Genomic DNA, 72,089 nt, shown 5'->3' on the forward strand with positions numbered 1-72,089 from the left:
AAGTTTCTATTAAGTATACCAGTGTGCAATTTTTTAACTTCTTTGTACAGGAGAGAAAAATTATTTTCTAGTGTGCTGGTTTCGTTGTTACTTAACATTACATTTTCTACAAATTTATTATCTACTGTCTTCACCTGTTTGACAAACGCTTTAAAAAAATGGTTCAAATGGCTCTGAGCACTATGGGACTCAACCGCTGTGGTCATAAGTCCCCTTAAACCTAACTAACCTAAGGACATCACACACATCCATGCCCGAGGCAGGATTCGAACCTGCGTCCATAGTGGCCGTACGGTTCCAACTGTAGCGCCTTTAGCCGCTCGTCCACTCCGGCCGGTACAAACGCTTTCCAGAAGTACCAATATGATATCAACATTAGTTTCCAAAGTCGAAATTCGACTATGTACATTTTTGTCGATGGTGGAACTAACCCTTTGTTGCTGGTACGAAATTAAGAAAAAAGTTAAAAATTTAAATAGATGTATAAACGAAGACAGAGTAACCAGCTCTCTTGTACTAGCAGCCATTGTGGTACAAAATTCAAAGGCATCCAAGCGATCTGAAATTTGGTACAAGGTCAGAAGTATGTAATGGTATCGATAAATACTGCTGCATTTCCACGTCAAAAATACTTAAGCTTGATCTGAATTTTGCATAAATTGGCATATACCGACTTACCTTACAGGTTAAGCAGCACTTGCAAACGAGCATATTTCGAGTTCTGTACCACTCTTGGTGTAAGGCACATGGACACTTAAATATTTCCACATCTAAATATTTTTATGAAACATATGGTGGGTGCTAAATATGACAATGTTGTTTCCACATGAAAGGTGTCCACAAAATGTCAGTAAAACAGCAGTGAAAGGTGTATGTCAAGCGTTATAAGGTTATTTCCACTCACACAAATATCTGTCTAAATTTTTCCTGGTGACTCTCACAATAAGAGCCACAAAGATATCTCCATGTCTAAATGATTACAAAATATATGAGGCTAAAACGTAATACACTAATCATGCAGTGGACATTGTATTTTTTGGAATACACTTGGTGTAATGCACAGTGGATTTTCAAATTGAATACTTAAAAATCCAAATTTTTCTACAAAATACAAATTTCTTGTCACAAGTCAAAATGTTAATTCAACATGTAAAAGTCTGCAAAAACATGTGACCTTCATCAACACCACAATGTTTAAATGTATTCAACTCCATTATCTAAAATATCCACACACAGACACACACACACACACACACACACACACACACACACACACACACACACACACATGTTACTTACACAGATAAGTTGTTACAAAACACATATGCATACAAAATATCAGGTTGAGCAGGTCCTTGACACATAACTTTAGGTCTAAAGTAAGGCACTGTTCCAATACACGATCGACCAAGCCTAAAACTAAGCGAAACACATATTGGTTGAAGTACTAAACTAAGCGGGGAAGCCCACAAACATGCATGCAGCTTGAATTACTGTTAGCTGCTTGAAGAATGCAATCAATGTGTGAAACCTGAAGTATGAATGTAAACCCTCGAATTAACTGCCACATCGCGGATTCCACATCTAAATTGTACTATATTTGTGCAAAGCAAATGTAGCATGAAAGACAGGTAATAATATGACTTAGGCTTTAATGAGTGCTTAAACAAGCACGTGACATCAATAAAACAACATTATTGAAAAAACGCGTTTGTTAGTTATTTTATTCACAGCCACGGTAAAGCATTCTGAGCTACACAATATATTGTATTTCTATGAATGCACATCACCTTTACGTAGTAGCTTCCCCACAAAATTATAAGAGATTCTACTCGGAGGTGTCACTTTCAATATACCAAACAAAAATTACTGCACCATTTCAGTTGCGATCTTTCTGCTCTAGACTCATCCAGATAAGAAGCTATTAAAACCAGTATACCTTAACATACACTGCCGATTACTGCCACATAAGCCTGTCTCTCGCTAGCTTCACTTCTTCAACAGTCGTAAGTCATCAGACAACTTCCTGCATTCAGATTAAGACAAAATGAAAAATGCTTTGACCCCCTTATATCAACGTATTTCTTTATAATTTTACGCAGAGACGACAAAAGCCATGAGATTGCTCCTAATATAGTGTGAGACCTCCTTTTGCCTGGTTTAGTGCAGCAACTCGATGTGGCATGGACTCAACAAGAATTTGGAGGTTCCTGCAGAAATGCTGAGGCATGCTGCCTCTATAGCTGTCTGTAATTGCCCAAGTGTTGCTGGTGCAGGATTTTGTGCACGAACTGATCTCTAGATTATGTCCCATAAATGTTGGATAGGATTCATACAGGGCGAACTGGGTGGCCCAATTGTTCACTTGAACTGTCCAGAATGTTCTTCAAACCAATGAAGAACAGTTGCGGCTCAGTGACAGGGCTCACTGTCTTCCATAAAAAGTCCATCGTTGAATGGCAGCTGATTATTTCCAGGTATCCGAACATAACAATTTAAAGTCAATGATCGGTGCTCCTGAATCATAAGACCTAGTCCAATCCATGTAAAAACAGCCTAAACCATTACGAGCAACCACCAGCTTCAAAACGCCATCTTGATAACCTGTGTCAATGGCTTCTGCGTCACACCCCAACCTTACCACCTGCTCTTACCAAGTGAAATCAGGACTCATGTGATCAGGCCAAGCGTCTCTCCAGTACTCTAGGGTCCCAAAGACATGGTCACGAGTCCAGGAGAGGCGCCGCAGGCGATGTCATTCTGTCAGCAATGGCACTCCCGTCAGTCGTCTGCTACCAAAGCCCACTAACACCATGTTTCATTGCACTGTCCTGACGGACATAACCACGTCGGGAACCTTCTCACATGTATAATCTGGCACAAATTACAACTCCGCCAGTGCACTGCCCCTCTATACTTTGTGTACTAAATACTTCTGTCCCATGAGTCTAGCCACCTCAGTGTTTTTCATAATCTGTTGGAATAACGTTCTGGTCCAGGTATGGTACTCTTAGATTTTCTGCAGGCTGGTTTACACACTGATCTCAACGCCTTGACTATTCCGTAAGTGACCAGGTTAAAGTTCCTACCGCTGCCAATGGATCTATCCCCATAAATCAATGAAACGTATTACAACATTTATATTCAGATTATGATTGAAGTCGTAAGTCCACATTACACCGTGACCTTTACATCGTGTAATGGGGTTTCCTCGACAGTTCTATAATTTGAGACAGCCCAAATACTGTAGTTGTGGGTGTGAAATGCGCTTCGTCAGTCCACAACACTTTAGACAACCAATGGTCATCTTCTCGTCTCTTTTGAAGTGTCCACAACGCAAATGCTCTCCGCCTCTCCAAATCGGTGGGTAGCAGTTCATGATAACGCTGGATTGTGAATGGATAGAATTGTAGGCTACACCTTAGCGATCTGCAAACAGCAGTGCTTGGAATGCTTTTGCGACGTGTGACTTCACGAGTGCTGGCTTCACCATGCAGAGATGAATCCTCTCCTTGTTTCTTTCTGAAGTGTCCGAGATGCAGCAGTACCTGTTTCTGGTAAAGTTAATAAGTTGCGGCTGCTGCCGCATCTGACGCCTTCCATCACTACAGCTGATATTATACACGGTCCTAATGTAGTCCCATTGACGTGGTACTTCCCAGCGCTTTCTGCTTGTCCTCTTTTGCACCCGTTTTTGTTTCAATAAACCATCATGTCATTTCAGACATGTATGTCAATTTTTACTTCTCTAGCTACATTAAGCCTCGAATTAGTGCAATTTCAAATGTTAGCGGACTTCTGGGTCACTCCGTCTTAAGGCGTGACGCCAATTGTTTTTGGTGAATACAACAAGATGCTTTCGAAAGTGTCGTTGTGTATAGTATAACAATATCGACAGTTGTGTTAAGTTAGTTGGTATAATACACTACTTTCAATCATCCTGCGGTGTATTGTAGTCTCACACATACGGCCATGCTTCTGCGCAACAGGTGTCCGATAAATCGCACTAATTTATCTGAGCTATTTCACAGTAGTTTCTCTATTTGTTAGCAGACAGTTATTTCCAGCGACGGGGTGTGCTAAAGTTGGGCTCGAATTTCGGATAGCGTCAGAGGAACAGCTCAACAGTTGTTTTTTACTTAGCCTAGCTGAATACAACGTCTGGATGGACACCAGAATAAATAAACAGAAGAGGAAATTTGGTGTGGAATATTTATAGTAAACTAAGTACAGATTTAATCAGTATCACTCTGTTTCTTCATTGCAAGAGGTGGTGGAGCGATACACAACCGTAAACTGCTAATATAACAGGTTCAGTAGAAATTGATTTTTCTATTTTTAAATCATAACTTAAATCGTTCTCGTGGCATTCAATGTATTTCCTAAACCATATCAAGAAACACTTGACAATGGTCTTCCTTGAAACTAGGACAATTAATGTTTTTTCAACATATAAATGAATTGAAACTGGAGCTGTAGGAATAATTCTTTTCAGAACGAAGCCTCCGATGTCTCTGAAGATGAAAGTGCCAGCACCTACTTCGACTTGTCACAGAGATGCATGAAATTTCACGTGAAGTCCCTACAGGATTCGAGATTGCAGAGCAACATTTGTAGAGCAGCACTTTAGGAATATTTAGGTGGAAAAATAAAAATAAAATTGAACATGTTAGGGACTCTAGCGGAAGACGTAAATGACCAGATTCAAGGCGGACAGATGGCATCAGAAAACATATTACATGCGTCCAAGTTTTATTCATTACAGACATACCAGAAGTTTTCATATCGCGTGACAGTACTCCTGTTGCTGTGGGTATATTATCCACTGTCATTTTGGTTTTGTAGTTCTAGTTGCGAATTTGTGCATGAGCTGATATGACTGATTTTTTCAACTGTGGGTGTAATACATAGTTCAAATTTAATGGATCGCTTCAAGCATGGTTTACGTTCACTGCGCAACACAATTAAAGTATAGGTTTTCGAAACTCCATAATTGTGTCCCACTGCGACGCATAAGTTTCCAATTAAGACAACCTTCCGATTTAATGGTGCAAATGCGTTGCGTCCTGCCACATCACCCTCGGTCTCCGGGACGCTTCTAACGGCAGGGTGCCGACACATTCGAGAAAACGTCCAGAACTCAGAAGAGTGAGGTGTATGGTGGATTAATGATATCACACTGGCACCAGATTTCATAACATTCTGTGCAATTCTATAGTTGACAGGTCACACCATGACAGGATCATCACATCACCTCTTAGCCACAGTCAACCCTTCTTTTGACACCTCTGCGATGGACACAGTTCCTCAACTCCCAGAGCTAACATCGTGCTGTTTCCTTATGGATAGCTGAGGAAAGATTTCAGACAAACCGCCGCTCAAAATCGACACGAAAAGACTTAAGGTTGTGGCGTAGATCGTGACAGTGAAACCTCTTCTTCCTGCGGACATCGATTCCCGCACACTTTGCATTCGAAAACGACAGTTCGCTGTGCAGTGTGACTACAATTTTTACTCTGGTGTACAAGGTGGAAACACTAGGGACCGTCCAAAACTATTCGACGACACTTGAACGTGATCCGAAGCAGCAAAATATGTTTATGTTTTTTCAGCCTATCTATTTCGCGCACGACTGTGACATGATAACAGAGAGGTGCAACACTGACACATGCACGAGTAAAATGGCCAGGGGTCCCTCTAGGACCAACCAACTCGGCAACACCCTCGGTGACATCCATCCGTCCTTTCTGGGCTCCTTCAAAATGTCCTTGCACAGACAGGACCGTTGACATTAGTCCGTCTGCTGGCTGGATATGATGAAGCTCTTGCGCCTGTCAGTAGACCATGCGGAATTGTTGTTGGAGGCATGCCTGTCTGCGAGAGCCCAGGGCTTCGTCACTGATTTTCTCTGTTCAGGTAAATTTTTAAGTGCTCAACGAAAGTGAGAGGGTCACACCGAGGATGTTACCGAAATGAGTGGTCTAGGAGGGACCATTGTCGTTTTATCATACATGTGACAACGTCACACCTCGCGGAAATTACGCCACTGGAGGGTGTGAAACAGGAGGACTGAAAAATAAAAGCAACTTTCGCTGCTCCGGATCGCCTTTAAATTTCTTCTAATGGTTTTGAAGGGTCATAGTGGTTCCAGCATCTAAATCGGAACAAAAATAGCGGCCGTACTGCAATCCAAAGTGGTGCAATCACGTTCAGTGGGGTTGCCGGTCCACGATGTCCTGAGTGATAGGTTGCAGAGTTCTTGAGGTATCAGCAGTGTCAAAGGTCGTCAAGAACGCCATAGTGTTGCTCATCGCACCTGCGAACTGCCGTATTCGATCGGAAAAAGTGTGGAAATGAACGCTCCACGAGAAGGGGTATGCCACCTCCTCAGGTCTTTTCCTATCGAGCCTGACCGTTGAAGTATATGAGAGACTTTTCTCGACAACCCATAAGAAAACCGTGTGATTTCAGCTCTGAATGTTGTGGTTCTGACCTCCATCGCAGAGGCGTCAAATGAAGGTGTTAATGTGAATAAGATGGGATCTTATGGTCCTTTACACGTGTGCGACGTCCACTGGGGCATTTAACAACATTTTTTGAGAAATTTGGTGCCAATGTGACGTCATTAACACAGGTTACACCTAACTTATGTGCTCTGAAGTTTTTTTCCCGCATGTCTCTACATCCAGCTGTTTGAAGCGTCGCCGAAAACGAGAGTGGTGTCAGAGGGCGCCATGCATTTGAGCCACTTAAGAGGAGAATTGTAGGCACCCTTTAGCCACATATCAAAAAGGGAGACAATAACGGTGTTCTGAAAAAGTATTCCTTTAATTTGTTGCGTAGTGTATTTACAAAGGCACAGTGTCTCTAGTCTTGTTTCGTAATGGAAACACTGCTGTTGCTTATAAAGAATACTGTAGACGATTTTCCGAAGACTGAAAGAGCTGACAAGTGCGAGAATTACCGCACTATCAGCTTACAACTCATGCATCTAAGTTGCTGACAAAAATAAAATTCAGAAGCATTAAAAAGAACATTTAGATTGTGATGAATGACGATCAGATTGGTTTTAGAACAGCTAAACGCAATTCTTACGTTCCGGTTGATAATGGAAGCAAGACTAAAGAAAAATCAAGACATGTTCATAGGATTTAACGACCTAGTAAATGCGTTCGACAATGTAAAATGGTGTAAGGTGTTTGAAATTCTGAGAAAAATAGGGTAAGCTGTGGGGAGAGACGGGTAATGTACAATATGTACAAGAACCAAGAGGGAACAATAAGAGTAGACGGCCAGGAACGAAATGCTCGGATTAAGAAGGGTGTACAGCTTGGATGCGGTCTTTCGCCCCTACTGTTAAATCTGTACATCGGAAAAGCAATGATGGAAATAAAAGAAAGGTTCAGCAGTGGAATTACAATTTAAGGTGAAAGGCTATCAATGACATGATTCGCTGAAGACATTGGTATCCTGAGATTAAGTGAAGATGAATTACATGATCTGCTGGATGGAATGAACAGTGTAATGAGTACAGAATATGGATTGAGAGTAAATCGAAGAAATACGAAAGCAATGAGAAGTAGCAGAAACGAGATGTGCGAGAAACTTAACATCAGGTTGATGGTCACGATCTTGACAAATTTAAGGACTTCTGCTACCTAGGCAGCAGTATAACCAATGACGGACGGAACAAGGAGGACATCAGAAGTAGACCAACAGCGGCAAAAAGGGCATTCCTGGCCAATAGAATCTACTAGTATTAAACATGGTCCTTAATCTGAGGAAGAATTTTCTGAGAATATACCTTTGGGGCACAGCATTGTGTGGTATTGAAACATGGACTGTAGGAAAAGTGGAACAGAAGAGAATCGAAGTATTTGAGATGTGGTGCTACAGACGAATGTTGAAAATTAGTTGGGCTACTGATAAGATAAGGAAAGAGGAGGTATTGCGCAGAATCGGAGAGAAAAGAGTAAGTCGGAAACACTGACAAGGAGAAGGGACACGATGACAGGACATCTGTTAAGACATAAGGGACTGACTTCCGTGGTACTAGCGGGAGCTTTAGAGAGCAAAACCTGTAGAGGAAGACAGAGATTGGATTATATCCAGAAGATAGTTGAGGATGCAGGTTGCAGCTGCTACTCTGAGGTGAAGAGGTTGGCACAGGAGAGAAATTCATGGAGGGTCGCATCAAACCAGACAGAAGATTGATGACTCAAAGAAGAAGAGAGTAGCAAGTTCAAGATTATCTACTTTTTTCACTAAACTCTGTAAGACAGGGACAGTGTCAGCAGTCATGCAAATGAACAGAGTATAACTGAAGTAGAAGAGATTATTCGGTTTGTAGAACTTAGTCCTTCAACAAGAAAAAGCAAAATTTCTGCATGTTTCTCAACTGCACATGCAAGATTTCAGGGTGTGTTACGTATGTACAACCTTTATTCTCATCCCCTATAGCGGATTTAATACCTCCGAGAATGAGATTAAATAAGATCATTGTAGTTTTATCGTTGAGAGACGTTGCAAATCGCCTAGCAGTCCCATTAGTACTGCTCGCTGGGGAAGAAGCTTTCACTCGTGACAGTTTCAATAACACATGGAACTTGCGTTGGTGGTCCGACATGTTACGGACTTTTGTTTTCAAGAAAGCTTCTAAGTTAGTGTGAGTTGTGGTGTGATGGACAATCAGTTAACTGGGCTTATTGTGTTGCGGCATCGTCTTACATAGAACAGTTACCTAGAGCTTTCTTCAGCCTTATAATAAGCGGTTCCTTAAGCAAAAAATTTGTGTATGCTCTGCTCGTATGACGGGGCTCCAGCACATTCTAGTCATCAAGTGACACGTCATCTAAACCTAACATTCCGCGGATGATGAACTGGCAGGAATGTTAGAGACTCTTGGCCATAAAGGACTCTAGACCTTATCTCTCTAGAATTTTTGTCGGTGCGGATGGATGAATGGCAACGCCATATACAGGGTGTTACAAAAAGGTACGGTCTAACTTTCAGGTAATATTCCTCACACACAAAGAAAGAAAATATGTTATGTGGACATATCTTCCTCCCCCTGTGACCACTGCATCCTATCTTATTTTACCCAATTTGCTGCTGAGAAGCATTGGTCTTTCTTAGCAATATTTGCGCTCGCAGTTTCCAACGTTACCAGGTAAGATCCGAGGATGCCACAGAATGAGTGCTACGAACTGTGGGATCCTGCCCACTGATCTTGTACAGGATGCCTACAGGATGCTGCGTTCTCGGAATGCTATACAACAATTTAAACAAATAATATTGATAGTTTTATTTCAATAAATCAGATTTGACGGTACTTAACTTGAATTTACAGCAAGTGTTGCAAGCGAAGAGAGACATGCAAACAATAATGATCTTCGCTATAGACCAAGTCCAAACAAGCAATGGGTATGGATCACTACTAACTGATCTCGTAGCACTCCCTGCAAGGCCGTACTAATACTCCACTAATGATCGCTCGAGGATGGCGCTTACATTCACTTCTTGCAGACGTTGTCCTGTCGTGGTGCAGTCCTTGTCAGCGGGCTTTTGGCTGACTTCACCTCACTGCGTTGTCTGGTATTGCGTTCTTCCTCTTCGTTCCAGCGCTTGGGGTTAAGCCAGAGCATCAACCTAGCCCTTCTTTAAGTAAGTGCTTAAAATTTATCTCTTCCCCAATTCGATTCAGTACCATTACATTAGTTATCCATTTTACTCTTATAATCTTGAGCGTTCTCCTGTAGCATCACATTTAAAAAGTCTCTATTCTCTTCTTGTCTGGACTATTCACTTTTCACTTCTGGACAAGACTAAATTCCAGACAAATACCATAAGAATAGTGTAATATTTAAATATGTAGCCTATTTCATGTTAACAAATTTGTTCTTTTAGTAGAGGCTTTTCTTTAATTTGCCAGTGTGTGTTTTATATGCTCTCTACTTAGACCACCGTGACGTATTTTGTACCTATTAACGAAACTCATCAGGTACTTCCAGTATATCAACTCATTTCCTATTGTAATTACATCAACATCGAATTACTTAATACGATCACATTCGACTCCTGGGTTACTTTCCTTGATGTTCATCTCATAATATCCCTTAATCACGTCATCATCCTGTCAAATATTCTCGTAGGTCTTGAGATGTCTGGCTTTACATAATGATTTCCGCAAGCTTCAAAGTTTTAATTTCTCTCCCTGAACATTAATACCCTTCCCAAATTTTCATTGGTTTTCTTTATAGCTTGCTTAACATAAAGACTGAATAAAATCGGAGCTAGGTTACAATTCTGTCTCCATTTATCTCTACGTACTGCGCTTATTTGATAAGCTACCAAAATAGACGCCAGCAGAAAAAAGGGCTTACAGCATTTTTGGCCATGTATTGTAAATATCTCGAAGTATTTCACACCGCCTCCCATCACAACGACATACAGTAGTTTTTATGTCTTGATACTGTTCATAACTATGCGTATAACAGCACGGTCGCAACCTCGCAATCATTCACCTATCGCAGCTATACTCAACCATTGACCACTTGGTCTATGATGACAACATTGTCTCTAAATAGTGCTGAGTATTACTGTCAAACTTAGCAAACGTATCTCGTCTGGCAAATACGACTCGAAATGTCGCATCGTGTGATGTAAAGTTGGTCAACTGGACTGACCCTCCACGTATTCTTAACCTTTTCCTTATTTGAGGAACGTAACTTTGGCGTATAATCGATATCTATCCTAAGTAGAAAATTCCAGGTCAATGTGAATGTGCTGATTAGTGTGTAATGTATTGGTCATCTGTCCTTTATATTGTTTCCATGTGGCCCCAGTCAGGTCATATGCTTCTAAAGTAATTTCTGACATCTGGAGATGATTTCAAGTACAGTGAAAAGATGTTTACTATAGTAACAGACGTGACATTATAGAGTTTGCACACGTGTGGCTGAATAAAACAGGTTCTCACAGCGAAATTAAACAATTTTGGAATAAATATTATTGCCACATTTTTCGTACCCATAACATTCGAAAAAAATATCTAATGAGCAAACTGATACATCCATATCATCAGCTACTTCTCTGAAAATGATTCGGCGATAGTTAAAAATTATTTCTTTAATTTTTACACGATATCATAGGTTGATGATGCAGTGGGACGTCATGAGCGCCCGTCGTCTTTAAGGTCTCCACGGTCTTCTTCGAAACTCTTGTAACACATGTAAAGCCTTGTTTTATTTAAAGCACTCAATAAAAGCAACATTTCAGATTTCTAAAACTTTGCTGCACTGTATTCATTTCCTACAGCTAAATTTACCGTCATTACTCCACAAAACGTGGCTTTCGCTAAGGTGAGGTGGTCAATGTGCCTCTACGATGCAAACAGCCGTATCGTAGGAACAACCACATTGAAGTGGTATCTGTAGAGAGACCAGAACAACATTTGTGTTGTGAAGAGTGCCAAAGCCTCTTCGATGGTTGCCATGGCAACGATCTGGTTGATCGAGCAATATAACGAACATAGCTGCAATTCATTACTTTTACATAAGAAAATTTAACGCAAGTACTATAATCCGTTTTTACGCAAAATAATAATTGTCGATGCTACGAAAATACGTGAAACCTTTTGACAGCTGACAGCAGACAATATCCAACATTGCTACAATAGTTTTCGAGACTTGTTTACCTGTAGAACAGCGAAAATAACGTGCCAATCGGAGTCATACGCTGAATTACTAAACTCCCGTTTTTTTTTTAATATACCCATTCTTACTAAATGCAAGGAATAAGCCACCACAAGTATTGTCACCCACACAGCGCACTCAAAAGTTGCAGTTTGTGACTTATCCATGTAACCACCATGAAAATAAATGGAAATTGTAAGGAATGCATTATGAATGTTTTAATCATTGCCTCAGTCACAATTTTTGATAAATCTACGGGCTCTAGTCAACATCAAGACGCACATGTTCTGACTGGGGAGGGAAACTGATGTTAACAAGACTACTTACTTAAACAAGTAGCGCCAATACCGGTTTCGAACCGATAGATTCATCCTCAGACCCCTGTTCACATTCACATTAAATTTGTTGTTACTGTTATTTCCTGGTAAGACAGTTCAAGTGTTCGTAAGAAAGTATTTATTGTCTAATATTTCTCACTGTTCTTTGCAGCAATGCGGTGAGCATTATCGCTCATCGGTACGTTTTCCTTAAAAAAATTTTGTATGCTGCATTATTTTGCGCTATTCGGAGATATCATTCGAAGATCTGCAACCAAAATAGGATGTAAATTGCCATGAATCTGTATCTGCAGCGATATATGAATCTCACTCGAACTTTCGAGGTGCTTCTTAGTGTCATTTACACTGTGTGTTAATGCTGTTAAGATGTTAGTTCCATTTCTTCCGTTAGTTGCTGTTCTGTTTTCTTGGCATATTTTACTCTCCACACTTCTAGAATCTAAAATTTTTAATACTAGCAAAATGAAATCGCGAGTGCTCGGCGCGATCTGGATACTCTTCAGCAGAAAACCTTAGTGCTACTCTAACAGTTTTGAGACATTCGTCACAAACGACATTCATTTTCTCTGCTGGTTTAAGACCAAGTTATTTGTTTGCTGCAACATGCTGATGGGCTTCAAATGCACAGGTAAACACAAGCACCACATCTCATCTTACGTTTTTGTGTGCATTTGTTATAACAGGGCAGATGTCTGTAGAATCTCTTCCGCTGACGGCATAACAGTGGATTTACGGCGCTGTTATCTTGATACTTTTGATCAATTCTCATGCATGTCATGTCTCTGAAGTTCTATTAAAAGCTTCTTTCAGATGCCCTGAAAAAAAATTGTATAGTTACATTAGAAGAAACAAAGTCGTTGTAATCTGACGACTAAAAACAATGGAATTTACTTACAAACACCGGGAAATTTGCCGTATTGCCCTCACCTCGATATGTTTACTCATTCTGGATATATGTGGAGTTGGCTGTCTTAGCTGCCTCACCCTGTACATGCCGGTTAATGACGAAAACACTAAAATTAGGGAATTTGGGGCTAATACCGAATGGCACAAATCGTCTTTCTTTCCACATATCACATTAAAAAGGATAAGTGTGTGGAAATGGGGGCGCGGATGGGTGTGGAAGAAGTGAATGACACTGGTACACCACTAACTCTTTTCCACACATCGTACGGCGTCTTGCGAGGTAAAAATGTAGAAAATGTGGGCCATATGCAGACCGATCCCTGTGTATAATTTTGTGCTTGTAGTATAGTATAACGAAAATCTGTGCCTCTATGGAACATCTTTTCACGATGCCGCCATTGTACCAGATGAGTTATTAACAACACAGAAAGCATGCAGGGCTAAAAGAAGTGTGTCGGTCGGCACTCGTGAGCGTAACCTGAGAACAATCCCCTTTGTGAGAAGTTAACATTCGCTCACAAACATAACTATACTGGATTGTTCTACTCAATGTCTCTTTTTCTTCGAGCTATATGGCAGTTTTTTAGAACCGAAAGACTTTCACTCGTGCAGGCAGTGGTCCGTTGTCTAAATAAAGAACAAAGGGTGCCATAAACCCAGTGGCGTAATTTCTTATTTGGATAATTTTACGCCGTGTGCCGAACGCTACCATGTAAGAACTCAGAACGCTAATATAAGCAGGCGCGGCACCCAGAACAGTCATTCCGCACGGGGTGCATGTGTGGGAACTTTTAGCGCAGAAACAACTCTACTACATAACCCAGCGCAGGTAAACAGGTAAGTCCTTCAGTTCTTCAGCAACATATCCGCCTGAATCGTTCATCTTCTCATATAATTTCATTTTCTTTATATTCTTCAGCTGTTCTTTCGATGATAAACTCCTGAAATCTGATTTATACAATTGTTACGTTCTGTGTCACCTCATTTCAGAATAAACACTCAAACGGAGGCGCTGTTGAATTTTGGTGACGCCATCTGCACTGGCTGCTACGATCATGAAGTCACCGCCCGCATACTTCGCGCTCTCCTTTGTCTTAGCGGTAAGTCATTGCTCAGAGCATCTGTCGCCTTGTTTTCTCAGTAACTGGAGATAATGTTCACCATTTTTAACTGTAGAGATCCGTCACTGTTTCGGGGTTATGGTGACGCCAACATTTGATAATGGATGCATCTACATCTACAATTGCACTCTGCAGTGCTTACGGGCGTGGTTTCCCCCTACGAATACATTTACCGATCTTGCGTCAGAAAAATACTGTTGGTGGTACCCCTCTGAATCGGCCAGAATGTGTCTAGTTAAAAAGTCGTGGCAAATTACACGCGATATAATATGTAGGAAGTAGATTGGTTCTCTACCTGTTTCGGAATTTATTTCAGAATTATATAAAAATTTATTTAAGAATTATTTAAGAATTTTTTAAGGATCTCTTCTGTGATACATTCTTGCATAAGAAGCCCGTGACGATCCGTGCCATTCTTAATTGAATCGTTTCTATCTGTTGAATTTCACTTACTTCGCACTGGAGCTGACACGGAGAGTTAAGGGATCCAGTACTAGAACCATAATTTGAAAGAGCTTCGAAAGACTTAACATCAAATTAGGCACAAGAATTAAATAAGATTCCACTGGAATTTCTGAAATAACTGGGGAAGTGGCAGCCAAGGAACTATTCATATCGATGTGTAGAATTTGTGAGACCAGTGACATACCATCATATTTTAGGGAAAATCTCGGCCACACTACTCCGAAGATAGAATGAGCCGTTGTGGCCGATCGGTTCTAGGCGATTCAGTAAGCAACCACGCTGCTGCTACGGCCGCAGGTTCGAATCCTGCCCCGGGCATAGATATCTGTGATGTCCTTAGGTTAGTTAGGAAAAAATGAAGACCAGAAAACAAAGAACGAATTGCTCGGCTTAAGAAGTGTGTAAGACAGGAATGCAGTCTTTCGCTCCTAGTGTTCAGTCCATACATCGTGTAACATGAAAACTTGTGATCCCGAAGTAGACGAAATTTAGGAACTCTGTTTTTTTTTTTTTGCTTCCGTGGTAGCAAAATAACCCTTGATGGGCGAAGCATAGTGGACATAAAGAGCAGACTAGCACTAGCAAAAAGGGAATCCCTGGTCAAGTATCAAACATAGGCTGCAATTTGAGGAAGAAATTTATAAGAATGTACGTTTGTAGCACAGTAAATATCTGATTTTGGAAAAACTGGAAGAGAAAGAATATCAGAGTCTGTGAGATGTTATGCTACAGAACAATGCTTAAAATTATGGATGCTAGTAACGCAGGTAATGGGAAATTTCATCGGAGAATCGGCGAGGAAAGGAACGTATGGAAAACACTGACAAAAAGGAGGGACACGATAACAGAACGTGTGTTAAGACGTCGGGGGTAACTTCTATTGTACATTCTATTAGAAAAGTTGTAGAGTGTAAAAACTGTACAGGAAGACAGAGATTGGAACATACCCAACAAATACTTGAGGATGTATGGTACAGATGCTAATCTGAGATGAAGAGGATAACTTAAAACTAAACTCCGATCGAACAGGTCTCGGAAGACTTTAAGGTACTGACCAACCCCTCTGTGATCCACAGCCTGTAAGCGTCACTGGTTGCGGGCATGGAGGGGCGTCTGACCAACACTCTGTTCTTCAGGTAGTTGTGAGTTTCCATGACCGTAGCAGCTACTTATTAATCAAGTAGCTCCTCAATTTGTCTCATAAGGGCCGAGTGCACCTTGCTTGCTAACAACGCTCGGCAGACCGGACAGTCAGACATCCAGGTGTTAGCCAAGCCCGACAACACATTACTTCGGTAATCTGACGGGAACCAGTGTTACCTCTGAGGCAAGTCCGTTCGCTGAAGACGTTGGAGAGTAATTCGTGGCAGACTGCATCAAACCGGTCAAAAGGCTAGTGACTTAAAGAAAAAAGACATTATGCTATCAAACCTGAATCTGGTGTCCGCCTCCCCCAAGAACATACTGGCGTGTAGTTACACCTTGAATGGGTCGGGAAAATGAAATTGGATACTTGAAGTTTGTGACTGTTTGCATTAATTGACCGCCAGTCGCGTTATTTACACGTATTGTATCACACGTTATATTTATAAGATTTATATTACAATACTTTGAGTTCGTAGTTAACAGCTATTCCCTGTAACAGACACTGATTTTCTGCAAGTCTTCATGAATTTCGTAACCAGTTTCTTGAGACGTCACCTCCGCACAACATACATAGTGGTTTGCAAAGAGTGTCCTAGAACTAAATCCACATCAACACTCCACAAGCTACCTTAGGGTGTGCACCGGAGGGCGCTACTGGTGAAACTGTACGTCGCTCTCCCCCTTCCTGTCCCATTTCCGAATGTCGTGGTCTGAACAGTCGGACGAAAAGACAGACAGACAAAGAGACTGCGAAGAATTCCTATAATGATTCCGCTGGCACCGAATGTTGTACGAAACCCAAAAAAATAACAAATTGCTCATTGTTCGAGGCGGAATCTTCAAGACAGATTTTCGTAAAGTGACGTTTTTTTCTGTTCGACAATTCTAACCTGTCATTTTTCACTGGCGTCGGTTATTAATCCCTGTAACCGGGTTGGACAATCTTTTCACTGGATGACGGAGAGAAAAACGTATCGTTGTCAGGCAGAGATCTATCGTTCGGGAAAGACTCAGTCTAAATTGATAAGCGAGAATGATGAAATTCCATTTACCGATGTCGTGCTGTTGATGTTAAAAGGATAAATAGACAAGTTTGTGTAACTAAATAATTTTCTGTACAACTTTCTCTTCAAGTTACGTTCGCTAAATCTGTACAGAATGGGGTTCACCATCACAATGACATCAAATAATCAGGGTACCCGTGAAAGATGGCAATACTGAGGAAGTTACTGATAAGCTAGCGGTTCTCTACGACAAACATTCAACAGTCCATACAGTCATAGTAACAAAACTTCCTCCTTCTTTGGTGGCGCATCTCAAAAACGTTTCAAATCAAATTCAAAGGCACAACACTACGAAAAATAAAGAATGCAGCGAAACAGCGTAGGGCAATAACTCCGCAGTGCCAAAATCAGGTACGCTTTTTGTGTTGCTTGCAGCGAGACGACAACGGCGATTCTGTGGAAGGATCTCCGTTCTAGCCCTGTCAGTAACCTTTCCACAACTATGAACTCTGGAGAAAATCACCGGGCTACAGAACTAACTCTCACACTTTCCACCTGACGCGCATTACAAGGATATCGACGGTGAAGGAAATAATGAGAACCTCTTCTGAAGCGACCAAAAATAATTGGCTTGCCTAAAACGATGGATAAAAACATATCGCATTCAAAACGACTCCCAGTTGTCTGGAAATAGTGAATATAGATTCTGTAAAGGTTTCAAGGGACTCTTATAGCACTGTTTCTGCGAAACGATGGCTAGTTGGGATAATGATGATGGAGGTGATAGCGATTACATACACTTCTGTCTAAATTAGACCACATATTGAGATCTGTTGATTGAGGTCGTCACGGTGGATGCGGCTATACATCCTCGTGCTCACTAAAGAAGTCCTCTAAAATGCGTGCGTTGTGAACTGGGACGCTGTCTCCTATGAACACAGCATCACCAGTGGGGAACAAACACTGGTATGGGAAGGACGTGATCACCCAAAATGGTCACAAAATCCTTAGCAGTAATGCGACCTTGCAGAATAACCATATGACCATGGAATAACATGAAATGACCGCTCAAATCATCACAGAAGCCTCACCATGTTTCACTCTTGGCAGCAAGCAGTGTGCATCGTAAGCTGGTCACATCGTACGCCAGACGCAAACTCGGTCTGATGTTGGAAACCGTATGAAACAAGACCCATCCGACCAAATGAATTTTTCCCCGTTGCTGCGTATGCCATATTTTATGGCTCGGTACCGCATTTCCCTATTACGGCGTGGTTTAGGAATCGAGCTCAGTCAGTACTTTCCAGCTTGGGGAGCACTTTTTTGTTTCGGTGCAAGCATGATCCACGAGCACGATATTCAGTTATGCAATGACTTTCACAGTCGTCGTCCTTTTATTTCTTGTCACAGTCCTCTTAAATGACCGTCTGTCACAATCACTCAACACACATTTTCGTCCACGTCGTAACTTAGCGGATGGCGCTTTTCCGCTTTCCCTGCATGCGATTTATATCTTCGATACGCCGCCTCTTGAAATACCAACCTACCTTGGCTACAGAGGCGCCCACGATACGAGCACGAATAACTGTCCACAATCGAATTCACTTAAATCCGACGTAATGCACTCACAACTACACGTGACATTGTCCAGACCACGAATAACATCTTTAACTCATTGAGGACATTGCACCTGAGCCGTTCCAAGTAAAATACTACAGTGCACCTTTCAGGAGTGGGTAGCATCTGCGTATATTTTCAAGCTTGCATTTCTCGCTGCGTTTCCATATTTATGTGGAGTCCATGTATTTACCTATACAACTTGACCTTGGACATCATGCTGCTGTTACATAGGGCTTGTGACAGTAATCGAAAACACGCTGACAGCTGCGAACCACCTGCATCCCTTCATGCTTGATGTCTTCTTCGACGGCGATGTCATAATTCAGAAGTATAATTGTTCGTGTCTCGGAGACAGACCCGTGGTACAGTGCTTTGAAGAGCATTATAGTTAACTCACGTTGATGCCTCGGCGGCCAGATTCGCCTTATGCCTGTGGAACCCCTCTGGGTCACTGTCGGGCGTCATCACCACGTGCGCAAATCAGCGGCCCATTATTTATGTGAATTACAAGACCTGTACATAGGCATATAATGACACACACCTCCACACACCTACCAACAAACTTATTTTGAAGGGCCACACCAGCAGGTGACTGTTCTGTTGTTTATTTAAGTACAATCCACGTTTCGGCCTATTACGCCATTTTCAAGTATTTGATTTTATGTATTTAACACATCTTGCAGGACACTTAACTGTTGTCCTGTAATATATGCTAAACACACGCTCTGCGAATAAACTGAAGTCTTTAGTTACACTAACCGTTCAAAGTATCCAGACAACCCAATGTAATGCGAAATTCATCGATAGATGGCATGAGAGTTGACTCGACAGAATAAAAGCACGTGGTGATTACTGTGTTTGCAGGAGGGCGTAGCAGTAGCAGCAGACTGGTTCAGTCAGAAGGACTCAGTAGCTTCGAATGTGGCTCGCAATTCTATGTCCCCTGGCTAACAAATATGTCAGGGACATTCAACCCTTATACGGCTGCGCATTCGACCTTTGGTGATGTGGCAGTAAAGCGGAAACAGGAAGGAACTAACTACTTATAAACAACACCGGGCAGACCTTTGTACTGAAGGACTGGCAGCGTCGAACATGCCGAAGAGTCGTTGTAAGAAATCGCATGAAATTAGCAGAAGAAATCACTCGTGAGTTGAAAAGTAGTTTGAGTAGCCAAGCTAGCACATTGAAAAGTACACTACTGGCCATTAAAATTGCTACACCACGAAGATGACGTGCTACAGACGATAGATTTAACCGATAGGAAGAAGATGCTGTGATATGCAAATGAGTAGCTTTTCAGAGCATTCACACTAGGTTGGCGCCGGTGGCGACACCTACAACATTCTGACGTGAGGAAAGTTTCCAACCGAATTCTCAAACACAAGCAGCAGTTGACGGGCGTTGCCTGGTGAAACGTTATTGTGATGCCTCGTGTAAGGAGGAGAAATGCGTACCATCACGTTTCCGACTTGGATAAAGGTCGGATTGTAGCCTATCGCGATTGCGGTTTATCGTATCGCGACATTGCTGCTCGCATTGGCCGAGATCCAATGACTGTTAGCAGAATAATGAATCGGTGGCTTCAGGAGGGTAATACGGAACGCCGTGCTGGATCCCAACGGCCTCGTATCACTAGCAGGCATCTTATCCGCATGGCTGTAACGGATCGTGCACCCACGTCTCGATCCCTGAGTCAACAGATGGGGACGTTTGCAAGACAACAACCATCAGCACGAACAGTTCGACAACGTTTGCAGCAGCATGGACTATCAGCTCGGAGGCCATGGCTGCGGTTACCCTTGACGCTGCATCGGAGACAGGAGCGCCTGCGATGGTGTACTCAACAACGAACCTGGGTGCACGAATGGCAAAACATCATTATTTCGGATGAATCCAGTTTATGTTTACAGCGTCAAGATGGTCGCATCCGTGTTTGTCGACATCGATGTTAACGCACATTGGAAGCGTGTATTCGTCATCGCGTCACTGGCGTATCACCCGGCGTGATGGTATGGGGTGCCATTGGTTACACGTCTCGGTCACCTCTTGTTAGCACTGACGGCACTCTGAATAGTGGACGTTACGTTCCAGATGTGTTATGACCCGTGGCTCTACACTTCATTCGATCCCTGCGAAATCCTACATTTCAGCAGGATAATGCACGACAGCATATTGCAGGTCCTGTACGGGACTTTCTGGATACAGAAAATGTTCGACTGCTGGCCTGGCCAGCACATCCTCCAGATCTCTCACCACTTGAAAACGTCTGGTCAATGGTCGCCGAGCAGCTGGCTCGTCACAATACGCCAGTCACTACTCTTGATGAACTGTGGTATCGTGTTGAAGCTGCATGGGCACCTGTACCTGTACACGCCATCCAAGCTCTGTTTCACTCAATGCCCAAGCGTATCTACGCCGTTATTTCGGTTAGAGGTGGTTGTTCTGGGTACTGATTCATCAGGATCAATTCACCCAAATTGCGCGAAAATGTAATCACATATCGGTTCTAGTATAGTGTATTTGTCCAATGAATACCCGTGTATCATCTGCATTTCTTCCTGGTGTAGAAATTTTAATGGCCAGTAGTGTATGTGGTACAATGGTCGATCAGTTCCACTTTATCTGCACTCTGCCGTGGTCAGGGGTATGCAAAGATAGAGGAATAGTAAAGAGCGACGCCACTGGATTTCGAATAACCTGAAACATGAGATTTGCAGTGTTTAACACGCCACACCCTATGGTTGTGCGAGGGTAGATTACAGATTTGGCGAATTCCATTAGGTTGTTAACTGACATTTGTGCAGCACCATTACTGAAGTACAGAGTGTTGCGTCGCTACTGTGGAAGTCAGCACGGACGCAAACAAGGAAGGAGAGAGGTTGCAGTGGTCGGTGGCAGGAGTCCAAAATGATCTGTACATTAGACTTCAAGATTAATTGCACATTTCATCTCTAAAAAGAAAATAAGCGTAACATCTTTTTATGCAGTGGCTTCTGTGATGTACCTTTCGCATTTCTTGCTTTTATGTTTTCGTTTTCTTCAAAGGCAAAGAGAAAAGGTGAAGCGGTAGCCCAGAGTAGAGCCCGCGCCTACGGTAATGTATTTTTGTTTTTCCAGGATTAAAAAACATAAGATGTTTTTTTCTGTTCCTCGGTAAAAGAGAATGGACTCCCTCTCTGTTAATGAACGAAGGTAGAGGCACCCTACGTGCACGTACATTAGACACTATTACCACTCGGCTCAAGAGGGGCTGCCGTTCCTCCATAGACATTCAAACACCTGCCTTAAAGTGTCCCCATCACCGTTCGAGCCGTCGTCAGGGATGGAGCACCCCATATTAGAATTCACTGACAACTGGCCAGTTAGTTATGATTAAATTGCGTCTTTTCTTCCTAGTCTTAAAAGACAGACATTAAATTTTTCCCTCGTGAGTGGTAGATAACCATCTCAGTTGCAAAGTAGTACAGTCATGCCTGCCCTAAGAATGAAATCCCACAATAAATTTGTGACTTCTGCCCAACCAGTTTCTTACCCTCCATGTCCAAAGCCCAGTAATATATTATTCGCTATCATCTGACTGAATACTTCCGGAAATTCAACTTACACGACAAATATCAGGCTACGCTTCGTAAACACTACACTAATTAAGGTAACTAATGACCTGAATTAAGCTACGGGCAACCGTGATGCTCAAATACTGACACTGTAGCACTTCAGAAAAGCATTTTACACTGCCAGCTTTGCTAAATATGTTAGAAAACATGCACCAGCTAAATTATTCAGATAGTGTGCCGAAGTGTTTTGAAAGCCATTTGCAAATCAGACATGGGATGAGGAGCCGATCTGGAACGATATCCTCTCAGCACAGCCACAAGTCTTAATCCTGAGACCACTGTTCTTTTCCTTGTACATCAGTGACGTGCAGCTGATTTAGTGCTCCTACAAGCAACTATAATTTCTGCGCCGACAACCTTCATCCCTATCTTAATTCCACACCGGAATACATCAAAACGGTCATCGACGACGTGAATGACGATCTGTCTTCTGTGCTCAAATGAGTGCTAAACCTAGGATTTAACCGACATGGGAAATAGTCCCCAGCAGTTCCAGTATCGCATCTTAAATGATTTAATTCCGAAATTTCGGAACAATTGTGTCCTATTCTTTCGATGGTGTCCTAAGAGCAGTACACCAGGAAATGTGAAGAGCCGGCCGCGGTGGTCTAGCGGTTCTAGGCGCTCAGTGCGGAACCGCGCGACTGCTACGGTCGCAGGTTCGAATCCTGCCTCGGGCATGGATGTGTGTGATGTCCTTAGGTTAGTTAGGTTTAAGTAGTTCTAAGTTCTAGGGGACTGATGACCTCAGATATTAAGTCCCATAGTGCTCAGAGCCAAATGTGAAGAACTTAATGTACCCTGTATGAACAGCTCAAGTAAGCTATAGTTACTGTCATCCGCTACAGGAAGACATTTGAGAAAGTTCAAAACATACAGACGTTTCAGATGATAGTTTCACAGACTATAAAACATACTCCCGTAAATCACATTGTGCTGAAACTCAGCTACTACAACGTATTCCAGCACTGCATGATTAGTGAAGAGTCTAGTTGGTTAGAACTAACCATGGTTGTTTGTTGAACTACATCTGAAACTTCCATCTATTTGACCACGTCATTGCTTCATACTCCGAGTCAGGATGTTTGCGGCCAGTTTGCGGCCACACAAGTTTTGTGCCCATTTATATTATAAAACATCTCTAATCTGTTTCTACGTTTCGAGAAAAATCTGCTCCTGTTTTGAGTGAAATTCAATGCCCCCGCTGTTTTATGGAAAAATTATAGCACTTGGTTCTGCTAACCTTAAAATACAGAGAATAGACGACAGACTTCAGTTGCCAGAGACTACAATCATGTGTCTGTGAGTTGCGTTTGCGTGTGTGCGTGTGTGTGTCGACTATTCTTGACGAAGGCCTTGCTGGCCGAAAGCTGATTTGTGACAGGATTTCTGTTCTGCCTATCTACGACTCTGCATCTCCGCTTTATGGTGAGTAGCAGCTTTCCTTTTCTTAATATAATTGCATTATCTTTGACTCCAATGTCTAAAATAATATTTATTCTGTGTTTTTACCTGATGAGTAACATCTCTTACAATGTTATCTACAAATGTTGGAACTTCTTTTACGACGATAATGTGACATTGTAAGCCGAAAACAGGTTTAATTAATAAATTAATATATCTTGCAGAATATTGAGTCTAACAAGTCCCTGTCTCTTTAAGCAAGCATCGTAGCTAATCGGTCAGTTGCCTTATTGTTGTTGAATTTGTAACGTGACACAGGCTGGAGTAAGCCAAGTTTACTGTCTTCAATTCTCTCTCTATGCTGTCAGCTTCCCATGAGTAATGGGGCTATTTTCACTAATAAATCGGTATTGTGAATCTGTGGTTCCCAAAGTTTGAAACGCTGCCTCAATTTTGTTACGTAGTGAAGAAGAGTTAAATCAAGCTAAACTTCTGCTAATTGTTTCTTGTCTCTAAATGTCCCACCTGTCCGAATACATCCACACAGCAATGTCGTGCAGGAGCCCTTCAATAAGGTAAGAAGTCCAACGCTGCCACCGTCGTGTTGACAGGAGAAATTCTCTGTTGCTAAGACATTACTTATAGACGAAAAAGGGAAGAAAGTGACATTTATATAAACGCAACAGCTCATAGTTAACCAGGATACGGCGTGGCCCATGAACCGTTCCTTCCCTTTACCGTAATTGTACTATAAACCTCTTTTTTCCCCATTTAGATTCGGTACTTGCTAATTAATTATTCGATCTACTGGTTTAGGAAACCACTAAAAGTAGTCCTTGAAGGCACTTACCACCTTCTCTCACAGTGGGATAAAACAGTTAACGGTAACGGCGATTAATTTTGAAATAATGAACTGTTTAATTGTTTATCTTCCATTTGTTTAGGTTTTGACAGAGCCTTATCCTAGCTCAGTATTCGTTTCTCGCTGTGTATCTGAAACGAGTGCCTGTCTAGCATCACTCCAGTAGTAAGACTGTACAGTATTTTCCTACAGCTGCTATATGATTCCATCGAATTTTCAGAGTGTGTGCCTGCGCTATATAAGGATTTATCTCTCGATACCGTGTTCCTAGGATCAGTGTTGTAGACTGCGTATTTACACAAGGTGGTCCATTGATGGTGACCGGGCAATTTGTCAGCTACTGATGTGCGGATTAACCACGACAGCAGCTATAACACCTACTTGGGCATCATCATTTGTTGCAGGTCGTGGTTGACGTTTCACATGTGGCTGAACACTTCCTGTTTCCTAAAATAACGTAACTATCCGGCGAAAGGTCCGGACACTTGGATGATGTCGTCCAGGATACCGAGCAGCATACATACACACGCCTGTTGGGGATTTTGAGCGCAATAGCCATACATAAACGCGATATCGACCTCTTCCGCAATTGGAAAACCGTCCATTCTAACACGGATAATGTATCACGAAGCAAATGCCGTTCGCACTGGCGTAATGTTACGTGATACTACGTACTCACACGTTTGTGTCTATTATAGCGCCATCTATCACAAAGCGAAAAAAGTGGTCCAACTAAAACAATCTAATTTCTTTACGCACTACTCGAATTCGTAATAAAAATGCGGGTTCCCATTTAAAAAAAATGCAGTTGATATCCGTTTGACCTACGGCACCGCCACCTAGCGGGCCAACCATAGCGCCATCTGGCGTCCCCCTTCAAGCTAGACAAGTTTCGTTCTTTGTAGTTTTTTCGTTTGACGCTTATTTCATGAGATATTTGGCCCGGTCATGATCAATGGACCACCCTGTATATGACTAAGTAGTTCATTTCTTTTATAATAATCTGCTATATTTTTTTAATTCGTACTTTTTACTTCTACAGGTCCTGTTCTTCTCGCAGGGCTATACTGGTTCCAGGTATGGTTTAAACTGTTCGTATTCAATGAAAGTCTTGCTGAAGATCGGCGTATTGTGCTGCTGCCAGCCTACCTGATTGTTTAGGTGTCAAAATAACAATAAAGTAAAAGAGAAAATGAAAGTCTTACACTTTAAGCAGTAGCGCCAATAATACACATAACATAATTTGCGTCGAATAAGAAGTATCGGCATTAATCAAATGCTAGTACCAATCTCAGGACAAAGGTACCTCTGAAACACTGCTAACTGATTACATCTACATCTACATCTACATCCATACTCCGCAACCCACCTGACGGTGTGTGGCGGAGGGTACCCTCAGTACCTCTATCGGTTCTCCTTTCTATTTTAGCAGTCTCGTATTGTTCGTGGAAAGAAGGATTGTCTGTTTGCTTCTGTGTGGGCTGTAATCTCTCTGATTTTATCCTCATGGTCTCTTCGCGAGATATACGTAGGAGGGAGCAATATACTGCTGGACTCTCCGGCGAAGGTATGTTCTCGAAACTTTAACAAAAGCCCGTACCGAGCTACTGAGCGTCTCTCCAGAAGAGTCTTCCACTGGAGTTTATCTATCATCTCCGAAACGCTTTCGCGATTACTAAATGATCCTGTAACGAAGCGCGCTGCTCTCCGTTGGATCTTCTCTATCTCTTCTATCAACCCTATCTGGTACGGATCCCACACTGCTGAGCAGTATTCAAGCAGTGAGCGAACGAGTGTACTGCAACCTACTTCCTTTGTTTTCGGATTGCATTTCCTTAGGATTCTTCCAATGAATCTCAGTCTCGCATCTGCTTTACCGACGATCAACTTTATATGATCATTCCATTTTAAATCACTCCTAATGCGTACTCCCAGATAATTTATGGAATTAACTGCTTCCAGTTGCTGACCTGCTATTTTGTAGCTAAATGATAAGGGATCTATCTTTCTGTGTATTCGCAGCACATTACATTTGTCTACATTGAGATTCAATTGCCATTCCCTGCACCATGCGTCAATTCGCTGCAGATCCTCCTGCAATTCAGTACAATTTTCCATTGTTACAACCTCTCGATACACCACAGCATCATCTGCAAAAAGCCCCAGTGAACTTCCGATGTCTTCCACCAGGTCATTTATGTATGTTGTGAACAGCAACGGTCCCATGACACTCCCCTGTGGCACACCTGAAATCACTCTCACTTCGGAAGACTTCTCTCCATTGAGAATGACATGCTGCGTTCTGTTATCTAGGAACTCTTCAATCCAATCACACAATTGGTCTGATAGTCCATATGCTCTTACTTTGTTCATTAAACGACTGTGGAGAACTGTATCGAACGCCTTGCGGAAGTCAAGAAACACGGCATCTGCTGTGAACCCGTGCCTATGGCCCTCTGAGTCTCGTGGACGAATAGCGCGAGCTGGGTTTCACACGACCGTCTTTTTCGAAACCCATGCTGATTCCTACAGAGTAGATTTGTAGTCTCCAGAAAAGTCATTATACTCGAACACAATATGTGTTCCAAAATTCTACGACTAATCGACTTTAGAGATGTAGGTCTATAGTTCTGCACATCTGTTCGACGTTCCTTCTTGAAAACGGGGATGACCTCCGCCCTTTTCCAATTCTTTGGAACGCTACGCTCTTCTAGAGACCTACGGTACACCGCTGCAAGAAGGGGGGCAAGTTCCTTCGCGTACTCTGTGTAAAATAGAACTGGTATCCCATCAGGTCCAGCGGCCTTCCCTCTTTTGAGCGATTTTAATTGTTTCTCTATCCCTCTGTCGTCTATTTCGATATCTACCACTCTGTCATCTGTGCGACAATCTAGAGACGGAACTACAGTGCAGTCTTCCTCTGTGGAACAGCTTGGAAAAAAGACATTTAGTATTTCGGCCTTTAGTCTGTCATCCTCTGTTTCAGTACCATTTTGGTCACAGAGTGTCTGGACATTTTGTTTTGATCCACCTACCGCTTTGACATAAGACCAGAATTTCTTAGGATTTTCTGCCAACTCAGTACATAGAACTTTACTTTCGAATTCATTGAACGCCTCTCGCATAGCCCTCCTCACACTACATTTCGCTTCGCGTAATTTTTGTTTGTCTGCAAGGCTTTGGCTATGTTTATGTTTGCTGTCAAGTTCCCTTTGCTTCCGCAGCAGTTTTCTAACTCGTTTGTTGTACCACGGTGGCTCTTTTCCATCTCTTACGATCTTGCTTGGCACATACTCATCTAACGCATATTGTACGATGGTTTTGAACTTTGTCCACTGATCCTCAACACTATCTGTACTTGAGACAAAACTTTTGTGTTGAACTGTTAGGTACTCTGTAAGCTGCTTTTTGTCACTTTTGCTAAACAGAAAAGTCTTCCTACCTTTTTTAATATTTCTCTTTACGGCTGAAATCATCGATGCAGTAACCGCTTTATGATCGCTGATTCCCTGTTCTGCGTTAACTGTTTCAAATAGCTCGGGTCTGTTTGTCACCAGAAGGTCTAATATGTTATCGCCACGAGTCGGTTCTCTGTTTAACTGATCAAGGTAGTTTTCAGATGAAGCACTTAAACAACTTTCACTGGATTCTTTATCATTGCCACCCGCTATGAACGTTTGAGTCTCCCAGTCTATATCCGGCAAATTAAAATCTCCACCCAGAACTATAACATGGTGGGGAAGTCTACTCGATATATTTTCCAAATTATCCTTCAGGTGCTCAGCCACAACAGCTGCTGAGCCAGGGGGCCTATAAAGACATCCAGTTACCATGTCTGAGCCTGCTTTAACCGTGACCTTCACCCAAATCATTTCACATTTCGGATCTCCGTTAATTGCCTTCGATACTATTGCACTTATTATCGCTATAAACACGCCTCCCCCTTCACTGTCCAGCCGGTCTCTGTGGTATACATTCCAATCTGAGTTTAGGATTTCATTAGTGTTTACGTCTGGTTTCAGCCAACTTTCTGTCCCTAGTACTATATGGGCGTTATGACCGTTTATTAATGAGAGCAGTTCTGGGACCTTTCTATAAACGCTCCTGCAGTTTACTATTAGCACATTAATATTTTTATTCCCTGTTGCATTTTGCCTACTCCTACCTTGCCGCGTCTCAGGAGGCGTCTTGTCGGGCCTAGGGAGGGAATTCTCTAACCTAAAAAACCCCCATGTGCACCCCACACGTACTCCGCTACCCTTGTAGCCGCTTCCGGCGTGTTGTGCACGCCTGACCTATTCAGGGGGACCCTACATTTCTCCACCCGATAGCGGAGGTCGAGAAATTTGCACCCCAGATCTCCGCAGAATCGTCTGAGCCTCTGGTTTAAGCCTTCCACTCGGCTCCAAACCAGAGGACCGCGATCGGTTCTGGGAACGATATTACATATAGTTAGCTCTGATTCCACCCCGCGAGCGAGGCTTTCCGCCTTCACCAATTCCGCCAACCGCCTGTACGAACTGAGGGTGACATCTGAACCCAGACGGCAGGAGTCATTGGTGCCGACATGAGCAACAATTTGCAGTCGGGTGCACCCAGTGCTCTCTATCGCCGCCGGTAAGGCCTCCTCCACATCTCGGATGAGACCCCCCGGCAAGCAGACGGAGTGAACACTGGCCTTCTTCCCCGACCTTTTCGCTATTTCCCTAAGGGGCTCCATCACCCGCCTAACGTTGGAGCTCCCAATAACTAATAAACCCCTCCCCCCCGTGTGCCTGCTCGGACCTTGCTGAAGGAGCAGCCACATGTCCACTCACAGGCAGAGCGGGCGATACCACACGGCCAGCCTCCACATTTACCCTCCGCCTCGTACGCCGCGAACGCCACTGAACCCGCCACTCCCGTTGGGGAGAGGGTGGCCCAACCGCGCCCGGTACCTGCGAATATGTCTCGACAGCAGGGACACTGGGTGAAGCATGTAACACCTGGGGTGTACCTTGCGACGCACCAGACTCCCCACTTCCGCTACACTCCGAGGCAGCAGCCTGAAGACGGCTGAACGCGGCCATCAACACGTTCAGCTGTTCGCGAACAGTGGCCAGCTCCTCCTGCGTCCATACACAGCAGTCGCACATCCTATCCATTCTAAGGAATCAATTTACAGAAGAGAGTTAATCAACTTTTAACTAGACTGCTAATTCACTAAAGGCGTCCGACTATTGACTAAACTGTGATTGCTAGCCACTTCTTGTACAAAACAAAGAAAATAGCACTACCTGTCTCTGGACTGTATTGAAAACAAACACTAGCACTACTGTCACTATGGTTGACTAAAGGGACTCTCTCTGACTGTATTCAAAACAAACACGAAATCTATGGAACACTATTAGTAGCACTCGACAAATAAAGCTTCCTAAAAGCAAAAACACACGGAAGAAGAAGTGACAAGTAAGAAAAATACAGTTAATACTTAAATTAAGGTAGCTCGCTGCACAGCAGACGTGAAGCAGATGGCGGTTTTCAGTTACAGAAGCACGTTAGGCCATAGTAGCAGTAGGTAAATCACAATTCATGGCGACATGAAAAATGTGTTAGTCATTTTGGAAAATATATTTATTTAGAGAAGCCAACGTGTACGACGGGCAGAGTTACGAACTACCGCACTGGTCACAGTTATTATCGACGGCGATTCTTTACAAATTATCCTGTTAATAAGTACATTAAAACAAAAGAAATGGTATTCGTAATGACATAATTTGGAAAGGGAGTCTCTAATTTGTTGTCAATAAGGTACCTTCGTAAACAACAGGTACGAAGCTGGGCATCCATGACGCCCTTTTTCCTGTGCTAGTTAATAGTCTATTTCATGTTAAAATTTTCCACAAATAGTAAGTCTTAGGGAAAAATCGCTATACAATCTCAGAAGCCGGTTAAATAAGTTTCTAACGGTACTTAATTAACCACTGTACGATTATTATGTGTTGAGAAAAAGGAATGTTGACTTGAGATATAGTATATATGACATACTAAAGCTATGAATGGAGGTTTCTCTCTCATCAATCTCTCCTATAAAATACGTCATAGGTCAATATTACCTACCGTTTTACTGCATTTCTCCTGAACCCAAACACATCTAGCCCCAGACAGACATCTACGACTCGTTTCCTTCTGATGAAAATAATTCCTGTGATTATGTTGCATGAGTTGCAAAACTTGTAGCGACAAAAGTACTGCAACGTGCCGGACGTCGCTGCCAGAACAGGTCAGCACCGAACACAACCACGACGTGGATAACGGCCAACTCTTCACTACTAAAACTGTATATACTGCTGTGCATCGCTGTTAATGGGAAAGCAAACCTAAGAGAAATCCGAGCAGCAGCGAATGCAAGCTTGAGGGCATAGAAGGAAAAAGTTCCTATTGGCAGTGGCAAGAACCGTGACTGACGCGATCCTTCACGTTTTCTCGGTGTCACTGATTAATGATGAGCTTACATTTCTTTACACAATATTTTGACGACCCAGTCCTCTTCTTCAGGTGCTGTGAGATGCGATATTATGTGCACTCGCTCCGAAAGAGAAGCCACGAATCTGTAATCTATGTGACGCCCACCCCATTTTCTGGCGAGATTGGTAAAATTCTAGAGAACAATGACATTTGCTGGGTTTCGCTCCCGTCAAAGAAGATAAAAAGTGTAGATCTGAGTGATGTACGCTGTGTTTGATGGTCGAATATATGCTTTTCTGAAACAGTGTGACGGTTCCTTGAAGTTATTTTCAGTGCAGGTGCACTAGTACAGTCTACACTCCTACGAGAATCATTCTTTTACGTGCAAGATAATTAATGGACGAGGGACCCTGCATTGCAGCGTACGATAATTTGAGAATTTGGGTCGGATGGTAAGCATGCTCGGATGGCAGAGGAAGTTAAGGAAACCGTTCTACGGACGTGGAGCATCAGAATTCAAGTCCCGGTATCGCACAAATTCGACTTTCGGCGTTGCATTACCACAATACCCTATGGGAGGTCACGAATTCTCATACTTCCTTTCACATTCTTTCCCCATCTTCTGTTTCATATAAAAATATAAGGAGTGTTTTATAATGTTAAAGACGATCGAATTACCCGAAAGCCTGGTGTGTACCGTGTTCCATGCGAATGCGGCGCGTCTTACACGGGGCACACAATTAGAGAAGTCGAGGCGAGATACAGTGAACATTAGCGACACACCCGTCTAAAACAACCAAGACCATTTGGTATCGCCAAGCACTCTTTGAAATACGATTATAATATGAAATACGGGGAGATCAGTATTGCAGTGCAAACTCCAAGTTCGTGGAAGAGAGCGTTTAGGTAATATATCTAAATGAAGATTACGCAAAATCTAATAGACGGGAAGGTAGGCTGCAATTTGAACTATGATTGAAGTCTGGCGCTTTATTAAGATCTCGACGGCTGTCACATCCATCACAGCTGGAAAAGACTTATAGAATATGCCTGTGCCTACACGGGAACTGAAAAACGAAAGAACATCAAAGTGCGTACTGGGCGTCGGGAGTCGAACACACAATCAACTACAAACAGCGGAGCGGTATCAACATTGGTTAACAGTGTGGCTGGAGTACATGGAGCGAGTGCACGTAGCACCGCAACTTGCAATACCTGAACACGACGGCTGCATAACTCGTCGAAACATATTCTGAAAATTGAACAACAACTGGGCTGTATACCCGCGAGTACACAAATACCGTTTAGTAAATTAAACAAGTTAGTTTCCATAGAAGACACACGACGGTAATGTTGTCATTTGCACATTTGAGCCGATATTTGCAATGCATTACAAATTTGAGCAAGAACTCAACCAGCCATGAAACTCCACGGATTTACACAACACCTTACCCGATGATGGGAGAATAAAGAAGACCACTTGACTCCAAATTGTTTTAATTATGTAAATGCTTACATTCAACTGTTTTTTCTAGCGAGGGAGGGTAGATATTTTGTTAAAATGTTAGATGGCCATTATAGCGAACTGCCACCAGGATGAGTTTTTTCTCCATAATCACAAAGGAATTCATCGGTGCACGAAGTATTTTGCTGGTTTCAAGAAGCACAGACTGACAACTTAAGGTATGTCTTACTGTAGTCTTGAGTCCACTGCCCTGCCACGCACTTGTTATGTGATATTGTCTAAATGCTCTTCGTGTCCCCAAGCCTCATACATTCAAATGCTGGGTTCGAACATCTGCAACGCTACAACGAGGTGTGACTGATGGACAATGAATCTTTCCGAGACTTGTCAATTATTAAGGGCTGTAAACTGAAAGCTACTTCTACATACCATCCTAAGCCCAAACCAAGATGGAACGACTTCAGCACAAGTTGCAGTTTTCCATGTGAGCCAAATTACAGAGAAGTTGAGTAATAACTTACCCAATAAATCTTCTTGGTGTCCTTTATTCTTTGCGGTGTGGAGAAATGAAAACGCTAAAACGCTGAAATGAAAATTACCGAACTGTCAGTTTAAAAGGTGATGGTCGCAAAATACTAACACGAATTCTTTACAGATGAAGGGAAAAACGGGTTGAAACCGACTTCGGGGAAGATCAGTTTGGATTCCGGAACACGCTAGGTAGTACTGACCCTACGACTCCTCGTAGAAGATAGGTTAAAGAAAGGCAAACCTACGTTTATAGGAATTGCAGACATAGAGAAAGCTTTAGACAATGTTCACTGGAATACTCTCTTTCTAACTCTAATAGTGGTATGGGTAAGATACGGGGAGCGAAAGCTCTTTACAGTTTGTACAGAAACCAGATGGCAGTTATAAGAGTCGAGGGGCATCAAAGGGAAGCAGTGATTTAGAAGGGAGTGAGACAGGGTTGTAGCCTATTCCCGGTGTTATTCAATCTGTATATTCAGCAAGCAGTAAAGGAAACAAACGAAAAGTGTGCGTTAGGAATTAAAATGAAGGGAGCAGAAAGATAAACTTTGAGGTTTGCCGATGACATTGTAACTCTGTCAGAGGCAGCAAAGGACTGGGAAGAGCAGCTGAATGGAACGGGCAGTGTCTTAAAAGGAGGATAAACGATTGACATCAACAAAAGCAAAACGTGTATAATGGAATGTAGTCGAATTAAATCAGTTGATGTGGAGGGAATTATATTAAGGAGTAAGACACTTAAAGTAGTAAATGAGTTTGCTATCTGTGCAGAATAATAGCTGATGATGGTCGAAGTGGAAAGGATATAAAATGTAGACTGACAATGGCAAGAAAAGATTAAGAGAAATGTGTTAACGAAAAGTATAGAATTAAGTGCTAGAAAGACGTTTCTGAAAGTATATGTCTGAGGTTAATCACGTATGGAAGTGAAACATGGAGGATAAACAGTTCATACATGAGGAGAATAAAAGCTTTTGAAAGCTTCTGCAGAAGAAAGCTGAAGATTAGCTGGGTAGATCAGGAGGTACTAAATAGAACTGGGGAGAAAATAAATTTGTGGCAGAACCTGACTAGATGAACGGATCGGTTTGTAGGACACATTTTGAGACATCATTAACAATTTATTATGGAGGGATTCGTAGGTGGTAAAAAATGGTAGAGGGAGACCAAGAGATGAATACAGTAAGCAGATTCAGAAGGATATAGGGTGCAGCAGTTACTCGGAGATGAAGAGACTTCCACGCGACAAAGTAGCATGGAGAGCTGCATCAAACCAGTCTTTGGACTGAAGACCACACAACAAACAGCAACTAAGTGTGGTAATACACTGAAGTTACGTAACCACTTCTTTCAGGAGCCTGAGATTGTGATATCAGTACAAGAAAATGTAACTATTACGTATAAATAACGAGGAAGACCCATTTTTATAATTACACGATTGCAACATAATCATCGAAAACAGTCTCATCCGTTAGATATCTGAAACAATACTAAAGCAAACTGTAAGCAAGCAGACGACAGTCTAAGATCTGATGAAAGTATCTTCAGGAACTATAGTCCACCCATAAGGAGGTAGCATACAAAACCACGTTCGACTAGTACTTGCATATTGCTCGCCAGTCTGGGATCCGCACAGATAAGATTCACGGAGGAAACAGAGAAGGTCGAAAGAAGAGCAACGTGTTTCGCTGAAGGTTCTTCCTCACAGATAGGATTCATGGAGGAAACAGAAAAGATCGAAAGAAGAGTAACGTGTTTCGCTGGAGGTTCTTTTAGCAAATTCGTGAACATCAGGAGGATGCTAAGCCAACGTCAGCTTCCGAGAACTTACGTTCCGGGTAGAGTCAACAAATTAATTCCTTCTTCCCATGAATATGTCACGAAATGACGATGAAGGCTTTTTTTCTTTGTTATTTAACAAGTAGTGGAGCCACATCACGCCAGCACTATCATGGTGACCAACACAGGACGTTCTACTGTCACCTCTACGAGTTAGTATTCGAATCTAGGAGTCACAGGAAGCGGGTCTGTAACACCTGTACGTCTGGGTGCGATACCTATTGATACAATCAGTTCAGGGAGACACTAGACGGAAAGTGACTGTAGGCTAGCAGTTTTAAGTGCAGAGGCGGAAAAAGCGCTACGTTAAGTCGATTGGGAAAAGAGACCTCTGCAATTGTCTGGGCGGGAAATAGGACTGCCGATAAATTTGTGCCAGTAGCGGCAACTCATGCTTGGGTATTGGAAAGTTTTAGTGGAGAGGTGATACCGGTGTAAATTATCTTTGGGGAAATCTCTTGGGCCACCAACAGTGTCTGCGTATCTGTAACTTACCAAGTCGTCATATTACTGCTAAAGTTGACTATAAAACTGGCCGCTTGTTGCATAGAGTTGAGTGGGCTTTGTTTTTGCACGGAACGTTTCAAGTCCCTGCTTGTGTTAAATCGTTGAATTGTACAGCTGGCGGTGCCTATCACTTAGATTCAAAGCTTGTATGCTTAATTTAAGCACTCCATAGATGGTTAATTTTCCCTAAGGAACAGAATTGTTGAGCGGTTATACTTCCACCTCTGGGTATGATAGCAGTTTCTCAGATTCAGATTGAAGGGTTTGTTCGAGTGTGTCGAGGCGTTGTAAAGTCGTGTGGCGAGTACTTTGAATACCTCTACAAGAGTATCGAAGAGGATTCCATTATATAAATTCTCGGTACATGCGTAATGATCTGTAATACCTCACTCTGTATGACGTGCAGACGGCACGGATGTGATGGGGCTGCTTAACCACGGACTGTGGCTGCGTACGAGGGGGCTAGCCTACAGTAGTTCTCGCCGTGGGACGATACCATCTCCCGTATGTAGATGCGCCCCCTGCTTATCTTCAGTCAGCAAACTAATGAACAGGACAAGCTACCTGAGACAAGGAGGAAACCTCCTGAGGTTTCCCTGTAACCTACTACAAACAACATAGTGAACACACTATTGTGGCCACGATAGACACGAAGCCCACACCTACTACAATAGCACAAGTTTATATGCCAACTACCTCCTCAGGTGACGAAGAAATTGAAGAAAGGTATGATGAGATAATAGAAATTATTCAGATAGTGAAGCGCGGCGAAAATTTAATAGTCATGGGTGACTGGAATTCGATAGTAGGAAAAGGAAGAGAAGGAGACGTAGTAGGTGAATATGGATTGGGAGTAAGAAACGGAGCCGCCTGGTGGAGTTTTGCACGGAGCATAACATAGTCATAGCTAAAACGTGGTTCAAGAATCATAAGAGAAGGTTGTATACATGTAAGAATCCTTGAGATACTGACAGGTTTCAGATAGATTATATAATGGTAAGACAGAGATTTAGGAACCAGGTTTTAAATTGTAAAACATTTCCAGGGGCAGATGTCGACTCTGACCACAATCTGTTGGTTATGAACTGCAGATTAAAACTGAAGAAACTGCAAAAAGGTGGGAATTTAAGGAGATGGGACCTGGATAAACTGACTAAACCAGAGGTTGTACAGAGTTTCAAGGAGAGCACGAGGGAACAATTGACAACAATGTGGGAAGGATATACAATAGATGAAGAATGGGTAGCTATGAGGGATGAAGTAGTGAAGGCAGCAGAGGATCAAGCAGATAGAAAGACGAGGGCTAGTAGAAATCCGTGGGTGACAGAATAAATATTGAATTTAATTGATGAAAGGAGAAATTATAAAATTGCAGTAAATGAAGCAGGCAAAAACGAAAAATGAGATCGACAGGAAGCGCAAAATGGCTAAGCAGGCGTCGCTAGAGGACAAATGTAAGGATGTAGAGGCTTATCTCACTAGGGGTAAGATAGATACTGCCTACAGGAAAATTAAAGAGACCTTTGGAAAAAAGAGAACCACTTGTATGAATATGAAGAGCTGAGATGGAAACCCAGTTCTAAGCAAAGAAGGGAAAACAGAAACGTGGAAGGAATAAATAGAGGGTCTATACAAGGGCGATGTACTTGAGGGTAATATTATGGAAATGGAAGAGGATGTAGATGAAGATGAAATGGGAGATATGATACTGTGTGAAGAGTTTGACAGAGCACTGAAAGACCTGAGTCGAAAAAAGGCCCCATTACAACTACTGATAGCCTTAGGAGAGCGCCGAGCGGTTCTAGGCGCTACAGTCTGGAGCCGCACGACCGCTACGGTCGCAGGTTCGAATCCTGCCTCGGGCATGGATGGATGTTTGTGATGTCCTTAGGTTGGTTAGGTTTAAGCAGTTCTAAGTTCTAGGGGACTGATGACCTCAGAAGTTAAGTCCCATAGTGCTCAGAACCATTTGAACCTTAGGAGAGCCAGCTCTGACCCTCTGCTGAGCAAGATGTATGGGTCAGGCGAAATACGCTCAGACTACAAGAAGAATATTATACACTCCTGGAAATTGAAATAAGAACACCGTGAATTCATTGTCCCAGGAAGGGGAAACTTTATTGACACATTCCTGAGGTCAGATACATCACATGATCACACTGACAGAACCACAGGCACATAGACACAGGCAACGGAGCATGCACAATGTCGGCACTAGTACAGTGTATATCCACCTTTCGCAGCAATGCAGGCTGCTATTCTCCCATGGAGACAATCGTAGAGATGCTGAATGTAGTCCTGTGGAACGGCTTGCCATGCCATTTCCACCTGGCGCCTCAGTTGGACCAGCGTTCGTGCTGGACGTGCAGACCGCGTGAGACGACGCTTCATCCAGTCCCAAACATGCTCAATGGGGGACAGATCCGGAGATCTTGCTGGCCAGGGTAGTTGACTTACACCTTCTAGAGCACGTTGGGTGGCACGGGTTACATGCGGACGTGCATTGTCCTGTTGGAACAGCAAGTTCCCTTGCCGGTCTAGGAATGGTAGAACGATGGGTTCGATGACGGTTTGGATGTACCGTGCACTATTCAGTGTCCCCTCGACGATCACCAGTGGTGTACGGCCAGTGTAGGAGATCGCTCCCCACACCATGATGCCGGGTGTTGGCCCTGTGTGCCTCGGTCGTATGCAGTCCTGATTGTGGCGCTCACCTGCACGGCGCCAAACACGCATACGACCATCATTGGCACCAAGGCAGAAGCGACTCTCATCGCTGAAGACGACACGTCTCCATTCGTCCCTCCATTCACGCCTGTCGCGACACCACTGGAGGCGGGCTGCACGATGTTGGGGCGTGAGCGGAAGACGGCCTAACGGTGTGCGGGACCGTAGCCCAGCTTCATGGAGACGGTTGCGAATGGTCCTCGCCGATACCCCAGGAGCAACAGTGTCCCTAATTTGCTGGGAAGTGGCGGTGCGGTCCCCTACGGCACTGCGAAGGATCCTACGGTCTTGGCGTGCATCCGTGCGTCGCTGCGGTCCGGTCCCAGGTCGACGGGCACGTGCACCTTCCGCCGACCACTGGCGACAACATCGATGTACTGTGGAGACCTCACGCCCCACGTGTTGAGCAATTCGGCGGTACGTCCACCCGGCCTCCCGCATGCCCACTGTACGCCCTCGCTCAAAGTCCGTCAACTGCACATACGGTTCACGTCCACGCTGTCGCGGCATGCTACCAGTGTTAAAGACTGCGATGGAGCTCCGTATGCCACGGCAAACTGGCTGACACTGACGGCGGCGGTGCACAAATGCTGCGCAGCTAGCGCCATTCGAGGGCCAACACCGCGGTTCCTGGTGTGTCCGCTGTGCCGTGCATGTGATCATTGCTTGTACAGCCCTCTCGCAGTGTCCGGAGCAAGTATGGTGGGTCTGACACACCGGTGTCAATGTGTTCTTTTTTCCATTTCCAGGAGTGTAATTCCAGTCCCAAAGAAAGCAGGTGTTGACAGATGTGATTTCTCTGCCTCGTGATGACTGGGTGTTGTGTGATGTCCTTAGGTTGGTTAAGTTTAAGTATTTCTAAGTTCTAGGGGACTGATGACCATAGATGTTAAGTCCCATAGTGCTCAGAGCCATTTGAACCGTTTTTGACAGATGTGAAAATTACCGAACTGTCAGTTTAATAAGCCACGGCGGCAAAATACTAACACGAATTATTTACAGACGAATGGAGTATCAGTTTGGATTATGTAGAAATATTGGAACACGTGAGGCATTACTGTCCCTACGACTTGTCTTAGAAGGTAGATTAAGAAAAGGCAAACCTACGTTTCTAGCATTTGTAGACTTAGAGAAAGCTTTTGATAATGTTGACTGGAATACTCTCTTTCAAATTCTGAAAGTGGCAGGGGTAAAATACAGGGAGCGAAAGACTATTTACAATTTGTACAGAAACCAGATGGCAGTTACAAGAGTCGAGGGGCATGAAATGGAAGCAGTGGTAGGGAAGGGAGTGAGACAGGGTTGTAGCCTCTCCCCGATGTTATTCAATCTGTATATTGAGCAAGCTGTAAAGGAAACAAAAGAAAAATTCGGAATAGGTACTAAAATCCATGGAGAAGAAATAAAAACTTTGAGGTTCGCCGACGACATTGTAATTCTGTCAGAGAAAGCAAAACATTGGAAGAACAGTTGAACGGAATGGACAGTGTCTTGAAAGTAGAATATAAGATGAACATCAACAAAAGCAAAACGAGGATAATGGAATGTAGTCGAGTTAACTCGGGTGATGCTGAGGGAATTAGATTAGGAAATGAGACATTTAAAGTAGTAAAGGAGTTTTGCTATTTGGGGAGCAAAATAACTGATGATGGTCGAAGTAGATAGGATATAAAATGTAGACTGGCAATGGCAAGGAAAGCGTTTCTCAAGAAGAGAAATTTGTTGATATTGAGTACAGATTTAAGTGTCAGGAAGTCGTTTTTGAAAGTATTTGTATGGAGTGTAGCCATGTATGGAAGTGCAACATAGACGATAAATAGTTTGGACAAGAAGAGAATAGAAGCTTTAGAAATGTGGTGTTACAGAATAATGCTGAAGATTAGACGGGTAGATCACATAACTAATGGGGAGATATTGTATAGAATTGGGGAGAAGAGGAGTTTGTGGCACAGCTTGACTAAAAGAAGGGATCGGTTGGTAGGAGAATTTTTGAGGCATCAAGGGATCACCAAATTAGTATTGGAGGGTAGAGTGCAGGGCAAAAATCGTAGAAGGAGACCAAGAGATGAATACATTAAGCATATTCAGAAGGATGTAGGCTGCAGTACGTACTGGGAGATGAAGCAGCTTGCACAGGATAGAGTAGCATGGAGAGCTGCATCAAACCAGTCTCAGGACTGAATACCACAACAACAACACATGTCGTCCTCTCTTATATTGTTCCAGGGTCAGAAGGTTGCAGTGCCTCGAGGAAGGTGTGGCGTCCGCTTGGTTCGCCTGCGAATTGTTCTTTGTCTGCGATCGTGTAGGCGTGTCGCCGCTGTTAGAGAAGTGCAACTGGCTCGAGACGTACGACCTCGGCTCGAGGAGGTGCCTGCCACTGAGGAACCCGGATAAGGAAACTGTGGTGAGCAAAAAATTTTACCTATTCTTGTCTCGGCTGGTCCCGGCGGAGGTTCGAATCCTCCCTCGGGCATGGGTGTGTGTGTTTGTCCTTAGGATAATTTAGGTTAAGTAGTGTCTAAGCTTAGGGAGTCATGGCCTTACCAGTTAAGTCCCGTAAGATTTAACACACATTTATTTAATTTTTATTCTTGTCTTTCGTACGTAAAGTTCATCGAAATCGGTAAACCGCGTCAGTTTAGAGGCCAACTACACACGATATTTTTGTTAGTACTGGCCACTTTAAGGTCTCGAAATAGTGCTCTAGATGCAATATAATAATTATTAACGTGGTGATTGAGGTGTTCGGACTGGGGTTGTGCAGACATGGGACTCAGTATTTTTATTACCCCTTTTTTCACAATGAAAAAACTGTATTAACCAGATCTAAAAAAGTATTATGAACAAAATACTCCTTGAGGCCCGAATAAACTTCAACAAAATATGGTTAATGCGATATACCTTTTTCAAATGCTGACGGTAATTAATACAAAACCATCATACATAGTCCCAAATGGGAAATCCAAATACACTACATTAGAAAGTCTGTGGCCTCCAACTGTTATGACAATGTTAACTTTTTGTAAGAGTAAATATTCATTTATGTACAACAGAAAACTTGAATCTCACTGGCTGAAGTTGAGTGGTCTCCGTTGATGGCCCACCGTGCGACTCGGTGGGATACCAGCCTAAATATTGCCCGCCATAAGGCCTGACAACCAGGATTTACGGTCTAGAGTGCCATTTATTTTGGTAGCAGGACCTCTCTGGTTGTCATCTGCGGTACCCTTATAACACAGTGCTACGTAGACGATATTCCACGCCCTGCGCTCTTGCCAATCACGCCAAGCCATTCTGTTCTTAAACTTCAGCATGTAGTTCCCGCCCGCAAATGGCGAAAGTTTTCAGTGCTTATCTCCATGCTTGCCTAAACATACCTCGCCCAGCAAAGTCGGCGAGCCTCTCCCCGACTGAGAACTTTCGGAGTGTTGTGGGCAGAGTCCTCCAACCAGCTTGGGATTTTCACGATGTAACCGCCAATTGTACAGAACATGGCACGATACCCCTCACATAGGGACCCAATAACTCAGTCAATCAATATCAAGCCGAATAACAGCTTGTATAAGTGCCAGAGGTAGACCCATGCGTTATTAACTTACACAACTGTGAAACGTTTTCTGTTGAATAAATCATAAAAATTTTCTGAAATCATAATCATTTGTTTATGTATACATGCACATCGCACCTACCGATTCCGTAGTGAGACGTTCTTTTTTGTTTGTCTTAGAGTATATATTGAGAATATATTAATATAGAAGTTCGCAGTATACATGGATGAACCACAGGTTCAATTACAGGATCTGTAGTGAATCGACAAAATAACCAAGGAGTATGGAATAGATCCACAGTTGTGACAAGATGCTAAGTTACTTTTGAATAATCACGAGCACTGCATGCACCGATTTGAACCAGTTTGCTTTCGACACAATATCCTCTTATCACTGTCTCACGTACAATAGGCCAATCAAGCCATAGCGATCGCAACTTCTGGATGAAGTGAGCTATCACTGACGTCACATTTGTATGTAACTCTGTCACTCGACTTGAATACAAAAGCATCAGGCTGCCGAGATTAACTCAAATGCACTCTCTCTGAGGTCCTTGCAATCTGCTGAAGACATTCCTCGCCTACCACCAACAGAGTTCATGTGACTGAAGAAAACAGCACCCGCTCCAAAAAATGCGTGTGGAATCTTATGGGACTTAAGTGCTAAGGTCATCAGTCCCTAAGCTTACACACTAAGGACAAGCACACACACTCATGCCCGAGGGAGGACTCGAACCTCCGCCAGGACCAGCGGCACATTTCATGACTGCACCGCCTCAGACCTCTCGGCGCCCCCTCCAACAGGCTGCAGTCCACACGCCAGTTCCGGTGCTGCCCGTGCTGACCACGTCAGTTTTTGTGTCGCTACACACGCCAACTTAGAGTCTTGGACTCACGTACCATCAGAACTGCTCTTCTTGGGGTCTCTCCAGAAGGTCCCTTGATGCACTGTCCATCTCTAATCACCGGTCGAGCTCCCAGACTCGGTGGCCGTCATAGCCCTCTGTTCCCCCTCGCTGAATTTCGACGGCGTGCAGACAGCCCCTCCTACAGACTCGGCGCTAGCTTCCGGGAGGTGTCTGTCCCCTCTACTTCAGTCCAACTGACTGCCACCGTTCGTGCCTCTCCTCAGCACCGCCACGTCGGCGGTCTCTTCGGTCACGTGTCTAACAGGAGTGCCAAACACAGCGCTAAGATCCAAATCACTGGCGCAGGGGAACATAAGCAAGCCGTCCTACATGGTGCAGTGTATGTCTTGAATACTGCTCGTGTAACCAGTGGTACACTCACATTTCATTCTTGCACTTTTTTTCTTCATGTGATCCACTTTCAGTTAAAAATTTGTTTGTAGGAGAGATGAAGTGGTCAAGGAAAAATGATTGTCGGCCAGTTTTTACATTTGTTTTGCTTTTTATTACGTTTTCAGCCAATGGAAAAAAGTTGAATCACTTATTTAGCAAAATGAGAGTGAAACCACTACCTGGCAGATTGAACAGTGTGCCGGAACGAGACTCGAGCTCGGAACTCTTGCCTTACTCGGATAAGTACTCTACCGACTGTCGGTAGAGCCCCTGCCCGCGAAAGGCAAAGGTCCCGAGTTCGAGTCTCGGTCCGGCATACAGTTTAATCTGCCAGATAGCTTCAGTTCTTTAGCAATTTATTACACAAGATGTAAGTGGGAGGAGTGGACGTCAAAAAGCGGGCAAGATGAAATTATACAGTGAAAGATGGAAAATTAAGATATATTCTAAACGACAGGTTACATATGCATGGCCACCCTGCGCAATGTCGAACAACTTTTCGGCCACCGAAAACCTTAATTGTTGTGCCGAGAGAAAATACGTTCCCTGGTTCAATGGTGCGTTCTTTGGTTTGCTTTCGGTGGAACTGTAAGATATGAAATTTGACTAACTTCCAGCATACTGCATAAATGTTCATTTACAGTTATTTATACGTATATTTTTGCTATCTCCACAAGTTTCTTATATTTTGGGAAATACCATTGTGACTCTCTGGATGTTTTGAAACTTGGCGCCGACACGAAACTGATTCTGTCTAAGATATCTAACATACTGGAAAAGTATACGGTGTCGTTTTGCTCGGTGACTGAGATTTGCGGTGAACTTCCCCCTCTGTTTAGCTGCAACTAGACTATCGAATCCAGTGGCGTGGCATATCTCTAGGAGGTGTCGCTACGCTGACACACATCATTCCTTGGTACGACCTGAAGAGACGGCATGCAGCAACTATTGTTTTCTATGGGTTCCTTGCGAGGTGCCAACCTTGCTTTGTCGCCCTGTTCTTTGGACGACATCACGTCCCAGCCGCTCCCCGCCAACCGCACCTTCGCACCTTCGTCGTGCAGGGAGCATGCATGTGGCTTTGACGAGAGTGAGGGGGGGATGGGGTGATAACTGAATGCTGACACAATGGAGAACACAGCGAGGGTAAAGAGGGTCCACACCACATTGTGGTGACCAGGAACACTGGACGAAGAACCAGTCGCAGATGGCACACTTGCATCCAGACACGCAGACACTGTGGTGTCTTGAACAACAATGTGGCCATCTGTGGCGGCACAAGACACTTCTGGGTGTGGACATCGATTCAGCCTGCTGGACAGGCGCCCAAATTGATGACATCAGGGGCGGCTGTGAGCCATTTACCTCCATGAGCAACAATGTGGATTGTGCCACCCGCGACTTGCAGAGAGACAAATGCGATTGCTGGTGTGGGCTAGGCCGACGTACTCGGTCTGAGGATAGGCATTCTGCGGCAAAATCAATAATATGCGAATAAGAACACCATGAAACTTCCTGGCAGATTAAAACTGTGTTTTAATCCGCCAGGAAGTTTCATATCAGCGCACACTCCGCTGCAGCGTGAAACTCTCATTCTGGATTCATCCCCCAAGGCTATGGCTAAGCCATGTCTCCGCAATATCCTTTCTTTCAGGAGTGCTAGTTCTGCAAGGTTCGCAGGACAGCTTCTGCAAAGTTTGGAAGGTAGGAGACGAGGTACTGGCAGAAGTAGAGCTGTGAGGACGGGGCGTGAGTCGTGCTTGGGTAGCTCAGTTGGTAGAACACTTGACCGCGAAAGGCAAAGGTCCCGAGCTCGAGTCTCGGTCCGGCACACAGTTTTAATATGCCAGGAAGTTTCATATCAGCGCACGCTCCGCTGCAGAGAGAAAATCTCATTCTGAAGAAGAACATATCTGGTTTCAGTGTCACCCCTGCAGCCTTACACTAACTTGTGTGAAGTAAGAAGCTCGTCTGGAAGGCTCTCGCAACCCTTCGCTGGTACCAACACTGTTTCTGCGCAAATCCTTTGTAGAACACCTCACTTTGCAGCCGAAATCCATGGTGTCCGCATAAGATGCAACAGGGTAAGGTGTCTACGATCGTGTAACAATTCAGTTGGCGACGACTCGACACGTTGCAAAGTGTGGTAGGACGACAGGAAATCTGTAAAGCTTGCTCCCATGTGTGGGGAAATGGAGTATTCCCGTGTGAAGTTTTAACGTTCAAACGAAACGTTCAGCTTCGCCACTAGACTGAGGATGGAAAGGTACAGTAGTCAAATGGTGTATGAAATTGGTGGAACAAAACTATTGGAAATAGGTTGAGGTTAATTGTGATCCATTGCCTGAGACAATGACCTCTGGAAGACCTTCACGACAAATAAAAGAAAACAAATCCGGATGTCTTGGGGACAACAAAAGGAGACATTGTTTATGTGCCTACCTCTAACAACAATCGTGTGTTCCAGAATGGACTCGCGAAATCAATATTACTTCAGGCACAAAGGAATTGACGGCAATGGCTGTCAGTGGGCATGGATTTACGTCAGTAGGGAATGTCAAAATTCGTGCCAGACAGGAATTTGAAACAAAGTCTCCTGCTTACTAAGCAGATGCTCTGACAACTAAGACACCGTGGTCAGCATAACTGCGCGCACTTCGTTAGTACGCCTCATGTCAGACCCAAATTCTAACCTTGCCCACACACTTCTGATGTAGTGCCCATTGCTCATTTCCCTTTTTATTCGCGGTACTTCCACTATTCCCACAAGACATCGAACCTGGTGTGCATCAGCACTAAAGAGGTCATTGGCCATCCTCATCTTTATTATTCATACACCGATCACCCAGAACATTATGATCACCGACCTACTGTCTATATAAACGTCCAGGCGGGAGCAGAGTCACCTGGCGAGGAATGTGTGGAAGTCAGACACATGCATGGTGCGAGTAGTATCAGTGAGTGTCTGTCCGTGTGTAGAATGGGGAAGGTGTGTTGTTTATCTGAGTTTGATCGAGGCCAGATTGTGATGGCTGGAGGCTCAGCACGAGCATTTCGGAAACTGTACGACTTTTTGGGAGATCGAGGAGTACTGCATGAGTGTATTCAACACGTGGCGAAAACCATGTGAAAACACGTTCAGACTTCGTAGGACTGGCAGACTTATATAAGAGGAAAGGCGGCGAACTGTGTCGGAACGAACATCAGGCTGGGCAGAGTAAAACAATGTGTGACCACGCAGTGCGCCCAACACCCCTAACGATGGACCTCCGTAACCGACGGCCCAAGCTTTTGCCGCTGTGAACAACACGACATCGACAACTACGATTGAAATGGGCAAGCGACCATCGGCACTGGTGGCAGAGCACTCCATGACCCGATGAACTCGGATTCTTTCGTCATAATGTTCATGCCGACTGGAGGTCGCGAGTCCGTCGCCTTCCAGGGGAACAGTTCCTTGACACATGTACTTCGGGTTATGGACAAACTGGCGACTTCTCCATTGTGCTAAGGCACCATGATGGCCAAGGAGTACCCTTCACCGGTTGGAGACCACGTACATCCCTTCATGACGATCACTTTTCCCGATGGCAGTGGCATTTTTCAACAATACAAAGCGTCATGTCACAAGGCCAGTACTGTTGTGGAATAGTTCGCAGACACAGAGGCAGGTGGGTGTTTGTCGGCAAGTAGATCTTGTGACGGCAGAAATGTAGGTAGAATTTTGTAATACCATAGATAAGGCGAGTGTCTCTTTTCTAATCTGGCTGTGGTTACACTGTGTTTTGTTACGAGTTATCGAGACAAAAGCTATAGGTCTACTGGAATAAACATTTTTATGGGAGAGCGCTGCCCCGATCCTGCATGAAGGTCCATCTACAGCTAACACAACCTGCTTAGCTGGGTCGAGGTGAATGAAACGTCGAGGACTGAACAATGCTTCGTTTAATGCGTTCTGGAGCTCTTTGAGCTACACGAAAGGAACATTTTCGCAGCGCAGGCAGTTGAGCGATGCAGCAATTTACACAGAGTTAGCAATAAATTTGATGTAGTATGCATGCATCCACACGACTGACTGGAGCTCCTTAATGTTTCGCAGATCTATAAACGCATCCAAGTGTGATGTAGTAGAATGAATACTTTGTGCATTAATTAAATGACCTAAGTAGTACAGTTCTTCCTAAGGTGAAGCTCGACCAAACGGTAGTCTTTATGCTGGAACACAACCCAGGTGAGAGCTTATCGCGAAGTATTGCTTGGACTGCTCGTCCAGTGGCAGCTGAAAATACGTCTCACACAAATCTTTACTTGAAAAATATCGACCTTGCCCCAGATTCTCCGTAAATTCCACCAAACGTGAAATAGGAAAAGAGTCTACGGCAGTTTTTTGGTTTGGTGATGCTTTAAAATCGGTACACAGACGTAAACCACCTGAAGACTTCCTGAGAATGACCAAGGACGATGATCACTAGATTGCAGAAACGGGATGGACAGCCCAGCTGTCTTTACATATTTACAGTACTTCAGCAACTTCCTCACGTATTGTATGGGGGGACAGGCCGTGCGCGAAAAAATCTTGATTGTGCATTGTCATTCACAGTAATGTGCGCTTCAAAGACTGTACCCTTGCTAAACCTTGCTCGAACAATTCCTCGTATTTACTACTCAATTCTTAAACGTTACTGTGAGGCCATGAAACATTGATTTGTATTCAAATGGTTCAACAAATGAAATGAGTACCCTGATGAGCCAGAGAAACTGATATACCTGCCTAATATCGTGTAGAGCCCCGCGAGCACGCAGAAGTGCTGCAACACGACGTATCCTGGTTTCGACTAATGTCTAAAGTAGTGCTGGAGGGAACTGACTCCAGAATCCTGCAGAGCTGTCCATAAATCCGACCCAATGCGAGAGGGTCGAGATCTCTTTTGAACAGCACGTTGTAAGGCATCCAAGATATGCTCGATAACGTTCATGTGTGGGGAGTTTGGTGCCAGCGGAAGTGTTTAAACTCAGAATACTGTTCCTGGAGGTACTCTGTAGCAATTCTGGAGGTGTGTGGTATGCCATTGTCATGCAGGTCCGTCGGAATGCACAACGGACATGAATGGATGCAGCTGATCAGACAGGATGCTTACGTACGTATCACCTGTAAGAGTAGTATCTAGACGCATAAGGGGTCGCATATTACTCCAGGTGGACACGTCCCACAGTTACAGAGCCTCCACCAGCTCTAACATTCCCCTGCTGACATACAGTGCCCATGCATTCATGAGATAAAATTTCAAACGAGACTCTTTCGAACAGGCAACATGTTTCCAGTCATCAACAGTCTCATATCGATGTTGGCGGGCCCAGGCGAGGCGTAAGGCTTTGTGCCATACCGTCATCAAGGGTGCACGAGTGGGACTTCGGCTCCGAAAGCACATGTCGTTGATGGTCCGTTGAATGTTTCGCACACTGACACTTACTGATGACTCAGCATTGAAATCTGTAGCAATTTGCGGATGCATTGCCCTTCTGTCACGCTGAACGATTCTCTTCCGTCGTCGTTGGTCCTGTTCTTTCAGGATCTTTTTCCGGCCGTAACGATGACGGAGATTTGATGTTATGTCGGATTCCTGATGTCGTACGGGAAAATCCTCACTTCAGCGCTACTTTGGAGATGCTGTGCCCATTGCTCGTGTGGCGACTGTGACACCACGTTGAAACTCACTTAAATCTTGATAACCTGCCATTGTAGCAACAGTAACGGATCTAATAACTGCGCCAGATACTTGTCATATCATGTAGGCGTTTCCTACCGCAGCGCCGTATTCTACCTATTTACATGTCTCTGCCTTTGAATAAGCATGCCTATACCAATTTCTTTCACCCTCCAGTGTATAACCGAAATGTGTTTGCACTGTTTCTAGAACTAAGAATAAGAAGCGAAAGACCCTCTGTCACTCCATGAAAAGTTGTAGGCGAAATACACACGTCAAGGACTAGAATTTCTTGTCTGTTGTAGGCAGACAAAATAGAAGTAGGCTGCTGTAGCGGTAGAGTATCAATTGAGCCATATGTGTCTTTGTCAGTTAGAGAAACAGAAGTAGCAATATCCATTTTAATTTAATTGTTTTTGTTCCACGAATAAATGAACAAAAATTATGTTTGCCTGCCTGCGTACTATAGTGAAAGATAATGCGACGTGGAAGTGCGCGGCATGGCCTGTTCCATTGTTAATGGCTTCCCCATAACTGTGTGCTCTTGTTGACAGCATTGCTATAGCCACGCGTTTTCATGGTGGCCCTAGTTGCCAGAGTGAGGGTTTCCGCGTAGACACTCTTTAAATGTGAATTTGTTCTCCGCATTGGTAGCATTTTGCATCATGACAAGGGCAAACTGTCTGGTCATGATGCGAACAACACGGAGTAGAAGACTGCCCCCCAGAATTTTGTAGCGCACTTTGAGACTGAAGGTTTGTACTTCTACATTTACTGTGTACCTGAGCACTACGTTTTATCACTTTAACCTTGTCTTGTACTTTAGAATGAGCACTGAACAACAGAAATGCATGGTGCCTCAAAATCAACCTCTATCGGCTGTACAATACTGACAGATGCCAAAGTAGACAGCACTCTTCTTAAATAAGTACCTGATAGTTTTAGAATTGCAGCACTAATGCACGTATCTGATACATTATGAGTTATACAGTAATGTATCATGACCTTACTGTAATTGACAGCACAAGAACACTTAAACGTACGATGCCTGGTTAGTACTCTAATCCAGTGGTTTATTGTTGGTGTAAGCTGCTGTTTGAGATGAAAAATATATAGGTCAATGCTATGACATGGACCTGACTATCATAATGTTCATCCAGTAACTTAACAAGGTTTTCCTACTTAACTAATTCGGGACTTAAGTCTGAACACAGTGTAACACAGAGCGGTAGACTGACTGCAACAAAAAGACAGCATTGCAGTCCATACACGTTTTGTTGTCTACAGAAAAATCAGCCTCCAATTGCGCTAGATATTCCGACATTCTACAACAGATGAAATAGAAAAACAACTTTATTACAAGGTAAGAAAGAATATTTACCTAACTTAGTACAATTCAATTCCACAGGAGGTTTTCGTGTATTTGATACTGTTTCTGAATATTAAAGCGTCACCTGATACAGCAAAAATTCCAATATTCTTCACTTGAAGTATACCTGACATATTGTTCACATTAAGTCATGCCTAAGACATTTATTATACTGGCGAAATTGTCGGATGATGCTGGCGTCTTGATTGATGCCAACCTGCCTTTTTTTCTGCTAGTGTAGTAACTATGAACAGAAATAGACTGTTCTTTTGTAGTTTTATTAGCAAGTGAATGAATTGTGAAATGAGAATAAAATGTCTAATGCCTTCAAGAGTTGTCAGTAGTATGATGGTAGGTGAACTACGTACATTACCTGAACTGCTCTTTCCAAGGGATATATTGCCCTAAAAATTGTGCCATACGATATAAATATGAGAAAATGAGTATTATAGCTTGTAATGTTGATTTGTCTTCTTCCATAACTATCCACTATTACAAACCCAGAAGTAGACTGTTTCAGAGTTTTCGTTTGAACTGCATACATCCTCCTCTTCCAATCAGAGCTACCTCACACTCCCTCCATCCATCATCTACCATCCCCTACATTCTTACCCCTCCCCCCCAATTTTTGGAATGCGAATGCCTCGATTATCGTACAATTTAGTGATAACACAGTTAACATCAGATACATTAGTGTGGTGTAGGGTAGCATATTTCACAAATAACTAAATTATAGGATCTACATCTATAGTCATACTTAGTGAACCTCTGTGAAGGGCCGGAAGTTGGTACTTCCTATTGTACCAGTTATTACCGCTTCTTCCCATTTAAGACTTCACCGTCGTTCTTCCAACGGCTTTGTCTAGGCTGCGGAGGAGCAGATAGAGGTTCGGGGCATCTCATGACCGTTAGAATGGCGAACTGCGCTAAAGGCGGAATACCCCGCAATGCTGAGTTGCCCTTGTACTTATACACCAGGCAACGATTTTATGGTATTGACAATATATGCAGATATGTCTCATCTTGTTGACAGTTTGAACACACAGTTTGGCGTCACTAGACAATAACTATAATAATTCTGCACAAGATCAACTCCTTGCCACTATAGCAACACGTACATCGTCAATATCTTTGCATGTAATTTGTAGTGAGCATCCACTAAGATACTGCCCCAATAATTCCATTATCTTAAATGGTAGAACAGTCAACCAGCAACTGGTGGCAATAGAAACGAACACAGATTTATCAGAGCATATCTGCCCATTCCTAATACTTGGTGTTTTCCTTTCAGGAGAAAGGCTTCAGGAGTTTCCCATGCAAACCCTGGCCAGGGACGAATGAAAAATATTGGCTCACAATGCTGAAAGTTTTGAAACCACCATCTGAAGCTGAAACGTAAGTGGATTTGTTTTTCTATTTTCTGGTTGTTAGTCCTTTACTCCACTTTAAATAATGATTTAGTAGTACCCATGTGCTGGCTCTTCCAGTACACATACTGTCAAATCTCAAAATTACATCATTTTCTTGTACGTAACGTGGATAGGCGTAGTTCATGATGTACACTGTTGTGGTAAAGGTCATGAAATACTTTCTAATCTTGTGTCGGATCTTCGTTTGTCTAGCGTAGTGCGGCAACTCGACGCGGCGTGGACTCAATAAGTCGTTCAAGTTCCTCGCGGAAATACCGATCCATGCTGTCGCCTTAGCGGTACGTAAATGCGAAAGCGTTGCCGGTGCAAGATTTTGTACACGAACTGACCTCTCTATTATGTTCCACAAATGTTCGGTGGGGGTTCGTGTTATTTGGAAACATGAAGTCCATGAATGGCTGAGAATGGTCTCCAAGTAGCCGAACATAAAAATTTACAATCAATGATAGGTTCAGTTGGACCAGAGGACGAAGTCCATTTAATGTAAACACAGCCCACACCATTGTGGAGCAATCACCAGGTCATACACTGCCTTGTTGACTACTGGAGCCCATGGCTTCGTTGAGTGTTCGCTACATTCGAACCCAACCATAAGCTCTTACCAAGTGAAATCGGACTCATCTGATCAGGATACGTTTACTGTCGTCCCTAGGGTCCAGCCGATATGATCACGAGCCAAGTAGAGACGATCCAAGCACCGTTGTGCTGTTCGCAAAGGCACTCGCATCGTTCGCCTGATACCATAGGCCATTAAGGCCAAATTTTGTCGCATTGTCCTAATGGTAGCTTTCGCTGTACGTCCCACGTATATTTGCGCGATTATTTCACACAATGTTGCATGTTTGATAGCACTGACAACTCTACGCTAACGCCGCTGCTCTCGGTCGTTAAGTGAAGGACGTCGGCTATTGCGTTGTCTGTGGTGAGAGGTAATGCCAGAAATGGTTTTCTCGGCACTCAGTTGGCACTTTGGATCTCTGTCTCATAGGTATAGCTCCAGTCAACATTCTGCTTTCAAAGTCCGCCAGTTCCTGCAACGCGTCAGTACTCACGAGGACAAGTAGGAGCTACGCCAATGTGCTGCTCCTTTATTCCTTGTGTACGCAATACTACCACCATCTGTATACGTGCATATCGCTATCCCATGACATTCGTCATCTCATTGTATATTTTCACAGTGGCTGTTTGAATGAATATGCTGTTCACTTAGTCTTATCATGGATAAACAAGGTGTCGAAAGTTGGTAACCATATGCAGCAGATATCCGTCTTGTTGGAAAAGCGATAATGGTGACACGTCGTAGCTTTTGGAGACATACCGTGACTGTGTTATAAAAGCGAATCTTTAATGAACTAAGGGCTTAGTTACGTGTAATTGTGGATGCAGTTACGATATCTTCTTGACAATTCATGGTGCGTGAAGTCCTCCACAGAATGCCACGTCGCAGCACCCCTCACCCAGTCTGATAAACTTGGGGTAAATGCCTACAAGAGATGGTCCATTCGTTCTACTTCCGGACACTTGACGGCGTCAACGCCAATCTACCGACAGGCATCGACATAGATTTCGCTTCGAACGGCAGCATTCAAATTGTTTTGCTGATAATTTTTTAAATGTCACATATTCTGCCTGAGAAAATATATGGATGACAAAACGCTCTTACCTAAATCGGTGGAGGTTAGTGTCCCGTAATGCTGGACGGAAAACTGATGACAGGGGCAGCATTAAGGATATCAGAAAGCTTTTGTGGTAGTCTATTCTTTTTTCTTCAGTTATCGGTCTTCTGACTGGTTTGATGCAGGCCCCCCACGAATTCCTCTCCTGTGCCAACCGCTTCATCACAGAGAAGCATTTTCAAACTATATCGTTAATTATTTTCTGGATGTATTCCAGTCTCCGTCTTTATTGCTTTTGCCGTCTACAGCTCCCTTTAGCAGCATGGAAATTATCCCCTGATGTCTTAACAGGTGTCCTATCACTCTGTCCCTCCTCCTTGTCCGTGTTTTGCACATATTCCTTTCCCCTCCAATTCCGTGAAGAACCTCCTCATTCTTTACCTTGTCAGTCCATCTCATTTCCAAGATTCATCTGTAGAATCACATCACAAATACGTCGATTCTCTCCTGTTCCTGTTTTCCAACAGTCCATGTTTCACTACTATACAAATCTGTGCTCCGAACGTACATTCTCACAAATCTCTTCCTCAAATTAAGGTCTATCTTTCATACTAGTATACTTCTCTTAATCAGAAATGCCCTTTTTACCAGTGCTAGTTTGCTTTTTGTATCCTCCTTGCTCTGTCCGTCATTGGTTATTTTGCTACCGCGGTAGTAGAATTTCTCAACTAAAATTTACTCGGTGACCATCAATCCTGATGTTAGGTTCATCACCTGTCATTCCATTCTACAGCTGATGGTAGTCATTATTCGCAATTGCATAGTCATCTGATGTGTATCACATAATTGTTCTTCACTTTCACTCAGTATAGCAATGTCATCAGCGAAACCTTTCACCTTGAATTTTAATTTCACTCCTGAACCTTTCTTTTATTTCCATCATTGCTTATTCGATGTACAGTTTGAACAGTAGGGGCGAAAGACTATATCCTGGGCTTGCACTCTTTTTAATCTGAGCACATCGTTCTTGGTCGCCTACTCTTATTGATCCCTCCAGGCTTTTGTACAGATTGTGTATTGCCCGTCTCTCCCTTTAGCTACCCAAATTTTTCTCAGAATATCAAACAACTTGCACCATTTCACATTGTCGAACGCTTTATCCATGTCAACAAGTGCTATGAACGTGTCTTTATTTTTGTTTAGTCTTCTTTCTGTTATCAATAGCAACATCAGAATTGCCCCTCTGTTCTCTTTACCTTTCCTAAAGCATAGCTGATCGTCATCTAACAAATCCTCAATGTTGTTTTCCATTCTTCTGTATATTATCCTTATCAGCAACTTAGATGCGTGAGCTGTTAAGCTGCTTGTGCGATAATTTTCGCACTTGTCAGCCCTCGTAGTCGTCGGAATTGTTTGGATGATATTTTTGCAGGAGTCATATTGTATGTCGCCAGACTCATATATTCTAACCACAAATGTGACAGTCATTTTGTTGCCACTTCCTCCAGTGATCTTAGAAATTGTAATGGAATGTTATCTAACTCTTCTGCCTTATTTGTTCATAAGTCATCTATAGCTTTCTTAAATTCTGATTCTAATAGTGGACTTCCTGGACCACCTTTAAATCGACTCCTGTTTCTTCTTCTCTCATCTGACAAATCTTCCCCCTCACAGGGTCTTTCAATGTACTCTTTAAACCTATCCTCCTCTCGTCTGCGTTTAACAGTTGGTTTCCCACTAACATTTTAATGTTAACACCGTTGCTTTTAATATCACCGGAGAATTTTTGACTTTTCTATATGCTGAATCAGCCCCTCTGACAATCATTTCCTTTTCGATTTCTTCACAGTTTTCATCCAGGCATTTCCTTTTATTTTCCATGCATATCCTATTTACTTCATTCCTCAGTGACTTGTATTGATTTATTCCTGAATTTCCCTGAACATTTATGTACTTCCTTCTTCATCGATCAACTGAAGTATTTCTTCTGTTACCCACGGTTTCTTCGCAGTTACTTTTTTGCACCTATGTTTTTCTTTCCAACTACCGTCTTTTCCATTTCTAAAGACGTCCATCCCTCTTCAACCGTACTGCCTACTGAGCTATTCCTTATTGCAGGATCTTTAGCTTTCTAGAACTTCATTCGTGTCTCGTCATCTGTTAGTACTTCTGTATCCCACTTCTTTGCGAATGGGCTCTTCCTGACTGATCTCTTGAACTTCAGTCTACTCTTCATCACTGCTACATTGTGACTTAGTCTATATCTGCTCCCGGATCCGAATTACAATATAATATCTGACTTCGGAATCTCTGTCTTACCATGATGTAACACTTATTACAGAACCCAATTAGTCTTTCCTCTCTCTCATTCTTTGTCCCAAAAAGAAATAAAGTTCGTAGACGGAGTCCTTACAGGTGCTACTTCGTGTTATTATGTTCAGAGCTCCGAAGAAAAACTCTGTCTATTCCACAAATCCGTTTTGTACAACATTTGTCATAATCATCCCGTTGTTGCATGTATCAGTGAGTTATCCCAAAGAAAAATTCCATTACTGAACGCAGTACCCGATGTTAACATCCAACACTCATAGTTTTCTTCCATTGCGCAACTCTACTCGTTTGAAAGTGGGTGCTTCTTTCTTTGGAATGTAGTTTTGCCTAAATATTTGTGTGAAACACACAGGTAGAAAGTTTCTTTATTAGTGACGTTGTAATTTATATCTGAAACAGTAAAGGTCATTTATTAACAAATATACATAAAGAGAAACAAATACAAAGATATGGAAAACCTCTATTACCTTATGCAAGAAAAAAGTTATGATCTACGCACACACAGGATGAGCTGGCTTATGACTTAACTTCTATATCCCCACGTTAATGAGAAAATCACCTGTATCAAAACATGACTGTGCTAGCAAATGTGTATCAACCAGCAAAAAAGAGGAAGAATAAGAATAACTTTACAAAATTAATTGATGTTTTAGTTTGATGTAGCCTGTTAATTTCCTGTTCCTCCAATGAAAAATTCTTCTCAAAATGCAATGTAACTAGTGCATCATTGTTTTGTAGCAATATACACGACTTCTCAAAATCCAGTACTGCTTTTCGTCTATTTAAGAAATCCATGCCAAGCATAGTCTCTGTTGTTAGTAGTCGAACGATCCTGAAGTTTACATAACAAGTGTTACCTAGTACAGTAAAATAAAAAAATAAACTGTTCTATGTAATGGTAAAGTAGAAATAGTTTCATCCGAATTATATTTATTGAATGCTGCATCAATGGTACTGAAACAGGAAAGCCTGGATCTAAAACTGCATTGAAAGTGTGTGTGGCTATTTTTATGCTGATGACGGGATGATAAGATCGTTTTTGAAGTTCCTCTTTTTCCTGTAACAATGTCTCCCTGAGGCCTTTGTGCGTGAACCTTCTGTAGTCTTCTCCTCTAGTCACTGTTGTTCGCCTCTGTCACATTGCTGTGAAGTAGCTTGCAAACCTTCAACTGTTTGTACAGATATTGTCTGTTCTGCGGTATTAGAATTAACTTGTCGTGGGTGTAACGACTGTCCGATTCATTCAAAACAAAATTTTACTGTGGTCTGAAATTTTCGTTTCTCCTATTCCCATATCTATAACTTTCTCGGAAATTGTGGCTTTGTTGTCGTTGTATTTGTGATTGTGTGGTTGCTGCCTATTCATATGCAAATTGTTATTCGTTTGTGTGTAATTGTTTAATTGTTTTCAAAATTGCTATGTTGCTGTGGAGGACTGTCCATGTTGCCCATTGCATTATAAAAGCACTGGTTGTTGTGATAAAAATTCGGAATTTGTTGCAGGTTGTATTGTAGTGATCTATTGAAACTGTTATTTCCCTGATATGGGTTTTGGCACAGTAGTTTATTCCCATGTGTTCTTTCTCTGTAGTCACTGAATGATCTGAAATGTCCCCGATTCATATTGTCATTGTGGTTGTGGTTGGTCTGATAAAGATTTCTTTTTTACGTACATTCGGATACTTGAATCTCAAGGAACTGCAGAACGTCACGGAATGCATTGATGTTTTCTTTCTGGTATCCAGTCAGCAAAGAAAGACATAAAGATCTAGGAATTTTAGAAATACAAAGCTGGATTAAAGCAGATTGGCAGAACGGATCTATTAAATATTGGTTCTGCAGTACCACATAGTCGAAGAAATGCGTTAAAGTTGCAAATTGTGAATTTTCAAAATATGGCAGATTGATGAGGTTGTCCTCAACTCCACACTATGTGGTCTCTGACCAGTAAGCTGCAAGAAATGCATTTTGAAATTCATCTAAAGAAGAGTTTTGCCTTCCTGTGGGTCGCATCCGCGCCACTGGTTCGTCTTCCAAACAACCGCAAATATATCCTGACTCGTATGTCACTGACCAAGCAGATTTTGAAGAAAAGGTAAACTGTTGTATCCAATCTAAAGGATGTACATCATTGATGCCATTGCGAAAAACATAAAATTTCCTAACGGATAAAAAATTTTGGTAGTCAAATCGGTCGTCTATTTATAAGTCATTAAATTTGTATGTGGTTGAAATACATTTGTGACTGTTCGCGCTCATTTTCAAAGTACCTTTCACATCTGAGTCGGCCAAAATGTTGTTATTGCACGAAATCTTTTTCTCATCCGTGACAGCTCTCACTACAATCAGGTGTCTCTTGGTCTTGTGGCAAATGCTTTTCAATGTCAGCTAGATGAGTGTGTAATCTATTTATTTTATGTTTGTGCTGCTTGTTTACTGTCGTCATTCCTTCCTTAAAACGCTCTAAGGATTGAAATGTTTCCGTTAGTTTACAGAGTATTCGTTGTGTGTCTGCTGCGTAATCGCCTGTGTTTACTTGGAATTGCACATGTTTGAAAGTTCATCAAACTGTGCTTTCAGTGTTTCAAATTTTATTTTTGCTCTGGTGTCAGTTTTATTTGTTTCTGTTTCCAAAGTCTGTAACTGTTCCGCATAGTTTTGTGATTTTCGCTGTAGTTTTGCGACTTTGGCACTTGTAAATACTTGTCGATGTGTTCCATAACATAACTTTGTGTTTTCGTTATGTGTCTGTAACTTCGTTAAATGTTCTATCAACCTCAGCCACAATCTGAGAAAATTAAAATTGTGATTGTGTCTGTGTTTTGACAGTTTCTTCTGTTCTTGTGCAGATTTTACTTATTTCTGTTTTGATGAATGTCGTCACTTTCTTTACGATTGAATCAATACTTTCTTTTCGATTTGCTTCAAATATTTTGTTGTGTTTGATTAATTTTGTTTAATGGTGCCTTGATAATTTATTTCCTAATGTTTTGTTACTTTCTTGTAATTTTGTCTAGTTATTTTGTTGTTTTCTAGTAACTTTGTTGGAAGGGGAGTTGATAAACGATTAGCTAATATTTTATTACTTTCTTGTATTTTTCTCAATTAATTTGTAGTTTTCTTGTAATAAATGCTGAAGCATAAGCTCAAGATCGTTTTTCTGCGAAGAATTCGTGGTAACAGTTGTGTGATGAATTGTTTGATTGTCTGTATTGTAATTCACTGCTACTTTTTCCGAAAAATTTCGCGAGGAGTAAACTTGATTTGACAGTTTCATGAAAATATCAGCATAATCCCCGACGCCTGAATGTAGAAAAACTGTCGCCAAGTGAAAGTTGCACTTTCGATTTGTTTTCATAAATGAAAGTGGGTCTGAAACAGAATGGGAATATGTAAGTAGCGTAACCCTACATGTTGATGACTAAAATTCAGCTGCGTGATAGCATAGCTACCATTAACTGCGAAAACCTTTAGAAAATCATGTTGTGTGTCTGTAACTTACTGTAATCACAAAATCTGAATATTAATTTTGATAAAAGAAAACTGATTACTGCGAAAGTAAGGTCAGTCCCTGAAAAGTTTAGTGAAAGGAAGTTTCTGTGCACTACCCGGTTTGTGTTACCTGGATGCAAACTGCTCTAGTAACTACAGTACATCTGTATAACAGAGGTGTAAAATTTAACCATAGAGATACGCAGAGGTGTAATGCGTGCTTTAAATACATTACTATCATTGTTGGTCCATAATTTTTGTTATTGGTTTTAAATAAACAGAAAATAATCGGCTCTTGGAATGTGGACTGTGACTCTGGTTTAAATGAACTCACTTCCAGTTTCATTTCGTTTGACTTGATGAAGTTTAATGAAATTCCAAAAACTGTGAAGCCTTCCTGCAATCACGTAATAACAATCTAACAATTACAAGAATTGAACTTCAGGAGTATAATCTCTCGTTACACACAATTCCCAAATCTAGTTCTTATATCCATTTCTCTGTCCTAACAAAAATTCAGATGCTAAAAATGTACCTTATCTGGATATCTGACGAACAAAAAATGCTGCATTTTGAAACAGTTACCAACAATTAATCAGTCTTTGTCATTACCTGTAATCCAGTATTCAGAAATGCAATCGTCCCAAAGTTAATCAAAATTCTTTTCCTCTCCAGAATACGTCTTCGGATTCATAAAATAATTCAAAAAAATTCGATTGATTGTCGCTTGTTGCTGTCTATGTCGAGGCAGCGCACACATGTCTAAGCAATTCCAACCTTTCGAGCGCGATTTCAGACGTACAAAGCAAGATAAATTCCTACAAAACACTTCTCATTGTTTCTTAATGATCGTTTTGTTTCTTCTTTTTTAGAGACAGTAAATGGATATGGATTTTTGTGTAGCAACAATTTCAACGCGGAGCTAATGGAGATCCTAAGACGAAATCGGCGTGTAATGGTCTACTGAATATATATTCATATATAACCTGCATCGCTTTAAATTGTGACAAATAAAATAACGCCTCTATGTGAGGAATATATGAAATTCACCAAATAAATGCATTCATTTCAGAGTAGTTTCATTTATTGCTTTTCTCAGACTGATGAATATTTGTAATCAGTTGGTCACATTTCCTTTCAACATTAAACCTGAGCACCTCTTTCCCTGATATCTTTTCCAGTGTACTCAGTATAACTTCTAATGCATTTACATGCATTTCAAATCACAGGTAATAAAAACAAAACATAAAATCGACTATTATTTCTTAAGTGAAGTATTATGATACAGCATTACTTTGAACTCAGATTGTCTCTCTAGCTCATATGAAAAAAGATAAATACTGTGGGCCACGAACATTACGTAGCACACCTATTTGCAGTGGTTGTGGATTTAAAAACGATGGCATATAATCATAACGCCGCTACTCTGGTGGAAACTAAATATTCTTGGAGGGACAGTTGACACACTTAGTGGTGATGTGGAATAAGTGATGGGATGAATTTAAGTATAACACAATTATGAAGCGGCTACAAGGGTAGCGGAGTACGTGTGGAGTGCTCATGTGGGTTTTCTGGGTTAGAGAATTCCATCCCTAGGCCCGACAAGACGCCTCCTGAGACGCGACAAGGTAGCAGTAGGCAAAACACGACATGGAATGACAACATTAATGTGATAACAGTAAACTGCAGGAGAGTCTATAGAAATGTCCCAAAACTGCTCCCATTAAGAAACAGTCACAATGCTTACATAGTACTAGGGACGGAATGTTATCTGAAACCAGATGTAAGCAGTAATGAAATTCTAAACTCGGATTGGAATGTATACCGCTGAGACAGGTTGGACAGTGAAGGCGGAGGAGTGTTTATAGCAATAAAAAGTCCTATAGTATCGAAGGAAACTGACGGTGATCCGAAATGAGAATTAATTTGGGTGAAGGTCACGGTTAAAGCAGGCTCAAACGTGGTAACTGGATGTCTCTATAAACCCCCTGGCTGAGCAACTGTTATGGCAGAACACCTGATGGAAAATTTGGAAAATATTTCGAGTAGATTTGCCTGCCATGTTATAGTTTTGGTTTGATATTTTAATTTAGCAAACTGGGAGACTCATACGTTTATAACGGGTGGCGAGGACAAAGAACCCAGTGAAACTTTTTAAAGTGGATTATTTGAAAACTACCTTGGGCAGTTAAACAGTGAACCGACTCGTGGCAATAACATATTAGACGTTCTGGTGACAAACAGACCCAAACTATTTGCAACAGTTAACGCAAAACAGGGAATCAGTGATCATAAAGTGGTTACAGCGTCGGTGATTTTGGGCGTAAATAGAAATATTAAAAAAGGTAGGAAGAGTTTTCTGTTTAGCAAAAGTGACAAAAAGCAGATTTCAGAGTACTTGACGGCTCAACACAAAACTTTTTTGTCAAGTACAGATAGTGTTGAGGATCAGTGGACAAATTTCAGAACCATCGTGAAACATGCATTAGATGAGTATGTGTCAAGCAAGATCGTAAGAGATGGAAAAGAGCCACCGTGGTACATCAACCGAGTTAGAAAACTGCTACAACTCGCAACAGCAAACACGAACATAGCCGAATCCTTGGAAACAAACAAAAATTACACGAAGCGAAATGTACTCTGAGCAGGGCAATGCGATAGGCGTTCAACGAAATCGAAAAGACTTCGCAGAAAATCCTAAGAAATTTTGATCTTATTTCAAAGCGTTAGGTGGATACAAACAAAAACTCTGAACAATCTGTGACCAAAATGGTACTGAAACAGAGGATGACAGACTAAAGACCGAAAGACCAAATGTCTTTTTCGAAAGCTGTTTCACAGAGGAAGATTGCATTGTAGTTCCTTCTCTTGATTGTTGCACAGATGAGAAAATGGTAGATATCTAAATAGATGACAGAGTGATAGAAAAACAATTAAAATCGCTCAAAAGAGAAAAGGGCGCTGGACATGATGGGATACCAGTTCGATTTTACACAGAGTAAGCGAAGGACCTTGCCCCCCCCCCCCCCCTTCTTGCAGCGGTGTACCGTAGAAGAGCGTAGCGTTCCAAAAGATTGGATAAGGGCACATGTCATCCCCGTTTTCAAGTAGGGACGTCGAACAGATGTGCAGAACTATAGACCTATATCTCATACGTCGATCAGCTATAGAATTTTGGAACACGTATTATGTTCGAGTATAATAACCCCAACAACTCAGAGTGTGGACTGCAACCGAATATCACATAATACCTAACAGGCCATAGTCTCATTCCCTTTCTCCTTAATCTTGGAACATATCACCTCAAATACGAAGTTCAAAAAATCATTTAATTTATCATCACAAACTTCGATTACTTACATCACACACTATATATTAAAAAAGAAATAAAGTTCGTAGATGGAGTCCTTACAGGTGCTACTTCGTGTTATTATGTTCAGAGCTCCAAAGAAAAACTCCGTCTGTTCCACAAATCCGTTTTGTACAACATTTGTCATAAACATCCCGTTGTTGCATGTATCAGTGAGTTATCCCCAAGAAAAATTCCATTACTGAACGCAGTACCCGATGTTAACATCCAACACTCATAGTTTTCTTCCATTGCGCAACTCTACTCGTTTGAAAGTTGGTGCTTCTTTCTTTGGAATGTAGTTTTGCCTAAATATTTATGTGGAACACACAGCTAGAAAGTTTCTTTATTAGTGACGTTGTAATTTATATCTGAAACAGTAAAGCTCATTTATTAACTAATATACATAAAGTGAAAAAAATACAAAGAAATGGAAAACCTCTATTACCTTATGCAAGAAGAAAGTTAGGATCTACACATACACAGGATGAACTGGCTTATGACTTAACTTCTATATCCCCTCGTTAATGAGAAAATCACCCGTATCAAAACATAACTATGCTAAGAAATGTGTACCAACTAACAAAAAAGTGGAAGAATAAGAATAACTTTACAAAATTAATTGATGTTTTAGTTTGATGTAGCCTGTTAATTTCCTGTACCTCCAATGAAAACTTATTCTCAAAATGCAATATAACTAGCGCATCATTGTTTTGAAGCAATATACACGACTTACCAAAATCCAGTACTGCTTTTCGTCTGTTTAAGAAATCCATGCCAAACATAATCTCTGTTGTTAGTAGTCGAACTATCTTGAAGTTTGCATAGAAAGTGGTACCTTGTACAGTAAAAAGAAAAAATTAAATAAATAAATAAGAAAAACTGTAAATGTGTATTGGATTTTACATAGAAACTTTTCCCTGGTAGAGCTTCTCCAGATTTTGTTCTATGTAATGGTAAAGTAGATTAAGTTTCATCCAAATTATGTTTGTTGAATGCTGCATCAATGATTACTGAAACAGGAAAGCCTGGATCTAAAACGGCATTTAATATGTGCGTGGCTATTTTTATGCAGATGACTGGATGATAAGTTCGTTTTTGAACTTCACCTTTTTCCTGTAACAATGTGTGCATGAGATTTTCCAAACAAATGATATTTTCACTAATGTCAGCAGGACTGGTAATTCGTCTTGTTGTCTCTGTGTTTAAACCTTGTGTAGTCTTCTCCTCTAGTCACTCTTCTTCGCCCCTGTCACATTGCTGTGAAGTAGCCTGCAAACCTTCAACTGTTTGTACAGATATTGTCTGCTCTGCAGTATTAGAATTAACTTGTCGTGGGTGTAACGACTGTCCGATTCATTCAAAACAAAATTTTGCTGTTGTCTGCAATTTTCGTTTCTCCTATTCCCATATCCGTAACTTTCTCGGAAATTGTGGCTTTGTTGTCGTAGTAGTTGTGATTATATGGTTGCTACCTATTGTAGCAAATTGTTATTCCTTTGTATGTAATTGTTTAAAAATTGCTATGTTGCTGTGGAGGACTGTGATGTTGCCCATTGCATTATAAAAGCACAGGTTGTTGCGATAAAATTTCGGAATTTGTTGCAGTTTGTATTGTGGTGATCGATTGAAACTGTTGTTTCCCTGATATGGGTTTTGGCACTGTTGTTTATTCCCGTATGTTCTGTCACTGTACTCACTGATGATCTGAAATGTCCCCGAGTCACTTTTGTCATTGTCGTACATTCGGATACTCGAATCTCAAGCAACTGCAGAACGTCACGGAATGCATTGATGTTTCCTTTATGGTATCCTGTCAGCAAAGAAACACATAAAGAACTGGGAATTTTAGAAATACAAAGCTGGATTAAAGCAGATTGGTAGAACGGTTCTATTAAATATTGGTTCTGCAGTACCCCGTAATCGAAGAAATGCATTAAAGTGGCAAATTCTGAATTTTCAAAATTTGGCAAACTGATGAGTATGTCCTTAACTGCACAATATGTGGTCTCTGACCAGTACGCTGCAAGAAATGCATTTTGAAATTCATCTAAAGAAGAGTTTTGTCTTCCTGTGGGTCGCATCCGCGCCACTGGTTCGTCTTCCAAACAACTGCAAATATATCCTGACTCGTACGTTACTGACCAAGCAGGTGTCGAAGAAAAGGCAAACTGTTGTATCCAATCTAAAGGATGTACATCATTGATGCCATTGCGAAAAACATAAAATTTCATAACGGATAAAAAATTTTGGTGTTCAAATGCGTCGTGTTTTTTTAAGTCATTAAATTTGTGTGTGGTTGAAATACGTTTGTGACTGTTCGCGCTCATTTTCAAAGTATCTTTCACCTCTGAGGCGGCCAAAATGTTGTTCTTGGACGAAATCTTTTTCTCACCCGTGACAGCTCTCACTACAATCATGTGTCTCTTGGTCTTGTGGCAAATGCTTTTCAATGTCAGCTAGATGAGTGTGTAATCTATTTATTTCCTGTTTGTGCTGCTTGTTTACTGTCGTCAGTCCTTCCTTAAGACGCTCTAAAGATTGAAGTGTTTCCGTTACTATACAGTGTATTCATTGTGTGTCTGCTTGGAAATCGTCTGTGTTTACTTGGAATTGCTCAAGTTTGAAAGTTCATCAAATTGTGCTCTCAGTGTTTCAAATTTTACTTTTGCTCTGGTGTCAGTTTTATTTGTTTCTGATTCCAAAGTCTGTAACTGTTCTGCATAGTTTTGTGATTTCTGCTGTAGTTTTGCTACTTTGGCACTTGTAAATACTTGTCGCTGTGTTCAATAACTTCATTTTGTGTTTTCGGTATGTATCTGTAACTTCGTTAAATTTTCTATCAACCTCAGCCACAATCTGAGAAACCTAAAATTGTGATTGTGTCTGTGTTTTGATAGTTTCTTCTGTTCTTGTGGAGATTTTACTTAATTCTGTTTTGATGAATGTCGTCACATTCTTTACGATTGAATCAATAGTTTCTCTTTGATTTGCTTCAAATATTTTGCATTGTCCGTGTAATTTTGTTCAATGGTGCCCTGATAATTTATTTCCTAATGTTTTGTTACTTCCTTATAGTTTTGTCTAGTTATTTTGTTGTTTTCTTGTGACTTTGTTTCAAGGGGATTTGATAAATGATTAGCTAATATTTTATTACTTTCTTGTATTTTTTTCCAATTAATTTGTAGTTTTCTTGTAATAAATGCTGAAGCATAAGGTCAAGTTCATTTTTCTACGAATAATTCATGGTAACAGTCGTGTGATGAATTGTTTGATTGTCTGTATTGTAATTCACTGCCGCTTTTCCGAAATATTTCGAGAGGAGTACACTTGATTTGACAGTTTCATGAAAATATCAGCAGACTCCCCGTCGCCTGGATGTGGAAAAACTGTAACCAAGTGAAAGTTACAGTTTCAATTTGTTTTTGTAAATGAAAGTGGATCTGAAGGAGAATCTGAATATGTAAGTAGCGTAACGCTAGATGTTGATGACAAAAATTCAACTGCGAAAACCTTACGAAAATCATGCTGTGTGTCTCGAACGTACTGTAATCTCAAAATCTGGATATTAATTTTGATAAAAGAAAACTGATTACTGCGAAAGTAAAGTCAGTCCCTGAAAAGTTTAGTGAAAGGAAGATTCTGTTCAGTACCCAGTTTGTGTTACCTGAATGAAAACTACTCTCGTAACTACAGTACGTCTGTATAACAGAGGTGTAAAACTTAACGACAGAGATATGCAGAGGTGTAATGCATGCTTTAATTACATTACTATCATTATTGGTCCATAATTTTTGTTATTGGTTTTAAATAAAATGATAATGAATCAACTCTTGGGATGTGGACCGTGACTCTGGTTTAAATGAACTCACTTCCAGTTTCATTTCGTTTGACTTGATGAAGTTTAATGAAATTCCAAAAACTGTGAAGCCTTCCTGCAATCACGTAATAACAATCTAATAATTACAAAAATTGAACTTCAGGAGTATAATCTCTCGTTACACACAATTCCCAAATCTAGTTCTTATATCCATTTCTCTGTCCTAACAAAAATTCAGATGCTAATAATGTTCCTTATCTGGATATCTGACGAACAAAAAATGCTGCATTTTGAAACAACAACCAATAATAAATCAATCTTTGTCATTACCTGTAATCCAGTCTTCACAAATACAATCGTACCAAAGTTTATCAAATTTCTTTTCCTCTCCAGAATACGTCTTCGGATTCCTAGCATAATTTTTAAAAAATCGATTGTTTGTCACTTGTTGCTGAGTATGTCGAGGCAGCGCACACATGTGTAAGCAATTAAAACCCTTCGAGTGCGATTTCAGACATAAAAACACTTCTCATTGTTTCTTAATGATCGTTTTGTTTCTTCTTTTTTAGAGACAATAAATGGATTTGGATTCATGTGTAGGAACAATTTCTACGGGGAGCGTGGAGCTGATGGAGATCCTTAGACGAAATCGGCGTGTAACGGTCTACTGAATATATGTATATACAACCTGCATTACTTTGAATTGTGACAAATAAAATAACGCCTCTATGTGAGGAATATATGAAATTCACCAAATAAATGTATTCACTTCAGAGTAGTTTCACTTATTGTTTTTCTCAGGCTGATGAATATTTGTAATCCGTTGGTCACATTTCCTTCAACATTATAACTGAGCACCTCTTTCAATGATATCTTTTTCGATGTACTCAGTATACCTTCTAATGCATTTACATGCATTTCAATTCACAGGTAAGAAAAACACAACACAAAATCGACTATTATTTCTTAACTGAAGTCTTATGATACAGCATTACTTTGAACTCAGATTGTCTCTCTAGCTCATATGAAAAGAAGATAAATGCTGTGGGCCAAGAACATTACGTAGCACACCTATTTGCAGTGGTTGTGGATTTAAAAACCATGGCATATAATCATAACGCCGCTACTCTGGTGGAAACTAAATATTCTTGAAGGGACAGTTGACACACTTAGCGGTGATGTGGAATAAGTGAAGGGATGAATTTAAGTATAACACAATTATGAAGCGGCTACAAGTCTAGCTGAGTACGTGTGGATTGCACATGTGGGTTTCTTACGTTAGAGAATTCCCTCCCTAGGCCCGACAAGAGGCCTCCTGAGACGCGACATGGCAGCAGTAGGCAAAACACGATATGGAATGACAACATTAATGTGATAACAGTAAACTGCAGGAGCGAGTATAGAAATGTCCCAAAACTGCTCTCATTAATAAACGATCACAATGCCCACATAGTACTAGGGACGGAAAGTTATCTGAAACCAGATGTGAACAGTAATGAAACTCTAAACTCAGATTGGAATGTATACCGCAGAGACAGGTTGGACAGTGAGGGGGAGGCGTATTTATAGCGATAAAAGTCCTATAGTATCGAAGGAAATAGACGGAGATCCGAAATGAGAATTATTTTGGGTGAAGGCCACGGTTAAAGTAGGCTCAGACATGCTAACTGGATGTCTCTATAAGACCCCTGGCTCAACAGCTGTTATGGCAAAACTCCTGATGGAAAATTTGGAAAAAACTTCAAGTAGATTTCCCGCCCACGTTATGGTTTTTGGTTGAGATTTTAATTTAGCAGACTGGAAAACTCAGACGTTTATAACGGGTGGCAAGGACAAAGAATCCAGTGAAATTTTTTTGAGTGGTTTATCTGAAAACTACCTTGAGCAGTTAAACAGTGAACCGACTCGTGGTGATGACATATTAGATCTTCTGGTGACAAACAGACCCGAACAATTTGCAACAGTTAACGCAGAATGGGGTATCAGCGATCATATAGCGGTTACAGCATCAGTGATTTCAGGCATAAATACAAATATTTAAAAAGGTAGGAAGATTTTTATGTTTAGCAAAAGTGACAAACAGCAGATTTCAGAGTACTTGACAGCTGAACACAAAAGTTTCATCTCAAGTACAGATAGTGTCGAGGATCAGTGGACAAAGTTCAAAACCATGGTACAACATGCAATCGATGAGTATGTGCCAAGCAAGATCGTAAGAGATGGGAAAGAGGCACCGTGCTACAACAATCGAGTAAGAAAACTGCTACAACTTCACAGCAAACATGAACATAGCCAAAGTCATGATGCGAGAAGCGTTCAACGAAATCGAAAATAAAGTTCTAGGTACTGACTTCGCAGAAAATTGTAAGAAATTTTGGTCTTATGTCAAAGAGTTAGGTAGATGAAAACATAAAGTCCAAATACTCTGTGACCAAAATGGTAGTGAAACAGAGCATGACAGACTAAAGACCGAAATGCTAAATGTTCAAAGCTTTTTCACAGAGGAAGACTGCATTGTAGTTCCCTCTCTAGATTGTCGCACAGATGACAAAATGGTAGATATCGAAATAGCTGACAGAGGGATAGAAAAACAATTAAAATCGCTCAAAAGAGGAAAGGCCGCTGGACCTGATGGGATACCAGTTCGATTGTACACAAAGTACGCGAAGGACCTTGCCCCCCTTCTAGCAGCGGTGTACCGTAGGTCTCTAGAAGAGCGTAGTGTTCCAAAAGACTGGATAAGCACAGGTCATCCGCGTTTTCAAGAAGGGACATCGAACAGATGTGCAGAATTGTAGACCTATATCTCTAACGTCGATCAGTTGTAGAATTTTTGAACTCGTATTATGTTCGAGTATAACGACTTTTCTGCAGACTGGAAATCTACTCCGTAGGAATCAGCATGGGTTTCGATAAAGACGATCGTGTGAAACACGGCTCGCGCTATTCGTCCACGAGACTCAGAGGGCCATAGATACGGGTTCCCAGGCAGATGCCACGTTTCTTGACTTCCGCAAGGCTTTTGATACAGTTCGCCACAGTCGTTCGACGAACAAAGTAAGCAGACCAATTGTGTGATTGGATTGAAGAGGTCGTAGTTATCAGAACGCTGCATGTCATTCTCAATGGAGTGAAGTCTTCGGAAGTAAGAGTGATTTTAGGTGTGCCGCAGGGGAGTGTCGTAGGACCGTAGCTATTCACAGTATATATAAATGACCTTGTGGACGACATCAGAAGTTCACTGAGGCTTTTTGCGGATGATGCTGTAGTATATCGAGAGGTTGCAACAATGGAAAATTGTACTGAAATGCAGGAGGATCTTCAACGAATTGACACGTGGTGGTGGGAGTGGCAATTGAATCTCAATGTAGACAAGTGTAACGTGCTACGAATACATAGAAAAAAAGATCCTTTATCGTTTAGCTGCAATATAGCAGGTCAGCAACTGGAAGCAGCTAATTCCATAAATTAGGAGTGATTTGAAATGGAATTAACGTATAAAATTAATCGTCAGTAAAGCAGATGCCAGATTGAGATTCACTGGAAGAATCCTAAGAATATGCAGTCCGAAAACAAAGGAAGTAAGTTACAGTTCGCCCACTGCTTGAATACTGCTCACCGGTGTGGTATCTGTACCAGATAGGATTGATAGAAGAGATGGAGAAGATCGAACGAGAGCAGCACGCTTCTTTACAGGATCATTTAGTAATGGCGAAACCATTACGGAGATGATAGATAAACTCCAGTGGAAGACTGCAAGAGAGACGCTCAGTAGCTCGGTACGGGCTTTTGTTGAAGTTTCGACAACATACCTTCACCGAGGAGTCTAGCAGTATATTGCTACCCCCTAGGTACATCTCGCGAAGAGACCATGAGGATAAAATCAGAGAGGTTAGAGATCACACAGAGGCATGCCGACAACTTTCTTTCCACGAACAATACGAGACTGGAAAGAGGAGAAAACCGATAGAGGCACTCAAGGTACCCTCCGCCACACACTGTCAGGAGGCTTGCGGAGTATGAATGTAGATGTAGATGTAGATTTGGATGTTGGTAGACTTATCTGCGCCAGTCCCGATATTTCACATCTGTTCATTAGGTGGATGAGCATAAGAGGGGAGGGGGGTTACGAATGATAATGATGCGAAAGTATCGGAAACGTGGCAATGTGTACAAACAGAATTGAAAATATGTAAATCAACAAATTTTTGTGTATACTCCCTCAAATATTTATTTTAAAACAACTAATGGAAAAGAGAAGAGAGTTCAAGAAGCCACTATTTATGCTCATCTTAGACTGTGAGAATTCTATGGTAAGGCAGTCAGGATGAAATTATGGGAAATAATCACTGACTACAATGTACTCATAAAATCGTTGAACGTAGTTAAATCAGTACAAGATAATACTAAGATAAGTAAAAACAAAGAATTATTGACTGTAAACTAAAGAGTAAACCAAAGGTGTGGTCTCTCCCCAGCCGTTTTTTGTATCCCAGAAAGGAACAACTTTATTAACTCTATTTTATCTACAGACAACCTCTTGGTCTCGTAGCAGACAGTGAAAGCTCTTTACAAGAAAGTGTCTTTCAACAGAATAACGATTTACACCCTTATCAAATGGTTATATCCACTAATAAAACAAAAATAATGGCAATGGAAGAGAAATATATAAAAAGAGCAAGAATGATGATAAATACCAAAAATTACTTGAAATATATCTCGACAAAGACGTCTGTATAAGAAACTAACTCTGTTGTGGTTCAGAATATACGGAAATATACTGCTGTAAATGATTGTATCAGGAAGTATTTTGGTAGACGTATGAGGAAAGAAATAGCATTAATACTATACAACGTAGCGGCTGAGCCTACTCTTACGTATGATAATGAATAATGTACCCTACTAAAAGGAATGATGAACTGGAGCAGCTGAGATCACGTTTCCAAGATCACTTCTTGGAATAACGCTAAAAGAGAGAATACGGTGTCAAGAAATAAGACAACAAACTGGCGTAAAAAAGCAATAAGAAAAGAGATTAGGCACTACTAACAAATAAAGTGTCGCATGGATACATCAAAAGGATACCACTTGAGTGTATGCCAAGGAAGTCATAATGTTTCAACCAAAATAGAAAAGAGCATACATGGTGACCAAGATGAGATGGAGACAATGTAAGAATGTAAAACATAAAAGACCTGGCGGTCCAAATAGTATCAACCGACCACCGTGTCATTCTCAGAGTCAATGGATGCAGTGTGGAGGATTGAGGAGTCAGCACAATTCTGTTCCGGCTGTGTCGGTTTTCATGACCTGGAGTCGCCGCTACTCAGGCAGCTCCTCAATTGGGCTCACGAAGCTGAGTGCACTCTATTCCAGTCCAGCCTCCGTAGTAGAATATTTGTTACTATCGGGAATCGAATCCATAATCTCAGCATGGCATTCAGCCGATCTGACCACTCAGCTATGGAGGCGAAAATAGTTTTGTTAAACTGCTTTTGTTTCGGGTTTGTTTAACACCCATTAATTGAAATGGCAGAAGAGTATTGGGACGGGTAGGTAATATGGCAACACGAAGTGTTTTGCCGATAGAATCAAACTTTCACTGCAAAAATATACTACGGTAAACGTTCCATGCTCATCTACTGTTATATTCAGACACCTTTTTAAAACATGGGCGTTCTAGTTATAGCGACACAGTGTATTTACACGATGAAACACCTAACACTTGAACCTCAAATATTGGAGAAGTGGAAACTGCCGTTCATGTGCGGTTTTCACAGAATAGATTCTTAGTCAGGGGCTCGTATTGTTAGTCAATCAACACACTATAATAATACTTAGAAAGCGTACTTATTGTGCAAACTTACACTTTTTTAAATTGAAAAATGTCTGTTGACATTAACAAATTAAAAGTAAAGTAGATTAGAACGCCAATGGTATTTGATGTAGGATTCTAGTGCAAGTCGTTCACGAACTCTTATATTTTGAAAACATACTACACCGACACTCGTACAATATCTGTGGTAGCAGACACTAAAGAACAACACAAGGGCATAAACTAGATTGTTGGATAGTAAAGAGATAATTGGCCACCACAAGTTGTGTTCAAAATGACCACCCGCAGCAGAAATTCCATTCTGGTATGGAATGACTGCTGCTCACGTACTGGTATTTCAATGGAGATGTGCCAGCAGACTGTAGTGGTACGTCGTTGCATATCATTGGGTGTAGTTGGTATGTCCTTGTAGATAGCATCTTTCAGCTTTCCCCACAGAAAAGTCTACAGGCTTCAGAAGCGGGTAATGGCCAACGTACAGGTCCTCTGCGTCGAGTCCAACGATTTGGAAACAATTCACGAAGACGTGCTGTAGTACTTCTTGCACAATGGGCTCGACAGCCATCATGTTGGCACCTCAGATCCATCTTAGTCAGCA

General features: G+C 41.9%; 1 protein-coding gene and 1 long non-coding RNA gene across 2 annotated transcripts; both read left to right on the plus strand.

The window, feature by feature from the left end:
* Positions 1-13,718: 13,718 nt before the first annotated feature.
* Positions 13,719-25,254, plus strand: LOC124614012. Its single transcript, XR_006979675.1, has 3 exons — positions 13,719-13,774; positions 13,928-14,037; positions 25,219-25,254. It is a non-coding gene; the product is annotated as an uncharacterized LOC124614012 (long non-coding RNA).
* Positions 25,255-32,537: 7,283 nt separating this feature from the next.
* Positions 32,538-59,472, plus strand: LOC124613664. Its single transcript, XM_047142380.1, has 4 exons — positions 32,538-32,572; positions 39,919-40,099; positions 50,909-51,012; positions 59,359-59,472. The coding sequence occupies exons 1-4, from the start codon at positions 32,538-32,540 to the stop codon at positions 59,387-59,389; spliced, it is 351 nt and encodes a 116-aa protein (XP_046998336.1). The 3' UTR covers positions 59,390-59,472.
* The last annotated feature ends 12,617 nt before the right edge of the window (positions 59,473-72,089 follow it).

The sequence above is a fragment of the Schistocerca americana genome, chromosome 4, assembly GCF_021461395.2.
Source record: "Schistocerca americana isolate TAMUIC-IGC-003095 chromosome 4, iqSchAmer2.1, whole genome shotgun sequence".
NCBI lineage: Eukaryota > Metazoa > Arthropoda > Insecta > Orthoptera > Acrididae > Schistocerca > Schistocerca americana.

What these genes read in the sequence shown, in the direction of transcription:
- LOC124613664 (XM_047142380.1), top strand. Translation starts at nt 32,538, where the DNA reads ATGGAACGACTTCAGCACAAGTTGCAGTTTTCCAT. An exon ending in ACCCGGATAAGGAAACTGTG is followed by an intron (nt 40,100 to 50,908) that starts GTGAGCAAAAAA and finishes TTTTCCTTTCAG; the next exon opens with GAGAAAGGCTTCAGGAGTTT. An exon ending in CCACCATCTGAAGCTGAAAC is followed by an intron (nt 51,013 to 59,358) that starts GTAAGTGGATTT and finishes CTTCTTTTTTAG; the next exon opens with AGACAGTAAATGGATATGGA.